The sequence below is a fragment of the Mustelus asterias genome, chromosome 17 (assembly GCF_964213995.1).
Source record: "Mustelus asterias chromosome 17, sMusAst1.hap1.1, whole genome shotgun sequence".
In the NCBI taxonomy this organism is placed as follows: Eukaryota; Metazoa; Chordata; class Chondrichthyes; order Carcharhiniformes; family Triakidae; genus Mustelus; species Mustelus asterias.
The window spans coordinates 36,583,716-36,655,804 of NC_135817.1; positions in this window are offsets into that span (position 1 = coordinate 36,583,716).

Consider the following 72,089-nt stretch of genomic DNA (forward strand, 5'->3'; position numbering starts at 1 on the left):
CATTTAGATGTCATTCCACAATGAAGCTCATGTCAGAGACGTGCTCCCTGAAGACCCACTGTGGCCATGGCCTCCTCCTCCCTCTTTTCTTCTATCTTGCTGGCTGCTTCCACTGAACCTTTAGCCCCATCCATCTTTGTATCAGTAAAATTGTTTAGCAGGCAGCCAAAATCGAGCCAGCATCAACAACAAAACTTCTCATCAAGGCAAAATTAAAGTACAGGAAGTCAGAGGAATGTTGCAGCTCCTTTCTGACACAGTAATAGTAAACAGCTATCAGTTTATATATAGTTGTATAGTTTATAAATAGTGAACAGGCAGAATCAGAAGGCAAAGAAAGGAAAGGATCAATATGTTGCATCAGCCTCAGAATATAAATATTTCCATATTCTGTTTCAATTTCTGAATTCTTATCCAATTAACTAAGTGTAAAAACTGGTAAACATTCTGACTGTCAACTGGACTTTAGCTATTTAAGTGCATTCTTCAGCAGTGACCAACATTTCTTTGTAAATGTGAAGTTATCTTCCTTGGGAGTTTTGATCATTTTATAAAATGTCATTTTTACCTGCAGAATCATGTCTGTTTCAGTAAATTCAGCACTGACTCATTCACACCCACAGCACAGCATACTAATAAACCAAAAAATATATTTGATGCTAAACTCTGCCGACATATTTTTCCAATTAAATTCCACTTCAACTAGTATTCCCACCCAAGTTCTCCAACAAAGATAGGCTCAACAGCAGGACGTTTAGAAACCAAGGATAAAAAGTAATAATTCAGAATGTTGGCTTTCATTCCTAAATATTTGTGTGTAATATCTATGAATTAATAACGACCCATATTTCCATTCAGCTGCAGTTACAGAAAATGCTGGATAATTGGGACAGCAATTGCAGAACAGTAAACTCATTCAACGATTCAGATGACATCATAAATTGCAGTGACAAAGAACATTAATCAGAATTCCAACGTCAGAATTTACAGCACAGAAACAAACCATTTCACCCAAGCACATCTGTGCCAGTGTTTATGTTCACTCAAACCTCCTTCCACCCTGCTTCGTCTAACCCCCGCCAACTTATCATAGGAACATAGGAATTAAGAGCAGAAGTAGGCTAATTCAGCCCTTTGAGCCTGCTCCGCCATTTAATCAGATCATGGCTGATTGCTTCCTGGTCTCAAATCCACCTCCCTACCTGTTCCCCATATCCCTTTATCCCATTTTTAAAAATTAGAAATATATCTTATCACCTTCTTGAAACCACTTGATGATTCAGACTCCACCGCGCTATGGGGCAGCAAGTTCCACAAATTCACCACTATCTGCGAGAAGTAGTTCCTCCTCATCTCAGTTTTAAATCTAATGCTCTCAACCTATACGTGTGACCTCTTGTTCTAGGTTGCCCCACAAAAGGGGAACATTTGGTTTATGTTGACTTTATCAATCAACTCTGACAAAGTGTCATCCAGACTCAAAACGGTACTCTATTCTCTCTCCACTGATGCTATCCGACCTGCTGAGATTTTCCAGCATTTTCTGTTTTTGTTTGAGATTCCAGCATCCACAGTATTTTGCTTTAATCATATAATCCCTCAGGAACCTCCACCCTATCACAGACTTTCCCTTTGACTTCCTTCTCCTCCTCCCCCTCACCCGCTTCCACTTGCATTTCAATTTTTCTTCGGTTCTGATGGAAGATTGACTTGAAACATCCATTTCTCTCTCCACAGATGCTGCCTGACCATATTATATTCCTCAAGAAATGAGCCCCAATGATTTGTTCAAACTTAATTGGCCATTTTTACTTTTGTTGCTACTTTTTAGCAATTTGTGAATCTGTGCGCCTAGATCAGTGTTCTTCTACCCAATAAAAAAATCAACATGGAGGAGATATTCAGCAGGTCAGGCAACATCTGTGAGGAAAGAATTAACTTTGCAGATTGGTGACCTTTCAGCAGCTGTTATTGGTCTGCATCAGACAATGGCATGAAGTGGAGATGCCGGCGTTGGACTGGGGTAAGCACAGTAAGAAGTCTCACAACACCAGGTTAAAGTCCAACAGGTGCATTTGGTAGCACAAGCCACAAGCTTTCGGAGCGCTGCCCCTTCATCAGGTGAGGGGCAGCGATCCAAAGGCTTGTGGCTTCTGCTACCAAATAAACCTGTTGAACTTTAAGCTGGTGTTGTGAGACTTCAGACAATGGCATACAGGGCACGGGGCAACAGATTGGGCAGAAGTGAGAAGAACAAGCAAACCGCCCACATGCTGTGTACCCAAGAACAGGGAAGGTTGGAGGCTGTTGATTCTTTGGAGTAACCCATGACTGCTTCTGTTGCAGATTTATAATGATTGTCAACATTGGAAAGAACAATAAACTCAGTTTGATCCAGTTGCCAAAAAGGGATGGCTCCTATCTCTGCCGGAACCAAATTCAAACACATCTTTCTTGTGCTTTAATTTTACAATAAACCAATCATGGAAAATTAGAGAGTGGCGTTCCATTTTGGTTTGTTTGTTCTACTGGCTATAAATTACACTACTTGTGACTTTACTCCAGCTCACACAGCTGAAATGGTGCTTGCGGAGGTATTCTCTCCCAGCTGGATATCTGGCACCATCTTGGAATGGCCAGAACATAAGAAATAGGGGCAGGAGTAGACCGCATTATTTTAAATTTAAGGCAGGCAGCAGCCATACGAGGGAGGGAGGCCGTGTGTGTGGGCTAGCAGTGGCCCACTGTTTCAACATGGGAGACAAAGCAGCATAATTCTCACATTCATGCACCTTTTATAATCTTGCTGACTGGTTTCTACCCCACAAAGACAACTAGTTAGGTTGCCTGAGAGCCAGGAAAACCAGTCAGAGCAGGTGCTGCAAGTTTTCAGAACTGGATGCAGGATCCAGGGTTGAAAGAGCTGATTTTAGAAAGGCACCAGGGACAATGCCTTAACAAATGTAGTGATTGCTAAATTTATCTCAGTTGCATGCGTTCTATGTGCTACGCATGTAAAACATGTATAAGTTTGAATTGAGACCACACAGAACTTCACAGATAGGAGACGACCATTTAGCTTACTGTATATAGGACAGCTCAGTGTAAGAGTGACATATACATTTCCCCTACCCTTTGGCAAATATATTTCTAAAATATTCCCTTTTGAATGTTTTTATGGATTCTACTTCCACAACAGTTTCTGATGGAACTTATTCTAACAACATTCATTGAAAAACTTATCACTTTGTTCTTTTTGGTAGGACCTTAAATGCATGCATTACAATGATTTATTCAATGACCAGAGATATTTTTTCGACAAATGTTTTATCAAAAACAATTTAGAGATATCAGTTCATTTCTGAACCTTATTTTAAGATGTGGAGATGCCGGCGTTGGACTGAGGTGGGCACAGTAAGAAGTCTCACAACACCAGGTTAAAGTCCAACAGATTTATTTGGTATCATGAGCTTTCAGAGCGCTGCTTCTTCATCAGCTGAGTGGAGAGTTGGGTTCACAAACATGACATATATAGACACAGACTCAATTACAAGATAATGGCTGGAATGCAAGTCTTTGCAGGTATAGACAGTGTGAATGGAGAGAGGGGTAATCACAGGTTAAATCTTTATTAAGTTGTTCAATAATCACACACAACATCGAAAGTGCATACAGCACTTCATCTTTCCACCTCTTTCAACAGCACCTCAATATTTCTGTCACCATGCCTCAACACAACAATTCCCTTCCTGTTGTTTCATCCTTCAGCAGATATCAAAGGATAAAGTGCAACACCTCTTTCCGAATACAGAACACATTCAGCTATTCCTCTCTTCACAGCACAACATTCTTACATTCCATCACTTGAACAACCAGCAATTACTCAAACTGCTCCTTCCTGACATTATACGCTTTATTTTCTATTCATCACCTCCCCGTTCTTATTCTGTCTTGCCTCATTGGCAACTCTCTGCAAATGTACTACATGCACAAATGCCACATCTCTCCACTGTCCTTTTCAGCACACATTTTTTTGGTCAAAGATGTTAGATGCCTGGGGTGATGGAGGCAAGGGGGGAAACTATGGCAATGCACAGAAATAGGCTTGACAGGCACCCTGTGGTCAGCTGATTTAATCTATCAGGTTGAGGAATTAGTTTAATTGCTCCTTCATCCCTCTTTCAGCATGCCAATCATCCCTCGCAAGTTACCAATTACCATTGAATTTAGGCCCCTATGTTTCTAATCCAACTCCACTACTCAACTTATTCTTTCAAACTAGGTTCACATCTATTTTGGTTGATAACGTAACCATAAATTAGATGTCTCCATAGATGTATGTTTCTTTCATACAAGGGATTTTTGTGGAGCCTTCACCAGATTTCATCAGAATCTGAAGCTGAATGAAGTGACTCAGTGAAGTGGCAGATTCCTAGAATGAACTAGCAATTCTGCACTTATCACACGGGTCAGCAGCTTACAGAATGGCAAGTACCACTGTGTGTTTTCCTGTGACTATATATATCCCAGTATGTCACCAGTTTGTGATTAGGGAGAGTAGGGCTTCCAATCTCCCTTACCCAATCAGCCCTTGCTTTCCATCCTCACTTCTGCCCTCAGAATGTGGACATATTAAGCAGCAGAGGTTTTGGGAAAATCCCTGGGGGATTGACTACTATTTTAGAAAAAGTTTATAAAAGGGGGTGAAATGTTTTGGGATAAATATTTATACATCAATATCCACTGAATTTGTTTCCTGAGTTTTCAGTGAATCGTTTCCCATAGTACAGTCAATAAAACCTATTCCTAACTTCTGCAAGAAAGAAATGGCAATATTAATTCATTCACCTGACCTTTTTATCATAGAATCCCCACAATGCAGAAAGAGGCCATTCAGCCCATCGAACCTGCACCAACAACAATCCCACCCAGGCTCTATTCCCGTAACCCCATATATTTATCTCCCTGACACTAAGGGGCAATTTAGCATGGCCAATCAATCTAACCAGCATGTCTTTCAGACTGTGGGAGGAAACCGGAGCACCTGGAGGAAACCCATGCAGACACGGGGAGAACATGCAAACTCCATACAGACAGTGACCCAAGCCGGGAATCGGACCCGGGTCTCTAGTGCTGTGAGGCAGCAGTGCTAACCACTGTGCCACCGTGCTACCCACATTTGTTCACATATATATATGTGGGCAACAGCGCTGATTTGGAGTGTGAAGAATTGAGTTAAGGGAAAAAAGATGCAAGATTTGAGACATTTGGCATCACAGTGAACAAACAGTACCGGCCTTTCTTTACACGATCAGGTTCTCTAGGCTTTGGAATTAAAACCTGCAGTGACTAGAAATCCATTTCTGTGCAATGTCATTGACAGTGGTATAGGAACCTATGTCAACAGAGCAAGCAACTGTATCTCCTTACCCAAGATTGAACAATTCTCGCTGGAGATACTTAAAATTAGGCCCTGCCCAAGTGGACGTGTTTTGGGGAGTTAAAAATTGGACTGACAGAGTCTGAACCAATGCAAAGTGATGTTCAGAAAGTTAAATAGGGAAAGAAAGATGATAGCAAGAGAGAGAGAATAAGCAAGATCAGGAAGTATTTAACTATTTAAACCTAACCAATTATTCAAGCATGAAGAATGACACTCCACCCTTGTAAAAGTCAATTTTCAGTGCCAAAGAGTTTGTATGACAGCAATTGAGACTTACCACGCCATTAAGAATTTATTTGCACTGCAAAGGACATGCCCTAACATTAACCTGCATATTTAGTGGGTATCATCATACAAGTACAGCAGCTTCATGCCCTTCCATGTTCTTCAATGAAAGTCTCTTGGCAAGACACTGGTACAGCCAGCTTCTGAGAACAAATTCTGAGGAATAGTATTACTTGTTCTTTCTGAAGACACAGATTAATTAAGGACAGCAAGCACAGATTTGTTAAGGTAAGGTTGTGTTGGACATTATGTTGGAATTTTTTTGAGGAGGTTAAAAGGGTGGTCAAGAGGGCAGTGCATTTGATGTAGTCTACATGGACTTTAGCAAGGCCTTTCCGAAGATCGCACACGGTAGACAGTCAGAAAAGTTAAGGGCTCATTAGATCCAAGGGCAAATTGGATCCAAAATTAGCTCAGGAGCAGGAAGAAAAGTGTAATGTTCAATGAGGGTTTTCTGATTGATTCCTTCAAGTAAAGGATTAACACCGGAAGCACATGATGCCAATGTAATGATATAATTTCACAAGTTCTGGAGGAAAAAGTTCAAATCTCATGCAGAGGTCATGATATATACACAGTAGCTGCAAAACAAAGGGTAGCGGTTTTAACAAACAACAGTCTTGAGCAGCTTACTTTAGGAGAATAGATAAATTCTAAAAAATCTCACCTAGACCCGAAACACACAACAATAGAGTTCCCAGTGGGGTTTGGTAGATTATAGTACTGGGTCCCTTGTTTTTTGTGGTATAAAATTAACCATTTAGATTTAAACACTTGGAGCAGGATCAGAAAATTTGAAAATGATACTGAGGAAGAAAGCGGAAGAGTGCACAAAATTATCAATGGCTTGGTTAAGTGGGGAGAAAAATGGTAAATGGAACTAAACCCAAAAAAGTATGTGCTAATGTATTTGGGAAGGCCAAGGCCAAGAATTACACAATAAATGTTAGGATACTGAGAGGTGTAGAGGAGTAGAGGGGCCTTGGAGTACATCTCTATTGATACCATAAGGAACAACAGCTACCCCAGAATGCAAAATTTAAGTCAATCTTTGAAACTTCCAAAAATCCTTACGAAAACAGGGGTCAACCTACACATTGAATATAAAATGCGAACTGCAGGTGGTCAATGTTTTGAAACAGGAAAAAATCCGTACCTGTAATCCTCATTAATGTGGCACAGGTTATTTAATTAATTGCTGAAAAAGAAACATGATATCAAAGCTTTTTCACTTGCACTCATCAGTTGCAAGAATGCCAAATTTCAAAGGGAGCAACAATTTCGACTGCATGAGAAAAAGGGTGCTTATTGGTTGGTCAAGGCACTATCAAGGAGAATGCAACATACAAATATTGTCCTCCATGTCTTTTAAAATGCTAAACAGTGCTCATCCTTGACACCTTCCTTTTGCCTGAAGAGTTGCTTCCTTTATCCGAATATACGTACCTTCTCGCAAGCACAAGTGAGGCATATTGCAAGCCTGAATGATAATCTTAAATTGGCTGTTAATGTCTTCCTTAGCACACTGGGAATTGCTCAGCAGCTGCTGTCCAATCACTGAATCACATAAATGTCAAATAATGTTCCGAGTTTTGCAAACACAAGTTGGTTGAGTATAGTCAATACTCTGTCTATTGTGAGCAGCTGAATGGAGGTGCTGCTTGATATGATTAGACAGGGACATACAGCCCATGTGTACCTGGCTTCACACTGCATACTCATATAGCATATGACCTCATCTGTGTGGTAGGTTGAATGTCTTTTAGCTTGATGGCAAAATCCTGTTAGTGAAAAATACCACTCGTGTTCCACTGCATAGTAACAGCATGAAACTGCTGGCTCCACCTGTTACTCAATTTTTTGCGGTGCCCTGCTCTTCCATAGTAATTTGAGGTGGACTGGGCACACTCCAGGACAGAGAGTGGTGGCCTTAGGCCCATTCGCGAACATGCACGATACTCAGAAAGTGATGATCTGATCAGGGTAGCACATGGAGCTGGAGAAATCTGAACACATATATTGATCAGCGAAGGTGGGTTTACAGCAGACAGTAGTTGTGAACCCATTAGCAGATTTTTCAACGAGTATGTCAAGGAAAGGAAGATTGGAAACTGCTCCATTTCAAAGGTGAGTTTGAGCTCCGGATGGAGTTTAAGGCCTGAGGAAATTTTTACATGCAGATTCAAATGTAGCAAATGTATCATCTACGTATCGGAAATATGCAAAAAGTAGGAGGTTTGGGGTCATTCCATAGCAAACGCATTTCTCAAGGAAACCAACAGAAATGTTATTGAGAGCTGGGCCTAGAGGGGATCCCATGGCAATACCATCTATTTGAGCATACATGGTGTCATGGAATCTGAACTCAACTCTGCAAATTGCTGAGTTCGTAAGTTCAATGTGAGGATATCTGCTTTGGTAGGAAAAAGAGAAAGGAAGAGTACTTCATAAATGGTAAGAGATTGAGAAGTATTGACCTGGGCATCCTTGTGCATACAAGCTAACATACAAGTGCAGCAAACACTGCAGAAGGCAGATGGTGCATTGGCCTTTATTACACGAGGATTTGAGCACTTCAATAGAGATATCTTGTTGCAATTGTAACAATTGTAACTACTGCCCCTGGAGTATTATGTACAGTTTTGGACTCCTCACGTAAGGAGGTATGTGCTTACCAAAGAGGGAGTGCAACAAAGGTTCAGCAGTCTGATTCCTGGGATGCTGAGACTGTCCTATGAGGAGAGTTTGAACAGACTGCACATGTATTCTCTGAAGTTTAGAAGAATGAGAGGTGGCGTCATTGAAACATTCAATGGAATGACCCATAACCTCCTACCCTTTGCATATTTCCGATACGTAGATGATACGTTTGCTCTATTTCAATCAAAAATTCTTACAAGGCTTGACAAGAAAGGATGTAAGAAGGACATTTCCCCTGGAGGGTTTAGGGGACAGACTTAGAATAATTTAGGGCTAAAATGAAGAGGAATTTCTTCACTCAGGTGGTGGCAAATCTTTGGAATTCTCTTATCTCAGAGGGCTGTGAGTGCTTAATCATTGAGCATGTTCAAGACAGTGATTGAGGGATCTCCAGATAGTAAAGACATCAAGAGATCCGGGAATAGCACAGGAAAATGGCAGAGAGATAGATGATCGACCATCATCTAATTGAATGGTAGAACAGGCTTGAATCGTTGAATGGCCTACTCCTGTTCCTATTGTCTTGGTCACTATGTTACGATGTAGTAACATGGTGCAAATGCCCAAGGCTTCCTTGGGCAGCATATCGGCGATTGCAAAGCAGCTGCTGAAGAATTATATTAGCAACCAATTTAAGATCAGTTAGGCTCACAATGTAGCTCATTTATGCTTGCTAGAAGCTATATACTGTACATTCATGGTCAAGAACTTGTCCTCTGCAGGTAAAAAGAACATGTTCAAGCATTGTGACTTTATAAAAATTGAACAAAAACATGAGGGACAAAAGATTCTGGTACATTCTTCAGGGCAAGGCCTCAACCAGAGTTGAAATACCAAATGATCAAAACTCTTTTCTCATGCAAAAACTGTTGTGGCCTTTGAAATGTGGCATTCTTGTGCATGTGCTGATGAGTGCAATACAAAAAACTTGATTAGCGTCACTTTTTTTCAGCAATATTCAAGTTCTACACTACCAAGCAACTAATTAATTAATTGTACAAAGATATCTTTAACCACACCTTTAACCACAAAGTTTTAAAACAGTCAAATTCATTATCTTCAGCTGCTGATGCAAAGCATTCATCAAATCCATTCTGAGTCTCTTTTGTCCATGGCAACATTGTAAGGATCACACTCGGGATCAGATGTGGTGCTTTGACTTCCAGTCAATCCTCCTCAACAAATTATCTTCGTCTCCATTCACTGAATTGGATATTCTGCACTGAATGATCTGCTGACCCAGTGCATTAACAGCATCCCGCAATTTGATAACAAACTACACAAAACATCAAGTGGGGCAGCACATATTTCCACTCAGTGAAGGTTATTCCAAGTATTCCATTCAGTGCAAACATGATCCTCGAATGGTATGTTGAGGCACACATCCAAAAGGATAATACAGACATTAGACTTTTTGGTACAACTGCAATGTGGGTGTTACACATCTTTGCTGGTTCTTCAGGTTCTTCTCGTTCTCATCTAAGAATTCAGAACACATCCCACAGTAATTCTTTACATCGGCCACCAGGATGCCTTTTCCACACATTATCAACCAAAACTTCACTCTATCCTTACCCATCAAACCATTTTCATGGATGCAAGGAAGTTGATATTTGGCATGGTTTTACATCTGAAAATTACCATAGGGTTTAATTTCATTCCATCAGCCATGCAGACTAGTACAATCTCAAATCTCGCCTTCCCAGGTCCTGTCATTTTCACTCGAACCAGTTTCCAACATTGCACTCCACAGTTTGGCTGTTGGGTATGTTGAAATCCATAGGCATTTCATCCAGATGGACTTAATGGGCACTTGTGTTTTTGCTATTTAAGAATTGTTGGAAACTGGTAATGTTGGCAGAGGTATTTTGCTAACCTCTGAGCAATCTGGGTCCTCTGCCACAACACTAGACTGTTTGGCTCCATAAAGCAGCTATCAACTAGTTGTTGGCCTGACATCTCTGCTGAACTCTGTGTTTGGTCCACTTGAGTATATACATATTGTGTTTGCAGTGATGATGGACTGGACCAATTCCAATGTTTGAAGGAATGCTCTGATACATGCTTCTCAACATCAGGCCTTTGACGAGCTCCTCTTCCAATGGTACATTTGGTCTTGGGCATCTTCTTTAGAACCAATTCCTCCTTTTTCCATTCCTGCATCAGTTTTCACTAACACCAAATTCCCTTGCTGCAGCGGTTACGTGATGAGTTAGCAAATGTTCCAACTTTTAGCTTGAAAACAGCTTCATACTTTATCCATTTTGCTGGCGTAACAGTTTGCTTCCTACTTGCCATGCCAGGTGCGGTCTGGTCTGTATGTGCATCTTAAACTCCCATGCATTTCCTTCACAACCCATCTGAGGCTAACACAGCATTTCTCAAATTAAAATTGGAGAACAATTACTATAACCAGTAATACATTTTATACACCCAGCTGAAGAAAATGGGGCCATCTTATACATTGAATCGACTTACACATCACGATCTGTGGTAGATATGGTGATTAAGTAGGCATAAAGGATATTTTCCTTTATTAACCAAAGCATAAAATATAAGAGCAGGAAAGTGATGCTAGAACTTAAAGATTGGAATACTGTATACTGTTCTGGTCACTGCATTGCAGGTTAGATGGGGTCACACCAGAGGGGGGATAGGAGAGATTTATTTAGATGTTGCCAGGAATGGAGAATTGTGGCCCTGCCGTATGGTTACCTTTAGAATGGAGGAGGCCGACAGAAGATTTAATTATGGTGTATAAAGTAATGAACATAGATAGAGTGGATAGGAAGAACCCATTCCCTTGCAGAGAAATCAATGACACGAGGATATTAATCCTTCTGTTAATTACTTTTATTAGAGAGAGGAGTGGAGGATAAATCTTTTCACCCAGATAGAGTTGGGGTCTGGAATTTACAGCCTGGTGAGCGAGGCAAAAACATTCAATAAAACACGTAGATATCTGAGATGACATAATCTCTAGGGATTTGGACCAAGAACTGGAAAGTAGGACCAGGCTGGATCTTTCTTTTTCCTACGGCACAGACACAATTTGCAGGATTTTACTCGAAACGATAACATCCCGTCCGAGGTCAATGGACCTTTCCACTGTCCGTCCCCCACCTAATCTGATTCCCGAGGCGGGTGGGGCAGTAAAATTCCAGCTAATGGGCCAAATGGCCTGCTTCTGTGCTGTAAAGTTTCTGTTTTTAAGAGGAGCAAGCAGAGCAACCTAGACACAATCATCCTGATTGCTATGTTTAACTGCATTCTGTGCAGGTGATGGAGGTTGCTGACTAATGTACTCAACACTAAGCACAGTTAGTCTCACGATTACTTTTACTGCAAAATCCAGTCCAAAATAAAACTGCAGTTGAGACATCCTTTTTGTAATACAATAAACACTTAACTGCACCGGGTGAAAAGGAATTTCAACTGAAGTTTTCAAAATTACATCCTGATTGTCCAGTGCAGCACAGCTTGTTGCAAGCAAGGCAAGATCTAGTCTTTCTTTCATCTATTGGTGAGGATTTCACTTTTACCTTTTGTGCACATTGGTAGGTTCAGTTTTCAAAAATACATTCTTACAATCAAATGGAATCGGACTTTGTTTTTAATTAAGGGGATGTGGGTGCCGCTGGCTAGGCCAGCATTTATTGCACACCCCCAATTGCCCTCGAGAAGGCGATGGTGAACTGCCTTCCTGAACTGCTCCTGTGTATGTAGTGTACCCACAATGCTGTTCGTAAGGGAGTTCCAGGATTTTGATCTGGTGACAGTGAAGGTACGGCGATATATTTCCAAGTCAGGATAGCGAGTGGCTTGGAGGGGAACCTCCAGGTGAAGGTATTCCCATGTATCTGCTGCCCTTGTCCTTCCAGATGGTCGTGACCATGGTTTGGAAGGTGCTGCCAAAGGAACCTTAGTGAGTTGCTGTAATGAATCTTGTAGTTGGTACACACTCCTGCCATTGTTTGTCAGTGGTGAAGGGAGTGAATGTTTATGGATTGGGTCCCAATCAAGTGGGTTACTTTGTCTCACTTGGTGTCAAGCTTCTTGGGTATTTTTGGAGCTGCACTCATCCAGGCAAGTGTTGAGTATTCTATTACACTCCTGACCTGTAGATGATGGACAGACTAGATGACATTCTTCATGTAACTACTAAGACAGAAAAGCCCATTTTCCCAAACAAGCTACAAAGCAAATCTTAATCATACATGCAAAGTTTGCCTTTGGTGAACAATAAATCTATTTATTGTCAACAGATATTAAAGAGGAAGTCCATTAATCTTAGATTATGGATGACATAAACCATGACTTGTGACAGTAAGTTGAGTCTATCAAACAGTTTTACAGAGACAGGCAATAAAGGTTAGGGTCCAAATCTTCCTGTCTCCATTAGGAAATACACCTCAAGATCCTGCAGAAGTCCTGATGTACAGATCTATCCAGAAACTTCCCAGAAGTTGAAACTTTTGATGCCTGGAACCCTTCATAAATATCTCTGACTCCTGAGCTCACAGCGGAGACTCAGGACAGGAACTGGGATAGTTACATTGGAAATGTTACAGTTTAATACCTGGACTAACTCAATGGCTAGGCAATGTAGTGAGCGGAGCACCAGAACTGATCCTGTCATCCAAATCACCTCCCACCTCCTGTGCCCAAAGACCACCTGCCTCCAACCACCTCCCCATTCACTTACTCACCCATTCACTAACTCTTTCACTCACACGAAGACTTGGGACCTTTAGATACTTACCAGAATATGACAGATATTGGGAAAAGGGAACATGTCACGCAAGGGAAGACAATCTGCTCTGAGGACGAATGCGCTGACCCTTTGATGCTTCAGCTAGGATTAAAAGATACGGCTGAAAAATTGTCAAAGGGTTGGGTCACATACATCTTTGTGGACAGTGTCAATGCGATGCTGACCGAAAGATTTGAGTCTAGATGTAAATTCTAAAAAGTCAGTCCGCCAACGGTGTGGATCCAGTTCATTTCGCATTAAACAGATGATTCTTTGAAAATTTTATGCAGAGCTTGGAACAAGTACTTTTCCTCCCTCCAGAGATGACATCAAATCCTTTTGCAAGCCAAAAGGCAAAAGTTATGTAGACATATGGTCACAAAATTACAGTCTGTCAGATAAAACTGATCTGTCAACCACTCTGTGGTTCAATGACACTTCAGATGTTTCTTCGATCCATTAGCAGATTTCTTTTTTGCAGCCTTTCCCAAAATGGACAATATATAACAATTGAAGTATAATAATTTTTAGAGTAGATACATCTGCATTTCAATCAATATTGTCACAGTGATACAACTTGCAATTTTGCAATGAAAATCATATATTAAGGATATTTGTCCCTTCCAAAGTGTACATTTCTCCACTTTAATTTTGCAGCTAACTTTGGGAAGATCTGTAGAGGGAAGGGTGGGAAGGTAATCATCCTGCAATGTTAGACAGAAATGTGTAGCTGAAGGAAGGAAATGGTAGCTTTCAACTCCTATTCTGCAATCAGCACACTTCCCTGCTCACTGCTGTTTGTGCCTCACCTTGTGCACCCACTTAAGAAAAATAATTCAATTTTCTGGATGTAGATATACACGTTACCATTCGCTGCAACTGTTCAGAGTCTGCAGCATCTCCAGAGCCAAGGAATAGCTGTTCCTCTTCATGAAAGTGAGTAAGTAATAGCAGCAAGAACAAAACTGCAAGCAATCCTCATTTTTACATTAGTCCAGCCCTTTCATATCTTCAAAATGCTGAAGTGCACAGCTTTTTCTGTTCATGCTGAGGAGAAGGTTAAACTACATATGGATGTAGTCGCATTACTTTATCTTGGAAGCAGAGACGTAGCTCAGGTACTGGAAGCTTGTTGAGTGATGGCTAAGAGGTCACCCTGCATCATAGCTTGTAATTAAATTAGCATGCATCAAGCAGGTCAATTGTGTGCTATTACATTGTGGCAGTACTGCTTTAAGCGATGAAGTGACAACCATTGTAGATTGAAGCGGCAGTTAAATCATACCTACTGTTGCAGTACGCACAAGGGAAGCTGGGCAAGAACTATTTTGCCTTTTTGGGCATCCCCGACTGTGGAACAAGGCAAAAGGAATTTTATTAGCATGGATAGTTTACCATCTATTTTCTGTAGTGCAATAATGGCTTGCATTGGCAGACATTCGGAGACTATTAACCTTTTTGGTCATCTGTTTCAAGTCCTCTGAATGTTGCAGATTACAGTTAGCTTGACAGCTATCTCCTGTCAAGCAGCCAATACATTGCTCCTCAAAAGAGTGCCATGGATTGCCAGATAGAGCAATCCTCTTCAGCTGCACTTCTACAAGTACCTGCCAGCCTTCACCCGAGAATGTCACAGTCAATCCTCGGCCCAGCAACAAATAGTCCTAAATAAAACTGCAGCTTTTAAAAGTAACATCGCATTTCCCTGCTCACTGTAATCTCCCACATACAGGCATAAGTGAGCTAGATGCTCATCACGATTAGCTGAACAATTTTGACAAATACAAAACTAGTCACTCAATTAACGCCGCAGGATCAGCAAAATTTTCCCTTTAATCATCAGTGATGAAAATGGCCTTATCAAAAGGACTTCTCAGAAAGTTCAGTGCTTCCCTCTGTCACCCAGTATTGCTGGTTTCCCTTTTCACGAAGAAACTATTCTCCTGGTGCTGGTGAAGCAAGACTTCCATCCAGCTAATACTCCACCTTATTCTAACACATTTCCTCAGCTCAGGACTTTTTTTTTTACAGGGCTGGTTCCCAAGGGGATCACTACCAAAAGATGTAACCCTCCATTGCAGAAGGTGAGTTTGGCTATGTGATGACTTCAGCCAGGCTAATGAGGTTGGCTTGCTAGAGTATGAACTAGCTGATGAGTTCTAGTTCACCTGTGACACTGGGAGTCCGAGTCCAGTGAGTTGTGTTCAGTATTCCCCCAAAGTTGTTTGGTTTCAATTCCCGCTCAGGAAACGAATATTTAATTCAAAAGAGATACCTGATGAGTTCTTGTTGAAAGAGATACCTGATGAGTCCTAATTGATGGTTAAACCAGGGAGCCTCATGCTCCCTATTTAAAGAGGTGTGTTAAACTCCCAGCCTGCATTCAGCAGGGAGCAACTGGAGAGCTGGCTGTGTACAGATGTACGGTGTAAATAAAGTAACTTGGTGACGGGACTTTCGCCTCCGTTGAGTTATTACAGGCTAACAAAAAGACCAGCACTCTGGGAACAGGGTAGGCGAGAGCAAAGTTGAAAGGAAAGAATATTCCGCCTGCCCAAGAACGAAAGCTTTTCACACTTCAGTGCTGAAGGCAATATGAAAAGGCAGGAAATGTACTACAACATCTTTTCCCTCTGGGGCAAACGGCACCTCAAGAGTTGTTACTTTTGCTGCCCAGGTACCTTTCATATGATGGCCCTGGGAAGTGGTTGTAAGGGGGCAAAAATCCAAAGACTAGTCCAACCCAATCATCCAATCTTACTGCAAGTGACAAAAAGAGCTACCGGTAATGGTCTAGCTGGACATGGGGTTCAAGTGATAGAAGTCAACAGCCTGTCATCTGAATTTCCCATTGTTGTGCACATCTACCTCAATGAACTTTGGACATGATCCCAGTGGAGAATCCTGCACTTACACTTTGATGCAGAAAAGACCAGCCAGTTGTGCCCATTCATTCCATGAATCACATGCAACATTTCCTATCCAATGTACTAAACTAAAAAAGTTCAGCAGTGTTTTGCCCTACTTCCACAAAAGTAAACTGAACAAAACAAATCCAGAATTTCTAACAACATAACATTTGAATTGTTTACTTTCCTTGACATGATGGGATTGATTTTACATGTGCATGCCAGTGCGGAGTCTTGCCCACTTTACGCAGATTGGAACTTTGTGGCTGTACTAGAAGCACATACTCAGGAGATAGGCTTTGACAACTCCACAGGAACCATCACATCATATACAATTTTTCATTATTGTCATCTGGTACCTATTCGTGCAATATACATGTGCACTGCAATTCCAAATTGACAGCGTAATCAGATAACAGTAACATCATGCAACATTATGGAAGATGATCAAAAAGAGGACAAAGAAGGCACATTTGTGTGCTCATGATAACATCACATAGCCCAATTCTTAGGTACTGGAATCTAAAGGTAATAGTTCTGGTGTAGGAGTGCAAATTGAAAACAGTACAAAATTACTGAGCTTGGAATATTATTCCGACCTTGGACCGATCAATGTTTAACCGCTCCACCAGTACAAAACATAGCAGTTCGTTACTTGAACTGTTACATGGGTTTTGTTACTTAAAGTAGGCAGAATCCATTACTTTTCTGCCGAGGTGGGTTAGATTTTTATCTTGTATTGGGAAGCAGCATTCTCAAATGTTTTATAGCGAGCAAAGGTATTAAAAGATGAATATCAAATCACTATTTTACTGAAGTGGAGCATTTTGTCAAACTGACCAGTAGATGTGAAATGCAATTTACAGAAAAATCCAGCATTATTACAATCTGATGAGTCAGCGAGATGATTTCAAACGAAAATGTATTCTGCGGGCTTCATTTCATTAACTAAATTAAAATGTAACAATAATGTCAAGCGAGTTGTGCTAAGCAAAATACTCATTGCATAGAATGAGGAAGGTCTTTGCTAAAGATCAGCAAAACTAGCCATTTACCATCTTTTTCTGGAGTTTCCCTCAAAAGTTACAATTCAAGGTAAAGACAGTCCCTAAATAAAATCTGCTCTCAAAATTCTTAAGGCTCCAATATTCTATTTCTTCACTATAATAGTGAATTGATTTTGCAGAGTACAACTGTGAGGCAAACAGAGATTATGAAGGTTCAAGGGAATTATGCAAAACAAACAGTGATCAGTATAGAGGAACAGAGCAAGACCTGACGTTTATTCCTCAATCAGCACCGCCAAAACATATGAATTGATTGTTCATTTAATTGCTGTTTGTAGAACTTGTGTACAAATTAGCTTCCACATTGCTGATATTACAAAACAAGTCAATTATTTCTGGGCTGTAAATATTTTGCACTATCCTGAGGATGTGAAAGGTGTTTTCTTCATTTTTTCCTTGTGTGTATGTGTGTGTGCCAGCAAGTGAGAATGGTGGATGTGATATAACATTATCTTTTGAGTTTCAAAGAGGTCTTTAACTTTACCTTTACCTGTTGCTTTCATATTTTTATGTGGAAGATTGACCATCAGTGGCCTCCATCAAGGAAGTCAAAGAGCTAATCATTTCTCGTTCAGATCTATTCCCTTCTGTGAGATTCCAACTTGTCATGCAAGCAGAGAGATCATCTTAGCCTGCTGAAGGAGCACACATATATTGCCAAATGTTTTAAAACTGCATCTCTGATTTAGCCAGCATCATGCAGAAAGATTGTGCTGTATTGATTTTATGCTCGTGTTCTATTTTCATTTCATGCTTCTTTGTTGGGTTTCCTTTCATGTCAATTTCGCCTGGCATTTCTTGCCATGTTGTAGCAAGGGCAAATTAATAATTAAAATTAATTTCATTAATTTTGAGTTGCTGGCATCCTGAATTAGGCTAGCTATAGGTGCAAGGTCAAAGCAAAACGTGCATATGCTAAGTATGCAAATAAATTGATCTTGCAGTTTGACAAAGTCACCTCAATGCAATATGGGCTAACTTAAACCGAACAACTACTAAGAATTGATGCTAATACACAGTCATATGGCTGCACAGGACCTGAGTATTGCTGAAAAAAATACATTTTATCAAAGCTTTTCACCTTGTACTCATCTGGGAATCGCAAAAATATCAATGTCAAGGAAACAACAACAACTTTATACTGTATGAGAGGAGGGTGCTGATTGGTTGACAAGTGGACTCTGATTGGTAGCAGCATTGCCATGGAGAGAACACCAGTTGATGGTGACTGACTGTTAACTGCCAAGCATTGTTTGAAATTCAAATCGGACCGCTTGACTGCGATTGGTCAAGTCTGCGGGAAAAAAACAGTGAATGGCTATCACTTATTTTGTTTAACTGAACTAGGCACAATGTGTGTACGCATTCATTTTGTAACATCCAGGACATCAAAATGCACTGTACAAGAGCCTCACTGTTAATCTTAAGTAGTTTTCAGCATAATTTTTAAGCACACTTTCAGCAGTATTGTCTAATTGCAGAATCACATCTACTGTTGGACACTGTTTTGCAAACACAGGCTGGTTGGATATGATCTGTCCCTTGCCTGTTGCAAACAGCGAGTGGGACATGCTATTTGACGTGATCTGCCAGTCTTTGAGATGTATGGCCTAGAGACCGAGTATCACACAGGCACTGAAATTAATATACCATGTTTGTGTAATAGGCAAAACATCTCTTTGGTTTAATGGCAGCATCCTGTTAGTGGCAAATGCCACTTGTGTTGCTACTGCACAGCAGCAGTGCTAATCAGTGAGCTTTACCCATTGCTCAAATGTTTGAGATACCTTGCAGGGTATCTGTTGGGCACATTTCAGGGCCAAAAATGATTTTATATATGTAGTGTGAAATTTGAGCAACGGGTGAAGCTAGCTGCTTCACACTATACAATGAGTGGCATGTAGGCCACTCATCCAAAAGATTGGTGGATCATATCAAAGAGCTTGTCCTTTCTGCTGTTTGCAATAGGCAAAATACAGACCATACCCAACTAACCTGTGTTTAAAAAAGTGTCCAACATTAGATGCGATTCTGCGATTGGACAACATTTGCTAAATAATCTATGCTGACAACTAATTTAAGATCATCATTTGAGCTCACAGTGTGGCGCATTTGTATGTACTGAAAGCTATATGTGCTCATACACAGGACGCTGTTCTTTGCATCCAGAAAGAACAGGTACACATATTGCACCTGTTTCTGTTAGAGAAAGTGATAGTCATACACGGATTAATTCCACAGGGAAAATGCCTTGCCCACAGTCAAATTGCCTGGTTTAAATTTCAAACAGTGATTGGCAATTAACATGTAGTCACCATTAATTGGCACATTCTCCTCTACCAATCAGAGCCCACCTGCGAACCAAATGAGCACATTCTGCTCATATAGTATAACGTTGTTGTTCCTCTGACATTGGTGTTCTTATGATTGTCCTGATGCATGCAAGGCTGTGGCACAGTGGTTAGCACTGCTGCCACGCAGCGCCAGGGACCCGGGTTCAATTCTAGTCTCAGGTCACTGTCTGTGTGAAGTTTGCACATTTTCCCCATGTCTGCGTGTGTTTCCTCTGAATGCTCCGGTTTCCTCCCACAATCCAAAGATGTGCAGGTTTGGTTGATTGGCCACGCTAAGTTGACCCTAGTGTCAGGGATTAGCAGGGCAAATATGTGAGGTTACGGGAGTAGAGTCTGAGTGGGATTGTGGTCGGTGCAGACTCGATGGCCGAATGGCCTCCTTCTGCACTGAAGGGGTTCTAAGGCGAAAAGCTTCAACTAAATGTATTTTTCATCAAGTGATGTTAATATGTCACGATATTAATTGTGAAGTCTGTTCTCTGTCAGCAGGAATTTATTCAGAATGCAGAAAATTGGACAATTTAAGTTTTTTTGATCATGATATTTTGTTGAGTGTTTCTGGTTGATGACATGTAGGCATTATGGGAATTGGAAGGATTTATTGTCCATTCCCAATTGCTCTCGAGAAGGTGATGGTGAGCCACCTTCTTGATTTGCTCCAATCCTTACGTTGTAGGTACACATAGAGTTTTGTTTGGGAGGGAGTTACAGGCTTTTGATGCAGTAACAGAAGGAATGGTGACAATGGTGATATAGTTCCAAATAAGGATGGTGCATAGCTTGGAGGGCAACTTGCTGTTTATTGCAGTGTTCAGTTCCATTTGTAACTCCTCACATAATGAATCGTTCTGTGCCTGCATGCAGCATGGCCTGGAAAATATTCAGGCTTGTGCTGATGCTGCTGCTGCTTGTAGCTCCTCCTCCCAGGGGATCTACTGTCTTTGTATGTCATGCTGCTCTGTCTTTATGCCATGAGATCCAGAACTGAATGGCCCTGGTTGAACCCAAACTGCATACTGTGGAGCTGTTTTTTTTCTGCACGAGTGCTGCTTGATCGTATTGTTCAAAAAATCGTCCAATTTCTATTGATTGAAAATAGACTGATAGGTTGTTAACTTGATTCTGTGGAAGGACACTGGGCAAAGTTCAGGTTCCTCCTGGGAGAACAGACTTCAGAATTAATATTGTGACATATTAACATCACTTGATGAAAAATACATTTTGTTGAAGCTTTTCATCTTGCATGCATCACGACAGTCATAGTTTATTCATTAGTGTCACAAGTAGGCTTACATTAACACTGCAACTAAGGTACTGTGAAAATCCCCTAGTCGCCACACTCTGGCGCCTGTTTGGAGTGCCAGGTCGATGCCAGTGGTGCAGCTGGGCTGGAAATGCTTGATTAGGGGCATGGCTAGTTCGGCAGCTCAACTCATCAGCACAACAGCTTGGCTACTGTCAGGCCCATAGATTTACCAGAAATTTCATCAATAAATCTAAATTTGTAGAATCATTTTTGATTCCTTAAAAAGAACATGTTCTTTCAAGTTTAAAAGGTGCAGGAGATGCCATGCCTTAGCAAGATTGTAAGGTCACTGTTTTTAAAACTTTTAAAATATTCTTTTACAGGATACGGACATCACTGGCTAGACCAGCATTTATTACCCATCACCAAATGCTTTTGAGGTGTTGGCGAGCTGCCTTCTTGAAACGCTGCAGTTCATGTGGTGTAGGTACACCCACCATGCTGTTGGGGAGGGAGTTTCAGGATTCTCACCCAGCAACAGGAGTGGTGATCTGCTCCAAGTCAGGATGGTGCGTGGTTCATTGGAACTTGCAGGTGCTGATGTTCTCATCTGTCTGCTGCCCTTGTCCTTCTAGATGGCAGAGGTCATGGGCTTGGAAGATCTTCTCCTCCAAGGAGCTTTGACGAGTGCTGCAATGCACCTTGTAGATGTTACACTACCACTATTGTGTGTCGGTGGTGGAGGGAGTGAATGTTGAAGGTGGCAGATGGGTGCCAATCAAGCAGGTTGCTTTGTCCTGGATAAGATTGAGCTGCTTGAGTGTTGTTGGAACTACACTCATCCAGGCAAGTGGGGAGTAAATACATATGTATGAATATGATATTTGGGTTTGAAGGAAGGTGCAGAATAGGAAAAAAATGTAATTTAAGTGCAGCGTGATGATAATATAAATAAAAAAGCTCAAGTTAATCTATTGGTGGCATATTATATCTATCAATATTCTGGACTAATGATTCCTTTGCAGGCACATGATTAATTGAGCCGTACGATGAACTACTTCATTATAGTAGAGGATTCCATCTCATGGGAGAAAAGTCTCATTTCAAATTGAATGGATTCTAAAGTAATTTGAGTAATCACACCCAGAACGTTTCTTTCTGTACCAGTGCTCTTTTATCATGTGCACATTGTATGTTCCCTGCGCCAACATGCATCATCTTGCATTGATCAGCATGAAATACCCGTTCACCATTTGCTTACTTAGGCCGTGACTCCGTGAATGCTGTACATCGTATCACTTAAAGCTAGCCACAATCTGATATGAAACGTTTTCAGTATAAAAGCGCCTTCCATGTAATTTATCAGCAGTACACCTCTTCATGGAATATCAATGACAACTTCAAAATCTCATTCATCTCCTTCCCGAGCTGAAGATAGATGATCGAAATGTCAGTAGTTGGGATTAAGATAAAGATAAATACAAATGTTAAAAACGTATATGCAGGACAACTGGAAGGAGACTTTGAATCAGACATCATCTCGTTGGAATGTAAACCTTTTATTTAGTTCAAAGTTTTAATACACAGTAGGATTTTCTGGCCCCGCTCACCCCCAAAGCTGAAAAATCCTGCCCGGGGTCAATGGACCTTTGCATGGTCCACCCCACCCGCTACGATTCCCCTGGTAGGTGGGACGGGACAATTCCCCCCACAATGTCTTTAAGCAAGTCAAAAAGAGCAATAGATGCCATTGCCCTGCTCTTCCTCTGGGTAAAGTGTTGCAACTTATATTGAACCTCTGTGTAGTCTCTCTCTACAATTATGAAGGCAGGCTCAAGATCTTTATAGACCTCTCTGCATGCACACTGCCCTTCATCCAAAAAGCTTGCCCGATTGTGTGTGTTGACTGCAACAAATACTATTATAAATGACGTTTTGGCACAGGATATTAAAAAGAAATTGCTGTTTCACCTATGGTATTTGGTGTATCAGCTCAGAAATTAAATTACTTCAGTTACAGAGCTAAAATTAAAAAGATCTCAAGTGAAATGAGTTTGTAAATGGGTAGTCTCAATCCAATAACCAGCGAATATCCTGAAACACAAATAAAAACATTGGTTTTGCTGCTGCAGCTCAAGGCAAAAAGACAATGACAGTGCAAAATTATTCTTCTGTCATAGTTGGGAGGTGTTAGAATACAATTTGGTTTCAGTTTCATTATTCAATGTAATGGCAATTTTGAATTCCATCTGACTGTTAACCTACCTGACCTAGGCAAAGTTGATAAATGGATTCAAAGTGGAAATGCTCCATTAAGCAGCACCACAATTTTTCATCTTAATGATCACACTTGCAAAAAACAAATTTTTACAAGAGTGTACATTCATCAACACATTTAAAACAATTAAAACCAAAATAAAATCCCAAGAAAACAATATTTGAGATTAAAGTACTACACATCATATTCATCTTCATATTAATTTGACCTTATGGAAGCTGCCACAATGCAACACTGTTAAGGGTTCGTAGTACAGCTATTAAAAGGCCACTGCAGGCTGCAGCCAGTAAGTATAAATGCACATATCTGATTGAGGCAGTCAAGAGTTCACCTCCCAGCTTCACCTTAAAGCTACAGGGGCTGCTGCCAGCTGTCACTTTGCCTGCCCAGCCAGTCCTTCTCCTGCCAGCAACACACCCAACTCGATCCCAGCCTCTGGATGCCTTTTATGGGCAGGGAATCTTCATGAATGCTTTTGTCTGCTGCTACAGGCACTTTCTCCTCTTCTCGATTTCTCTGCCTCAAGGCAGGAGTAACACACAATGCCACAATCTCCATCACATGTAAAGGCAAAGAAGTGGGCCCCGATTCCACCCCCACTGAAACAGAGATTGAATTCCATGCTGTTGACAACAGTCACATGGACATCGGCCATCCATCCAACTGAGTCAACCAGTCTCTGAGGACCCCAAATTGCCAAGGCAACAAAAATCTTTACATGCATGTTGTACCTGGAACTATGGTTCGCAATGACAGAGGCTCCAATTTCTTTCCATCACATGGCTACTAGGATTCTCTCTCGCTCTTACTGCCTAATATTTATGTATGCTGGAGGGATTTCCCAAGTTGATTCTCCTGTTTTGCTGCGTCATGAACCTCTGGCCATCAAGACCTAAACTTCTGACTCAAGAGGCAGGTAAGCTGCCCAGCATGTCACACGACCTCCCGTATAGGGTCAATTAACCAATTCCTCCAGTTTCTATGTGATTAGAATACAGGCATGCATCTCAAAACTGATCTTGCCAATACTATCAGATTCCGTTTTCAGAAAATCAATGACTATGAAGAGCCAATGCCTTGAATGAGTAGGGTAGCAAAAAGACAAAAAATGCATTCATGATGCTGCTTTCACTTTGTAACGCAGTACATGTGGGTCACATTGGTCTCTGATGTATGAATATATGGAAGAAAGGAGTGAGGTTCAGGTTGTGATGGGGAAAAAGTCACCTTCAAGTCACAGCAGCCACTGACCTCAGACACGTAGGTACATCAGAACAATGCCAATTCAGAGCCAAATTGTCACAATTCACATACTTGCATCAAGGCGAAACATCATGGCAAGATAGTGGGCATAAATACCAATCTATGGGTTTCATCACCTGTACTGCGCTGTAATGTTCTATGTTCTATACTGAAGTAGCATGCTTCCCTCAATTCCTACATATGAGCATTACTGAATCGACACACACAAAAGAGTTTGCTAATGATGACATACTTGTGGAGCAATGAGAGAAGGGATGGACATTTAATTGGAGGTTCAGAGGGGGAAGTCAAAAGAAGACTGCCTTGTTAAGAATCTTTCTGAGAAATAAGCAAGCATTCTATTCAGGCTGCTGTTGACTCTGGCACATTTGAGTGCCTTATGCATTTGGGGCATTCGTGAGAAGATGAAATTGTGCAGCAAGCAGCACACAGCCATAATCCACAAGGCCCAACCCAGATTACATCACCGAGTGATATAAGGAGATGAGGAGACATTTCTTCACCCAAAGAATGGTGAGCCTGTGGAATTTATTACCACAGGAAGTAGTTGATGCCAAAACATTGAATGTATTCAAGAGGTGGCTAGATATAGCACTTGGGGCGAATGGGATCAATGGTTATGGGGAGAAAGCAGGATTAGGCTATTGAATTGGATGATCAGCCATGATCATGATGAATGGTGGAGCAGGCTCGAAGGGCCAAATGGCCTCCTCCTGCTCCTATCTTCTATGTTTTTATGAGTGTCTCTAAACTAATTCACGTACCCAAAGTGGACCTCAACATGCTGCAAGATGATTCTGGCACCTCACTGCAACAACACTTAGCTTTTGTTTCAAGTCTCATCAGCCAAGGCTGCAGAAATGATTTTGATATTCCAGCAACCATTGCTTCCTTTCCAGTATGTTGCTATAGGGTGGGTAGAATAAGGTCCAATTTTGGGATCGAAAAATCCTACATTTCAAGGACACTCAAAATGGCGGACTTGAAATTCAGACCTGGACAGTCATCTAAAATATATACCTAAAGCAGAAAATGCTGGATAAATTCAGCAGGTCTGGTGGCATCTGTGGAGAGAAATGGAGTTAACATTTCTATAGAAGAATAATTTAGACTCCAAATGTTAACTCTGTTTCTCTCTACAGATGCTGCCAGACTTGCTGAGTTTATCTAGCATTTTCTGTTTTATTTCAGATTTCCAGCATCCGCAGTATTTTACTTCTATCCAAAATAGACGTTCGTCCCTCACTTGTTGTTTAAGGTTCTCTCACAGAAATTGGTCTGTGGTGAGGCATGTCCAGTTTAGCATTCTTTTGCAGCACTGAAGTTAAAAGTTAATCAGGGCTTGCACAAAATGGGCTGCAATCTTATTTTATACAACTGACCCAGATTTATACCCCCTTTACTTATAAGCTATACAAACATGTTGTAGCGCCATCCAGTCTCTCACTATGAAAGCAGCACATTGATTTATTGATGCGCCCATGCTTCAGAGGTTGATTAGTTCAATGAGTATCCAAAACAAGTTTAATAGGCTTCATCCATTGGTTCTGATGAACAGGACATTGACAACTTTTTCAGAGAGTTGAGTTGAGGCAGGGCTAGAATCAGACATTGTTCGAGGCACTCTTGATGACGGTGGAGATTTATTTCAAGCTCATCACAGGGCTAAACATACACAAAGGTTCTGAACAGTCTGATTCACAACCTTAAAACAGTTGCTGGGGGCGGGACAGTCAGTGACATGCCATTGCTATGTCCCCCATTAGCAAAGTCATGAGGGCCAGAATCTGAACTGGACCAGCCAAATACATACTGTGGCTACAAATGTGGGTCAGAGGCTGGGAATTCTGAGGAGTGTAACTCACCTCCTGACTCCCCAAAGCCTGTCCACCATCTACAAGGCACAAGTCAGGAGTGTGATAGAATACTTTCCATTTGTCTGGATGAGCGCAGCTTCAACAACACTCAAGAAATTCGACACCATCCAGGACAAAGCAGGCAACTTAATTGGTATCCCACCACTATTTTCAACATTAACTCCCTCCACCACCGACACATAGGCAGCAACATGTAGCGTTTACAAGGTGGACTGCAGCAACTCACCAAGGCTCCTTTGACATCACCTTCCAACCTCATGACTGCTACTACCTAGAAGGACAAGTGCAGCAGATGCATGGGAGCACCACCACCTGCAAGTTTCCCTCCAAGTCCCACACTAGCCTGACTTGGAACTACCTCACCATTCTTTCACTGCTGCTAGGTCAAAATCCTGGAACTGCCTTCCTAACAGTATTGTGGGTGCACCTACACCACATAAACTGTAGCGGTTCAATACAGCAGCACTCCACCAGCTTCTCAAAGGCAATTAGGAATGGGCAATAACAATGTTGGCTTGGCCAACGATACCCATGTCCTATGAAAGAGTAGGAAGAGGTGATTCTCTGGCTATGACTGTATATATTATGTGCCTGCATTCGAAGTCCCAACTGAACACCCAAGCTTTGTTCATGAATCATGTCAGCAGTCAGGAGCAGGAAGACTGCTTCCTTACTCACCTGAATGGACAGATGGAAAGAGATAGATTTGTCAGATGCATTACCTGCCAAAGGAGAACTTTCCAACTGGACAGATTTGTGGCACATTTCCAACAACTGCCTTCTGAACTGAAACAAATGGCAATTCTTTCTAGCAGTCCTCCCCAGTCAAAACAGTTTTCACTGAAAATGCAATTTCCCTTTAACAAGTTGTGTCAGTATCGGTGTGTCACATGCACTATGTGCTTAGAAGTGACACTGCATGACAAAGTGATCTTGGACATCTCTTCAGATTGCTTTTTTTGCCACTGGTGTTGGATTTGGGCAACTGATGTGACTGCAAAGGAATACAACATTGGAGAAAGATGAGAAATAGTGTTTGTGTAACAGCAAGTGAATACAAAATGAATGCCAGGAAATAAAAATGCTCACTTTACATGAAATAGCAGAAAATGGACCACAAGTGTAAAAGACAAGAGGATGCAATTTATTTATCATTTTCTCCACGATTGGAATCTTCTTTTTACAGAAGGTGGTTTGTTCTAAATATGGTCCTTCAACAATTGTCTGTTGAAAACTATGTTGAAGAATTATGGTTTCTGATTCATACTAAGGGAATCATCCAAATAACAACAGCTGAAAGACCCACACAATCCCTAACCTGGAATTTCCTGGATCTCACATACACAGAAATATATAAGCATTTTGACACCAGTGTTGCCTAGCAGCGATGCCTAAAATTTGCTGCAGAGCTATTTTAGCATATGCTGGAGCACAACAACCAGCACAACAACAATCAGAGCACAAAGAAAATGTGAAACATAATCCTTCAAAAAGTAGAAAAAATACATCAGGTCCTGTTTTGACTCATGATATTTCCATAAATTTTCACACAAGGTGAAATGCAAGAAATGATGTGCAAACTGAAGAGTGGGGACTGCATCTGGAAGCTGACTCTGCCTTGTGGATGAAGTTGCCAAAGGGCAGCTTGCAAATGAATCCTTAGAAAACTCTGGAGGTAATGGCCGGAGCTCAGAAGAACCTATTGCTGGTCATAATATGATTATAATTGGATAGTTAAGTGTGGACATTGTGTATTTGCCAGTTTGCTATACATCTTATCTGATTTGCCTCAGAGCAAGGGAATGACACTAATTACTGATCTACAACAAATGTATTTGCATTACTTACAAATACCTCAGGACTTGTAGGATTGTCAGCACAGGTCTTTCTTTCTGCAGTCAGTTGCTCAAATCTCTCTCAAAAGGATGCAAAGAAATGCATCTGAAGAGATATCCAAAATCACTTTGCGGTGTCGTTATCTTAATTTACGCTTAGTGTCACATGCACTATCGAACTTATTAAAGAGAAACTGCATTTTCAGTGGAAATTGTTTGGAACGAGTAGGACGGCCAAAAGATTCCCCGATTTCAGTTCAAAAGGTGGTTGGAAATGTGCCATGTATTTTTCCAGTTCAAAAGTTCTTCTTGGACAGGACATGTTTCTGACATGTGACCAGGCTGTGATACTCACTATCTACATCAAAATGGCTTTCAAAAGAACCTGAAGACAGGTAAAGTGGTACTGGACCTCTCAGCTGCCCATGGGTACAGTGTGGGACACTGGCCTGCTCTTAAAGCTGTCCAGAATGCTTTGCAACTAGGTTGGGACAGTTGTCAAAACAACCCTTGTAACAGATGATTCAGAGTCCACCTTGGACAATGGTGAAGTGCTTGGATAAGACAGACAAACGGACTACCACAGGGCTCAGTGCTAGCCCCAATCCTGTTCACCATATTTACAAATGATATACCAACAACTACACGGCACAAATTAATCGATGCTGACAACATCTACTGTGCCACTCAAGCTCCACCCTTCTGCACTCTGGTCTAGATCCTTAACAAAGACACTAAAGTTGACAGACCACTGCAGCAGATGGCATCTCACCTTAGATCCCTCCAAAATCAAAGCTGATTATTTCACCTCCATATGGTCAGTGCCAAAAAGCAATTGCCTATCCATATGGATGGCCAGGCACTGATGCATGATCCAAACCCAAAACACATGGGATTGACTTTGCATAGGACTGGAAATATCAGAGGGGAAAAAGAATAGCAGCAAAGGTCAAAACCAAAAACAACTACCAAAGCAAACTTGTTGGCTCCATGAGGGACGCTGGTGTCATAACACTCTGAACCTCAGAACTTGCCCTATCACACTCTGCAGTGGAGTACTGTGCACCTGTCTAGCAAAGGTGATTTCATACACATCTTGTTGAAACGCAATTGAATGCATCGTAACTGGAACTCTCCACCTTCCCCTAGCTTCCTGTCCTTAGCAAACAGCACTCCACTGGCTGACAAAAACCAACAAGCTGGTCGAAACCATCCCCGCTGCACCTCACTTACCATTTCATGATAACCTGTTCAACCCACCTACTGCCCACCTTCCATTACTGCAGACCCTCAAGATAACCCTTCATAATCATGATCTAAAAGATCAAGGAAACATGAGAAATCTTTAACAAGTTCCTTGTTACTATCTGTGAAGTGGCAGGCTTTGAACTACCACAGTGACACTTGTTCTTGCCAAACAGGTTCAGCACATGCTAGAGCCCCTGTGCAGACAACCTCCACCACTGAGGCCTCATTGTAAACCCCTTATGCACTTGCAGAAAGACACAAACAATGCTGCTGAGTGTCCCCCTCTACAGACTAAGCAGCAGCCTCATCACTTTAAACTCATCAGGCCACAATCAGTAAGGGTAGGCAACAGCACCTCCTCCACAGTCATCCTCAACACCGGTGCCTCACAAGGCTGTATTCTCAGCCCCCTACTATATTCCTTACACACCTATGACTGTGTGGCCAAATTCCCCTCCAATCCGATTTTCAAGTTTGCTGACGACAGCACCTTGGTGGATTGGATCTCAAGCAACGACAAGACAAAGTACAGGAATGAGATAGAGAATCTGGTGAACTGGTGTGGCAACAATAATCTCTCCCTCAATGTCAACAAAATGAAGGAGATTGTCATCGACTTCAGGAAGCGTAGAGGAGAACATGCCCCTGTCTACATCAACGGGGACGAAGTAGAAAGGGTCGAAAGTTTCAAGTTTTTAGGTGTCCAGATCACCAACAACCTTGTATGTGCTGACTCAGAAAATAAATGCATTTCCTGGTTTGTGATTACAAACAGAGAGAATCATACCCTTCCTTATAGTTTTTTTAATTGGTTGCTTTCCTTCCTAACAGCGCAATTGCAACCAACCTTAGACAGAGTTAACTGAACTCAAAGCATTATTTTGGCTTAGTACCCAGCTCTGTCTGTTAAATATCATGATGTGGAGATGCCGGCGTTGGACTGGGGTAAACACAGTAAGAAGTTTAACAACACCAGGTTAAAGTCCAACAGGTTTATTTGGTAGCAAAAGCCACACAAGCTTTCGAGGCTCTAAGCCCCTTCTTCAGGTGAGTGGGAATTCTGTTCACAAACAGAACTTATAAAGACACAGACTCAATTTACATGAATAATGGTTGGAATGCGAATACTTACAACTAATCCAGTCTTTAAGAAACAAAACAATGTGAGTGGAGAGAGCATCAAGACAGGCTAAAAAGATGTGTATTGTCTCCAGACAAGACAGCCAGTGAAACTCTGCAGGTCCACGCAACTGTGGGAGTTACAAATAGTGTGACATGAACCCAATATCCCGGTTGAGGCCGTCCTTGTGTGTGCGGAACTTGGCTATCAGTTTCTGCTCAGCGACTCTGCGCCGTCGTGTGTCGTGAAGGCCGCCTTGGAGAACGCTTACCCGAATATCAGAGGCCGAATGCCCGTGACCGCTGAAGTGCTCCCCAACAGGAAGAGAACAGTCTTGCCTGGTGATTGTCGAGCGGTGTTCATTCATCCGTTGTCGCAGCGTCTGCATAGTTTCCCCAATGTACCATGCCTCGGGACATCCTTTCTTGCAGCGTATCAGGTAGACAACGTTGGCCGAGTTGCAAGAGTATGTACCGTGTACCTGGTGGATGGTGTTCTCACGTGAGATGATGGCATCTGTGTCGATGATCCGGCACGTCTTGCAGAGGTTGCTGTGGCAGGGTTGTGTGGTGTCTTGGTCACTGTTCTCCTGAAAGCTGGGTAGTTTGCTGCGGACAATGGTCTGTTTGAGGTTGTGCGGTTGTTTGAAGGCAAGAAGTGGGGGTGTGGGGATGGCCTTGGCGAGATGTTCGTCTTCATCAATGACATGTTGAAGGCTCCGGAGGAGATGCCGTAGCTTCTCCGCTCCGGGGAAGTACTGGACAACGAAGGGTACTCTGTCCACTGTGTCCCGTGTTTGTCTTCTGAGGAGGTCGGTGCGGTTTTTCGCTGTGGCGCGTTGGAACTGTTGATCAATGAGTCTAGCGCCATATTCTGTTCTTATGAGGGCATCTTTCAGCGTCTGGAGGTGTCTGTTGCGATCCTCCTCATCCGAGCAGATCCTGTGTATACGGAGGGCTTGTCCGTAGGGGATGGCTTCTTTAACGTGTTTAGGGTGGAAGCTGGAGAAGTGGAGCATCGTGAGGTTATCCGTGGGCTTGCGGTACAGTGAGGTGCTGAGGTGACCGTCCTTAATGGAGATGCGCATGTCCAAGAATGCAACCGATTCCGGAGAGTAGTCTATGGTGAGCCTGATGGTGGGATGGAACTTGTTGATGTCATCATAGAGTTGTTTCAGTGATTGTTCACCATGCGTCCAAAGGAAGAAAATGTCATCGATGTATCTAGTGTATAGCATCGGTTGAAGGTCCCGTGCGGTGAAGAAGTCTTGTTCGAACCTGTGCATGAAGATGTTGGCATATTGAGGTGCAAATTTGGTCCCCATGGCTGTTCCGTGTGTCTGGATGAAGAACTGGTTGTTGAAGGTGAAGATATTGTGGTCCAGGATGAAGCGGATGAGATGTAAAATTGCATCTGGAAACTGGCAGTTGTTGGCGCTGAGCACTGAGGCCGTTGCAGCAATGCCATCGTCATGGGGGATGCTGGTGTAGAGTGCTGAGACATCCATTGTGACGAGGAGCGCTCCTGGTTCAACTGCTCCATGTGTGCCGAGTTTCTGTAGGAAGTCCGTCGTGTCGCAACAAAAGCTGGGGGTTCTTTGTACAATGGGTTTCAGGATGCCCTCGACATAGCCGGAGAGGTTCTCGCACAGGGTCCCATTGCCCGATACGATGGGACGGCCGGGTGTGTTTGCCTTGTGTATCTTCGGGAGGCAGTAGAGATCTCCAACGCGGGGAGTACGTGGGATGAGAGCACGGAGGGTGTTCTGAAGGTCCGGATCAAAGGTCTTGATCAGAGTGTTGAGTTGACGGGTGTGTTCTTTGGTCGGATCTGCAGGTAACTGTCTGTAGTGTTCCTCGTTGTTGAGTTGTCGGTACACTTCTTTGCAGTAATCCGTTCTGTTCAGTATGACGATGGCCCCTCCTTTGTCTGCTGGTTTGATGACAATGTTGCGGTTGGTCTTGAGAGCGTGGATGGCGTTACGTTGTGCTTGGGTGATGTTCGGGGCTGTCTTGTGAGTGCGGCTGATGAATTTGGTGTTGACGCATCTCCTGACGGCTTGGGCATACATGTCAAGTCGAGGGCAGCGGCCTTCCGGAGGAGTCCAATTCGACTCTTTCCTCTTCGGATGCACTGCGGATCTCTCTGTCGGCTGTTCCGGTTCATTGGCTGTCTCATTGTGTTCGTTGTTGGCCTCTTGGGGTTTGTGGAAGAACTCCCTCAGCCTCATTCGCCTGATGAATTCCTCTGTGTCTGCTGCGAGACTGATGGGGTCTATTTTGGTGGTGGGGCAAAAATTAAGCCCTCGGCTGAGAACTTCGATTTCATCTGGTTGAAGTGTGTAGACGGACAAGTTGACAATGGACTTCCCTGCAGTGGTACTGTTTTCTACTGTGGTACCGGGGCCCCGAACATCACCCAAGCACAACGTAACGCCATCCACGCTCTCAAGACCAACCGCAACATTGTCATCAAACCAGCAGACAAAGGAGGGGCCATCGTCATACTGAACAGAACGGATTACTGCAAAGAAGTGTACCGACAACTCAACAACGAGGAACACTACAGACAGTTACCTACAGATCCGACCAAAGAACACACCCGTCAACTCAACACTCTGATCAAGACCTTTGATCCGGACCTTCAGAACACCCTCCGTGCTCTCATCCCACGTACTCCCCGCGTTGGAGATCTCTACTGCCTCCCGAAGATACACAAGGCAAACACACCCGGCCGTCCCATCGTATGGGGCAATGGGACCCTGTGCGAGAACCTCTCCGGCTATGTCGAGGGCATCCTGAAACCCATTGTACAAAGAACCCCCAGCTTTTGTTGCGACACGACGGACTTCCTACAGAAACTCGGCACACATGGAGCAGTTGAACCAGGAGCGCTCCTCGTCACAATGGATGTCTCAGCACTCTACACCAGCATCCCCCATGACGATGGCATTGCTGCAACGGCCTCAGTGCTCAGCGCCAACAACTGCCAGTTTCCAGATGCAATTTTACATCTCATCCGCTTCATCCTGGACCACAATATCTTCACCTTCAACAACCAGTTCTTCATCCAGACACACGGAACAGCCATGGGGACCAAATTTGCACCTCAATATGCCAACATCTTCATGCACAGGTTCGAACAAGACTTCTTCACCGCACGGGACCTTCAACCGATGCTATACACTAGATACATCGATGACATTTTCTTCCTTTGGACGCATGGTGAACAATCACTGAAACAACTCTATGATGACATCAACAAGTTCCATCCCACCATCAGGCTCACCATAGACTACTCTCCGGAATCGGTTGCATTCTTGGACACGCGCATCTCCATTAAGGACGGTCACCTCAGCACCTCACTGTACCGCAAGCCCACGGATAACCTCATGATGCTCCACTTCTCCAGCTTCCACCCGAAACACGTTAAAGAAGCCATCCCCTACGGACAAGCCCTCCGTATATACAGGATCTGCTCGGATGAGGAGGATCGCAACAGACACCTCCAGACGCTGAAAGATGCCCTCATAAGAACAGGATATGGCGCTAGACTCATTGATCAACAGTTCCAACGCGCCACAGCGAAAAACCGCACCGACCTCCTCAGAAGACAAACACGGGACACAGTGGACAGAGTACCCTTCGTTGTCCAGTACTTCCCCGGAGCGGAGAAGCTACGGCATCTCCTCCGGAGCCTTCAACATGTCATTGATGAAGACGAACATCTCGCCAAGGCCATCCCCACACCCCCACTTCTTGCCTTCAAACAACCGCACAACCTCAAACAGACCATTGTCCGCAGCAAACTACCCAGCCTTCAGGAGAACAGTGACCAAGACACCACACAACCCTGCCACAGCAACCTCTGCAAGACGTGCTGGATCATCGACACAGATGCCATCATCTCACGTGAGAACACCATCCACCAGGTACACGGTACATACTCTTGCAACTCGGCCAACGTTGTCTATCTGATACGCTGCAAGAAAGGATGTCCCGAGGCATGGTACATTGGGGAAACTATGCAGACGCTGCGACAACGGATGAATGAACACCGCTCGACAATCACCAGGCAAGACTGTTCTCTTCCTGTTGGGGAGCACTTCAGCGGTCACGGGCATTCGGCCTCTGATATTCGGGTAAGCGTTCTCCAAGGCGGCCTTCGCGACACACGACGGCGCAGAGTCGCTGAGCAGAAACTGATAGCCAAGTTCCGCACACACAAGGACGGCCTCAACCGGGATATTGGGTTCATGTCACACTATTTGTAACTCCCACAGTTGCGTGGACCTGCAGAGTTTCACTGGCTGTCTTGTCTGGAGACAATACACATCTTTTTAGCCTGTCTTGATGCTCTCTCCACTCACATTGTTTTGTTTCTTAAAGACTGGATTAGTTGTAAGTATTCGCATTCCAACCATTATTCATGTAAATTGAGTCTGTGTCTTTATAAGTTCTGTTTGTGAACAGAATTCCCACTCACCTGAAGAAGGGGCTTAGAGCCTCGAAAGCTTGTGTGGCTTTTGCTACCAAATAAACCTGTTGGACTTTAACCTGGTGTTGTTAAACTTCTTACTGTGTTAAATATCAGTCAATTTTACTGTTCTGGGTCACTTTTCAGTTATTCCTACTAGAATAAGCATGCATGGGGACATACCAAATGAGATTTCATTGTGTTATATTTAAGTTTTTAATGTCCATATCACTAACCATACCTTGATTGACAAACAAGAGTGTGTCATTTACTGCTCTGCATCTGGGGTAAATATCTCAAGAACTGGTGGTTAAACAGAGAGTACTTGGCACGACTGGAATAGATCAAATGCTGCCACATAATCTCAAGGAAAGCTACATCTTTAAATGCAGCCTTTTAAAGAAACTGCTGCACAGGCCAGCAACCAAAATTTATAAAACCATAAATAGGTAAATGGATAGTACTCAAATACAACTACAGAACTTATGAACTTTAAGAGTCTCCTCAAAACAATGACAGTGATTGTTTTAACCATCAGACATAAAACTGGGGCTTAATTTGCAACTTATTACATGGTTTAATGCAATCATGGAGCCCTCTGGTTAGCTTTATACTCTTGACATCCTGAACTAACCGACCTCTTATTGCAACACAACAACAGTATAACCCCAAGGCAAGATAACAACAACAAAAAAAATTTCACAGCTAATCGTGTTTTAAGACTAAATTGGGCATACAAACACAGGATTCAACAATGAATCTACCCCACCCAAATATAGCAGCCAAATAAACATGTACTCTGACAATCCCACAGGATGTAATTGAATGGACTGGCTTGACTCCTTCCTGAGAAGTCATTGATCTGTTCCAACCATTTTGAACAACATGTGATTTTAGGAAATCCAGACAGCTATCGGGGCAGAATGACATTAATAGCTTTGCACTCTGGCACAGGAACAACCTTTGGACACATAGTACATGAGATTGCAACACATTTCTCCGCAGCAGTTGTAGTCAGTTGTAGCCCTGTGGTGAGCAAAGAAGAACCAAATACAGAGAACAAAGAACAGTACAGCACAGGAACATGCCCTTCAGCCAACCAAGTCTGTGCTGACACAGATGCCTTTCTAATCTAATATTTTCTTGCCTCTACGTGGTCCATATCCCTCTTTTCCCTGCCTATGCATGTATCTATCCAGATGCTGCTTGACCGTTATTGTAGAATTTGTCCCCACCACCTCCTCCACCAGCATGTTCCAGGCATTCAGCCCTCTGTGTGAAAAATTTGCCCTTTACATCTCTTTTAAACTTTCCCCCTCTCATTTTCAACCTATGCCCCTGAGTAATTGACCTTTTGACCCAGGGAAAAAGGCTCTGACTATCCATTCTATCCAAGCCTGTTATAATCTTGTAAATCTCTATCAGGAACCCACCTCATCCTCTGATGCTCCAGTGAAAACAATCCAAGTTTGTTCAACCTTTCTTCATAGTCAATATCCTCCAAACCAGGCAACATTCTGGTAAATTTCTTCTGTACCCTTTCCAATGCATCAACATCCTTCTGGTAGTGTGGCGACCAGAATTGTACACAATACTCCAAATGCAGCCTAACCAAAGTCTTATACAGCTGCAACATGATTTTCCAATTCCTATACTCGATGCCCCAACCAATGAAGGCCAGCATGCCATACGCTTTCTTGAGCACCTTGTCCACCTGAGTTGCCACCTTCAGGGAACTGTGGTTCTGCATGCCTTGATCCCTCTGTGTGCTAATATTTCTAAGGGCTCTACCATTTATTGTATACTTTCCTTCTGCAGTAGACCTTCCAAATCGCATCACCTTCCATTTGTCCGGGTTAAATTCCATCTGCCACCTTTCAGCCCAGGTCTCCAGCCAATTTATATCTTGCTGTATCTTCTGACAATCCTCCTCACTATCCGCTACTCCCCCAACTTTTGTATCACCTGCAAATTTATTAATCAGACCACCTACATAAATACATTTTTAAGTAACAAAATGAAGTAAATGCCTATGTCTTACACTTAAAGAATGGTCATTTATTCAGCTAACACAGCACAGGTATCCATGACACCTACTCAAACAAGATCTGGACCCTCCAAGGGAGAAAGAAATAGCAACAAATGAGCATGTAACTTCAAAATGAAAATTCAATTAACACAATGGATCAGAAAACATTTAAAAGTTCTGATCACTGGTGGGATTTTGGTGTTTGATTCAATTAATTTCTCATTTTTCTCACAAGTTAATGTAATTTGTTACATCCATCTGGCCATAGACCAGCACTACTTGGATACATGAATGCATTTTCTGCTAGGAATTAAGAGAAAATTCACGGGACTGCATTTCATTCTTATTTAATTCAATATAATGGCCACATATACAAATTTACACATGGCAAAGTCAACCTTAAATTTTGAGATGAGGATATCTGGCGTGATTATATATATACTAAATAAAGATCAAAACAACAGATCCGTGAAACCTGTGCTACCTTGAATGTGGCATGGTAGCACAGTGGTTAGCACTGCTGCTTCACAGTGCCATGGGACCTGGGTTCAACTTGGATCACTGTCTGTGTGGAGTTTGCACGTTCTCCCTGTGTCCGTGTGGATTTCCCCCAGGTGCTCCAGTTTCCTTCCACATTCTGAAAGACATGCTGGTTCGGTCATTGACCTGAACAGGTGGTGACTAGGGGAATTTCACACTAACTTCATTGCAGTGTTAATGTAAGCCTTATTTGTGACTAATAAATAAACTTTCCTTTAATTTTATTTTTACAAAATATATATACTATCACGACAAAAAAAATTGTCATGGTTCAAATGACCTTATTGTAATTGTCCCAGGTTCTGAAGACCTGCACAGAATACATTTGGATAACAACGGTCAACAACCATAAGGGAAAGGTCTTAGCTCCACATACATAGCACTCACTGGGCCATTGAACTTGTTGGTTCTCGAAGAGGTTCAATAGGTGAATGCATAATTTTCAAAATCATTTTCTGAATGATAATTTGTACATCATATCCATAAGTGTGCAGAACTGTTTAATATGAAAGCACAATACTCATGTCTAAAACTAGGGCAATAACATTATTGAATCAGCTCTCTTCACAGTGCATTGATTCAAATAATCTTCAGGGCGAGTCCACTGAGGGACCATCAATCACCAGAGCAACAACCCAGATGCAGGAAGTTTCTCCACAAAAATAGACAAAGATGCACAAGGGGTTACAGAGGTGTGGGTTACTAAGGAGATAGTTGGTTCAGCTATATGCTCTAATGGTGTTCTCCTAGTACAAAACATGGCCTGTATTATTACAACATTTTTATTGCCACTGCTTTGTCTCCTACTTAATATCACATTGAAATGGATCAAAACACCAAACTCCTTGGACTACCACCGGTTTGAAGTAAAATACTCCAAAATGGTGCATTTGTGGTAACATTCATTGTTCAGGAGAGATATACAAAACCTTCCTTGTGATTTTCTGTACAAAATCCTCCCTCTACTTTTCTGCATTAACAAAGGTACAGCACAGGAACAGTTCCTTCAGCCCTCCAAGCCCTTGCTGATCATAATGCCCGAACTAAACTAAAAAAATACATTCTGCCCTTATTCGGTCCGTATTCTCCTGTTCATGTACCCATCCAGAATGCTGCTAATGTGCCTGCTTCCACCACCTCCCACCACACTCTGCCTGAAAAACTTCCCCTGCACATCTCCCTTAAACTTTCCCCTTCTCACCTTGAACCTGTGCCCTCTTGTAATTGACACTTCCACCCTCGAAAAAAACTTCTGACTATCCAACCTGTCTATGCCTCTCATAATTTTGTAGACCTCTATCAGGTCCCCACTCAGCCTCCGTTTTTCCAGTGAAAACAATCCTTGTTTATTCAACCTCTTCTCATAGTCAATGCCCTCGAGACCAGGCAACATCCTGGTGAACCTTCTTTGCACTCTCTCCAAAGCTTCCATGTCCTTCTGGTAGTGTGGCGACCAGAACTTCATGCAATACTCCGAATGCGGCCCAACCAAGATTTTATATAGTTGCAACATGATTTCCCAACTCTTGCACTCAATGCCCAGCTGATGAAGACAAGCATGCCTTATGTTTTCTTAATCACCTTGGCCACCACTGTTGCCACTTTTAGGGTACTGCCATTTACAGTATAATTCATGCCTAAATTTGATCCTCCAAAATGCATCACCTCGCAATTGTCCGAATTAAACTCCATTTGCCATTTCTGTGTCCAAGTCTCCAATCTATCATATCCTGTTGTATCCTCTGACAATCCCCGGCACGATCAGCTTTTTCAAATAAATTCAAACCAGAATGGGCAACTTGTTGCTCTCAATTTCTGCTACGTATCATTTATCCATAAACACAGTAGTAGGGAAATTTCATGATTGCTCCCATTTCTGGCATTAAGAATTGGTCAATCCTGCCTCCAATTCACTTGGGGGAAAAACTGGAGAGGATTTCACACCATTTTTAAAGGCTCATTGCCTGAATTTCAGACAGATTGGGGAAATTCATGAGAATAGATGGATGGCGAATGTTTTAGAGTGCAGTCTGAATTCACACTCATGGGAAGCACATTATAAAATGGAGCATCATTTTCTATCAATAATGGAAATATGAGGACAATCCACTACAACATTTCTCAGTCTTCCCAGATGAAGTTCTATGGATGAAGTGCATACATGGTAAATTTATCCGATGGTCTCAAACAGTTACACTTGTGATGCAATGTCCTAGACAGTCGTGTGGCGTCATGTAACATTACACAATTGGCAGAAGATGTTGCCTTAAAAACCTATCAGCCCACAGTGAGTTCTACTGTGCATACTAACACCACCTCATGCACCCTCCCCCCACCCCCATCCCTTAATTTTAAATGTCAGGCAAATCACAACACTGAGCACATAAGCAGAAAAGACCAAGCAGTAAATACAATTTTTGCTTTATCTTAAAGTCAAAATTAACATTGCTCAGAAAAGCAATAGTTCAATGGTTGCAAGTGGTTTAATGCAGAGTGCATAAGCAGCAAACATCAAGCTTCCTGTATGTTGTTATGGACCAGATCAGAAACTCCAAGGTATCTTAGGGAGTTCAGCCAAGACCCCAAATTTATTTAATTTTGGCATTAGTGCACTCCAAGTGAGATTCTATTGACCCACAAGGTAGTTTTTATTAAAACAAACTTTCTTTAACAAGTTAGAATGTAACAAAAATACTTAGCATAACTTTTATCAATTAAAATACTTAAACATGACAAAGTATAATTCTTAACAGCTATCTATCTCAATAGTTCCAATTTAAGCAATATCCCCATAGACATAAATCCTGTTTCAGAACCAATTAGCAACAAAAACAGATATGCTCTGTGGATGCTAGATCTCCAGCCTTCTAATCCCTCCAGAGAGATGCAGAAATACACTTGACTTCTGACTCCCGTACAACAGAAAGATCTACCGACAAGCAGCAGAACTGGAGAAGAAGAAACCTATTGTTTGGCAGATCCCAGCCTCCAAATCCAGAGAGGGAAAGAGACAGACAGAGAGCTATTTCTTCTCTCTACAGATCACAAACAGTACCCGAGCTAAGTTTCTTTTTGTGAGCCTAGCTCGGCCCAGTCACATGACCTTACTTGTCGATCAACCTAATCAAGCCCCATTCTGAAAACCCCCAAGGGAAAACACTAAAATAACAGCTCTGCATTAGTCCAAATTAAAACAAACATTCTAGCAATTAAAATCAATTGCGTTGCTGCAGTAACAACATGGGCTGCTGCATACAGACAAAGAGGCACTGATAATAGTACTAACTGCTAAAACAAATCCTGCACAAGAAACATTGCATAAATACATTTCTTAAAGGCACAGTATCATCACAATGTCATTCTGGTTGTCTTTGATCATAAACCCAGCCTTTTATAGCTTGATGTTGCTGTTAATTGAATTACATGGTGGGATCCTTGGTCATTGTTGGATTGCACAGTATGCAATTCACTACAGAATGTTTCCTACCTTCAAATAGAACATAATGCAATACCTTCATTCCCTAAGTGGTCCCAGTATTTTAGGTGTTACATAAGCATCCAAAATGTTGGCTAAATTAGGGCCATGGTTTACACAATTTAGGGCGGCACGGTAGCACAGTGGTTAGCACTGCTGCTTCACAGCTCCAGGGACCTGGGTTCGATTCCCGGCTTAGGTCACTGTCTGTGCGGAGTTTGCACATTCTCCTCGTGTCTGCGTGGGTTCCCTCCGGGTGCTCTGGTTTCCTCCCACATTCCAAAGATGTGCGGGTTAGGTTGATTGGCCATGATTAAATTGCCCCTTAGTGTCCGGAGATGTGTAGGTTAGAGGGATTAGTGGGTTAAATATGTAGGGATATGGGGGTAGGGCCTGGGTGGGATTGTGGTCGGTGCAGACTCGATGGGCCGAATGGCCTCTTTCTGTACTGTAGGGTTTCTATGATTTCTAATTCAAGCCATTGCTTGGACATAACAATTGTGCAAAAAGGTCCCATTAATCATAGTTGCACATTACAACACTTATTTACAAGGAGCCTATTTGTTAACCTTCCAGCTCCTTCAATGTTCTGCCATATTTAACTGGTCACTTCTGGGAACATTAGGATAATATTTTGACTCTCATAAGCAACATTATCTCCAAGTTGGCTCTTCAATTCATAGCCCAATTCTAACTATCATTCTCACCTAGCCAATTTTGCATATGTGCCTCATGAAATATCATACCACAAATCTTAAATTTTACAGGGTTACTTTCTGAACTCGTTTTAATATGGGAGAAAGGATTAGAATAACGTCAGAAAAATATTTGTACTGCACTTGACCAGTCTTGTTCCACTGTTTACTCATGACCACACATTTTTCATTACAATGAACACAACAACAAATAGAATCTAAATGGCCATATTATTGTAATTTAGCCTTCATTAGATATTATTTGATCTTAGATTTGGGAGTCATTCTGATTTGTTTAAGTGGTGGCTGTTACCAGCAAATGGGAATGGTTCAGGGCATTAACTGAGCCTAAGTATTAGTCACTGGGAATTAACATACCAACAGCCGAAACTTACCATTAACTACTGATGTTACTTGCAGACATTTTCAATGACAGAAGCCCCGGTTTAAACCATGCCTACCTGGTGTGAACATGCAAAAGGCAGATAAAATGGGGTTGATGTCTGTGTATCAGTTGCCAACACGTTTAACACTCACCATCATTTTAATCCATGGATTTGAGTCATGCAACAAAGCATCCACCACAGATACCTCAATTATCCAAAGTCAGATGCGATTTAATGATGAATCTCATCAGGAAAACTTAGTGGCAGGCAAGATACAGGCCAGGTCAAGAACTGCTAAGTACAAATGTTGCATTGTGGGTATTTTACTTCTTTCACAGGATGTGGACATCACGAATTAAGCTGGCATTTATTGCCCATTCCCAACTGCCCTTAATGTAGAGGCAGTGAGCCACTTTCTTGAGCTACTGCAGTCCATGTGGTGTAGATACACAGTAAGAAGTCTGACAACACCAGGTTAAAGTCCAACAGGTTTATTTGGTAGCAAATGCCACTAGCTTTCGGAGCGCTGCCCCTTCGTCAGGTGGAGTGGGAGATGTGCTCACAAACAGGGCATACAGAGACACAAACTCAATTTACAGAATAATGATTTGAATGCTAATCAAGCTAATCAATGCTAATACAGCTAATCAAGTCTTAAAGGTACAGACAATGTGAGTGGAGAGAGCATTAAGCACAGGTTAAAGAGATGTGTATTGTCTCCAGACAGGACAGCTAGTGAGATTTTGCAAGTCCAGGCAAGTTGTGGGGGTTACAGCTAGTGTGACATGAACCCAAGATCCCGGTTGAGGCCGTCCTCATGTGTGCGGAACTTGGCTATCAGTTTCTGCTCAGCGGCCCTGCGGTGTCGTGAAGGCCGCCTTGGAGAACGCTTACCCGAAGATCAGAGGCTGAATGCCCGTGACCGCTGAAGTGCTCCCCAACAGGAGCACATCTCCCACTCCACCTGACGAAGGGGCAGCGCTCCGAAAGCTAGTGGCATTTGCTACCAAATAAACCTGTTGGACTTTAACCTGGTGTTGTTAGACTTCTTACTGTGTTGACCCCAGTCCAACGCAGGCATCTCCACATCATGGCTACCGTGTAGATACACCACAGTGCTGTTAGGGATTTCTAGAATTTTGCCCCAGCAACAGTGAAGGAACAGTGTTATAGTTTCAAGTCAGGATCGTGTGTGGCTTGAAAGAAAGCTTGCAGGTGGAAATGCTCCCATGCACTGGCATTCTCCTAAGTGGTCAAGCTCACAAGTTTGGAGGGTGCTATCAAAGAAGCCTTGGTGCATTGCTGTAGTGTACCTTGTAGACGGTACATACTGCTGCCACCTGTGTTGATGGAGGATGGGATGTTCATCAGGTAGCTGTTTGTCCTGGATGCTACCAAATTACTTCCATATTGTTGGAGCTGCACTCACCCAGGCCAGTGGAGCATATTCCATCACGTTCCTGATTTGTGCCTTGTAGATGGTGGTCAGGCATGGGGATCCAGGAAGCCATAGGACCATAAGAAATAGGTAGAGTAGGCCATTCGGCCTTTTGAGCCTGTTCCACTATTCAATAGGATGATGGGTAATCCAACGTTCCTCATGTCCACTTTCCTGCCTTTCCTTGATTTCCTTAATGATCAAAAATATATCTATCTCAGCCTTAAATAAACACAAGAACTCTGCCCCACAGCTCTTTGTGGCAAGAAATTCCAAAGACTCTCATCCATCTGAAAGAAGAAATGTCTGCACATCTCAGTCCAATTTGGCACCGTTTATTGTGAGAGTATGCCCTCTGGCCCTAGACTCTCCCATGAGCATTTACCATCAAGCATTTACCTTCAAGCCCCTTAGGAATTCTATATGTTTCAATGAGATTCACATTCTTCTAAATTCCAATGAGTCCCAACCTGTTTAACCTTTACTCATAAGACAATCCCTCTATACTGGGGATCATCCTCGTGAACCTTCTCTCAACTGCCTCCAATGAAAAAATATCTTTCCTTAAAAAACTGCTCACAGTACTCCAGATGTGGTCTCACTAGTACCTTGTACAGCTGCAGCAAGACTTCCCTACTCTGATCTTCCAACTCCCTTGAAATAAGCCTCAACATTCCATTAGACTTCCTGATTACCTGCTGCACCTGTGTGCTAGCTTTCTGTGTTTCATGCACTCGTACTCCTAAGTCCCTTTGTGTTGCAGCTTTCTGCAGTTTTTTTCTCCAGGTAAATAATACTGTTCTTTTGTTCCCCATTCCAAAATGAACAACTTCAGATTTTCCCACATTATACCCCATTTGTCAACTTTTTACCCACTTAACCTATCAATATCTCCTTGTAAGCTGTTTGTATCCCTCTCGCAACTTGTCTTTCCACTTGAGGCAAGTTACTCACCGCAGAACACCTAGCCTGTGACCTGCTCAGCTTCTCCAACGCTGTATTTATATGGGTGGTCCATTTCAGTTTCTAGTCAATGCCAACCACACGGTGAAGCCCCCAACCCCACCAGTTGATAGTAGGGGGATTCAGCGCTGGAAATGCCACTGAATGTCAATGGAAAATGGTTGGATTCTCTTTTGCTGGAGATGGCCATTGCCTGGCACTTGCGTAATACTAATGCTACTTGCCACCTATTATCCAAAGCCTGAATGTTATTCCTCCTGGTCCCACAAATAAACTTTGAACCTCTCCGGCTCCAGATTTCTCCTCCCAGTCCATGAACCTGTCCCTAACCTAATCTCAGTTGACTTGCCTGACTGTTCTCTTAGTCTCTCAGTCTCCAGCCACGTAAAATCCAAGACTCCCAAAAGCACACTTCCATTGTCATCAAACATTGAAAAACCTGATGTATAAAAACATGGCTGGCAGAGTAATTAAATAAATGCTGAAATATAAGGCAACATCACATTTTTTTAAATTTCACTTGTTACTCAGAATCACACCAAGAAAGTAACAGAAATATTTGTCTCTATCAATGCTTTCCCTTGGCCAGCTGCTCAGTAGTTCTTGAAAATAGTTGGGGTGATTCATCCTCTGATTTTTCATCCTTCCCTGTGGGGAAAGCACCTGGCTCCCTTCCTGACACAAATGAAAATCAGGAATTCAACACATAGGGTACTGTACGCATGAACGAGCATTCCATTAATCTGTGGCTTAGTACACCAGAACACCACCATGCCCATTTTAACAGAATAAAGCTTGAACTCAATTTTGTGTTTAACATTAATATGTACAATACGTAACCCAAAACATGAAATGTCAGTTTTATACAGTAAGCTCCACCTATAGCAGCTGCAATTTGCCTCGACAATTTGATAAAACTGAACAAACCTCATCTGGTTATGCGAAGGAAGTGAGCACGCATCCAGAATTAATTGGTGCATCTGGAGAAGAAGGTCGTCAGTCCACCCAAACAAATCAATTTGTTTCGTACATTTATTGAAAAAAGTGTTTGGGACCTTGTATGCAAAAAAGCCTTACCCTAGTTTCTGTGTCCAACCAAATTATCCCAGCCTTCTATCACCTGAGCTGGGGAAGCTAACCCCCAAATGTATTCTGCTAGCCTGCACCCACCCCCCTCCCCCACCCCAAGTATCTCCAGATTTTCCAAACCACCATATCACCCTGGGTTCTATGATCTGGTCAAATTCTACAGATCTCATTGAACCATAATAACTGGATTTATTGAATTTTGCATAGTTGGCTTTATCAGAAAGTACAAATCTTATGCTTATATAGTGCCTGTCACAAACATAGGATGTCCCAAAGCACTTCACTGCCAATCAAGTATTTGTTGAAGTACGGTCACGTGTAATTTATGAACAACTATTGTTCCATTAGCTGCAGCAGATATATAGCATGTATATAGTATGTAATAGATCACCTATACTGTAAAGTCTACAATCCATCAGATCTGTTTTCGGAAGTTATGTAAGCTTGCATATAATTCACGTACATAGAATAATTATTCTGTACAATGCATCAGAAGTTATCAGTTCTTCTTTCCCAAAAACAAAATAGCTGTGTACTTGTTTTCCATCTATAGACAGAGCCAGCTGTAACCATAGAAACCTGTTTGCAATAGGTGTAAGAATTCTGGGTGTCAACAGTACAAACAATACTTACTGCACAACATAGACAAAAAAGACACACAGGTGTGTTTGACAACAGACTTTCTACCAAGGCCAGTTCTGAAAAGCCAGTGCACACATGCACTATTACTGCAATTTCCACAAGTAATGCCAATTGCTGTCATTCAGCATGAAAACTGCCCTAAATATACTGGACTACCTCTTCATACTCCTTCCCATGGTGCAATAAAAAAAACACTGCACAGAACTAAACCTCCACCGTGAATTTTATCAACATTCATAGCTAAAATAATTCTGGGTTTGATAGGTGGACAAGTTGAACACTCATCTCAGTGACCCACATCAATGCTCCCATTGGAGGTACTGATTGTTCCTGGAATCAGCCACCTCTTTGACTTCCTCCTACACACTCTATGGCACATTTTCCCAATTATGTGATATCATCATTTGCCTTTGTGTTCACTGGTCACTTACACAATAATCAATTACAGAAAATTATTCTCCATTTGAAGCAGAATACATTATTTCAGATTTGATCTTGTTTCGAATATTTTTGATTCATAAATGCATAATTGCATCAGGTACACCATGTATCCTCCTCTGGTGGGACTGGCCATTTCCAATGGCCCCATTACACTTATTGGCCTCCTTGAAGCATGTCCCCTGGTTTTCCCAAGTGATTTCCTTTCCTGATTGATATTCCTTTGCTCCAATGAAATATTTGACTAGGGTTTTTAAGGCCTCCATAAGGTGCAGAATCCTCAGAGCAACCATGTCTTCTGCTCATCCATAGTTAACACATTTAATTCTGAAAATGCTGTCTTCTTAAAGAGCAGAGAGGACACGAGGCAGCATATCCAAAGATCCAACATTTCCAAAGACAGCCAAATCTGAAGGAGCAAGATTGTAAATTATTCATCTCTGCCCTAAAACTGCAACTTGCTTCTTAAAGATGGTATTTAAATGTAACATACGAAGTGTAAAACATGCAAATTCATTCTTCTGTACTGTGGGTCTGACTGTTATTGTTCAGCTACTTGCTATGTGTTGCTTCAAAAATAAGCTACAAAACATTGCTTCAAAATCATATTTAATATTTATATTAAAGACCTAGATCTCTGCTTGTAAGACCATAAGACATAGGAGAATTAGGCCACTTGGCCCATTGAGTCTGCTCCGCCATTCAATCATGGCTGATTTTTTTTCTCATCCCCATTCTTCTGCCTTTTCCCCATAAACCCTGATCCCCTTATTAATCAAGAACCTATCTATCTCTGTCTTAAAGACACTCAATGACCCGGCCTCCACAGCCGTCTGCGGCAAAGAGTTCCACAGATTCACCACTCTCTGGCTGAAGAAATTCTTCCTCATCTCTGTTTTAAAGGATCGTCCATTTAGCCTGAGGTTGTTCCCTACGATTCGAGTTTTTTCTACGAGTGGAAACATCCTCTCCACGTCCACTCTACCCAGGCCTCGCAATGTCCTGTAAGCTTCAATAAGATCCCCCCTTATCCTTCTAAACTCCAACGAGTACAGACCTAGAATCCTCAACTGTTCCTCATATGACAAGCTTTTCATTCCAGGGATCATTCTTGTGAACCTCCTCTGGACCCTTTCCAAGGCCAGCACATCCTTCCTTAGATACGGCGCCCAAAACTGCTCACAATACTCCAAATGGGGTCTGACCAGAGCTTTATACAGCCTCTGAAGTACATCCCTAATCTTGTATGCTAGCCCTCTCGACATGAATGCTAACATTGCATTTGCCTTCCTAACTGCCAACTGAACCTGCACATTAACCTTAAGAGAATTTTGAACAATGACTCCCAAGTCCCTTTGTGTTTCTGATTTCCTAAACATTTTCCCATTTAGAAAATAGTCTATGCCTCCATTCCTCCTTCCAAAGTGCATAACCTCACACTTTTCCACATTGTATTCCATCTGCCACTTCTTTACCCATTATCCTAACCTGTCCAAGTCCTTCTGCAGCGCCCCCCCCCCCCCCCGCCCCCGCTTCCTCAATACTACCTGTCCCTCTACATATCTTTGTATCATCTGCAAACTTAGCAACAGTGCCTTCAGTTCCTTCCTCCAAATCGTTCATGTATATTGTGAAAAGTTGTGATCCCAGCACTGACCCCTGAGGCACATCACTAGTCACCGGCTGCCATCCTGAGAAAGACGCTTTTATCCCCACCTTCTGCCTTCTGCCAGTCAGCCAATCCTCTATCCATGCCAGGATCTTACCCTTAACACCATGGGCACTTAACTTATTTAACAGTCTCCTATGTGGCACCTTGTCAAAGGCCTTCTGGAAATCTAAATAAATCACGTCCACTGGTTCTCCTTTATCTAATTTCCTTGTTACCTCCTCAAAGAACTCTAACAGATTTGTCAGACATGACCTCCCCTTGACAAAGCCGTGCTGACTCAGTCCTACTTTATCTTGCACTTCCAAGCACTCTGCAATCTCATCTTTAATAATGGACTCTAAAAGCCAATGACCGAAGTCAGACTAATCAGCCTATAATTTCCCATCTGCTGCCTCCCTCCCTTCTTAAACAGCAGTGTTACATTAGCTACTGTGACTGCTGTTTGCAATCAATGTATTCTTTACCCCATGGAAAATCACCATTGTACTTTCTTTGGCAGCATCCTATCATCACATTTATACTTAAGTTATGAACCGAGCAATTTAATTTTAGGTTTCTCCTAACATAATATTATTGATAAAATGTTAACTCAAATTACATTCATTACATTTTTGAAGCTTAAAGTTTACTTATTAGGTTACAAGTAGGTTTACATTAACACTGCAATGAAGTTACTGTGAAAATCCCCTAGTCGCCACACTCTGGTGCCTGTTCGGGTACACTGCAGGAGAATTTAGTATGGCCAATCCACCTAACTTGCACATCTTTCAGACTGTGGGAGGAAACTAGAGCACCCAGAGGAAACCCACGCAGACATGGGGAGAACATGCAGACTCCACACAGACAGTGACCTAAGTCAGGAATCAAACCCGGGTCCCTGGCGCTGTGAGGCAGTGAACCACTGTACCACCGTGCCAGCATGGTGCTTGTAAAGTTTCAACATTTACTTTTGTAACTTGCAAGGCCACTTGAAAGGAACTTGCACCTCTTTGAGAATTTGAAGATTATGATTGACAATTAATTCTGACATATCAGGGTTTTTAAAAAGAGCGAATATGTCTGAATATACCAAGCAAACTCCAACCTTTCGCTTTGTTGCCATTACTGTGATTCAGTTGAAGCAGAACTGTAAAATTGTTATTTTCTTTCAGGATAAAGAAAGTCAAAAACAAGAAATGCAACAAATACACAGAGAGCTAGACAGAGGGGGGAATTTTACCATTTTGAGTCTAAGTGCCAGATCTGGGCGTCAAATAGATCCGCACCTGGAATCCTCTTTCCAGTGGGGATGGGAGTGTGACCGAAAATCCGCTGGGGGGGGGGGGGGGGGGGGGAATGGAGGAGAGGGAGTGCGACATATCCCCTGGGGGGGGTGGGGGGGGGGTGGTGAGGGGGTGTGACATATCGTCCCCTGGGGTAGGGGGGGGGGGCGTGGAGAGGGGGTGTGACGTATTGTCCCCTGGGGGGGGGGGGGGGGGGAGTGGAGAGGGGGGTGTGATGTATCATCCCCTGGGGGGGTGGGGTGGAGAGGGGGTGTGACCGATCATCCCCTGGGGGAGGGGGGGGGGCGGGTGACCGATCTTCCCCTGGCCGGGGGGGGTGGGGGGGGGGGGGTGGTGAGGAGAGGGGGTGTGACGTCTCATCCTCTGGTCGGGGGGGTTTCCGCTGCCTGTCTGCGGCCGATCCCTCCTGGCACCATCACTGGTACACTACCAGCCACAGCCATCTCTCCCGCTCTCTGCAGGGAAGAGTAATCTGTGGCTGGCAGTGTACCAGTGATGGTGCCAGGAGGGATCGGCCGCAGATAGACAGTGGAACCCCCCCGACCAGAGGATGATACATCACACCCCCTCTCCTCACCACCCCCTCCCTCCCACCAGGGGATGAGACGTCACACCCCCTCCCCTCCCACCGCCCCCCCCCCCCCCACCCACCCCAGGGGATGATCGGTCACACCCCCCTCTCCTCCTCCCACCACCCCCACCCCGACCAGAGGATGACCTGGGTCAGAGAGCCGTTGCAGTCTCTGACCCCGCTCTTCAGAGGCTGCAGCGGCGACTTCAGACTTTTATTTTGCAGGTCGGTAACAGCGCGGACGCAGATCGGGCCAGAAGACGGTAAAGTGGGATTTGGCGGTAGAGTTGGGCGCACGGTTCATTAAGTCGATTTAAATGCATGCAAATGCATTTAAATCGTCGGGCCGCCCGATTCGGGCACACGCCGGACCTGCGCCCGAATCAGGTGTCGGTAAAGGTGCGATCTGCTCGGATTCGGGTGCAGATCGCGTTAAAGGCCCGACGCCCAACTTTACCGCGATTTCACGCCCGAAAACGGGCACAAAGTTTTGGTAAAATCAGGCCCAGAATCTGTAACAAAGAAAAGTTAGGTTACCAGTTCTAATGAATGATTACACAATGTTATAACGTTTTATCTATACAGATGCTGACTGATGCCATTGTGCATCATCAAGATGTTTTGTTCCAATTTCAAATTTGCAGTTTGCTTTTTTATTTACACAATAAAATGTTCACCTTTTATCAAAAATAAGATCGGGGGTCAAATGTGTATCTCTCTACATCACTTCTCAGACAATCAAACACCCATAACTATTCTGCTCTTATTGGGTTTTTTTTGCAGTGTCCTATAATGATACTCTGTCAACAGGATGCAGTTTCTTCATCCTATAACAAGAGAATTGGTCAAGTTTACTCACAACAGATGACCCTACTCCTGGAAGGGGCAAGTCAAACAAAAGCAAAGTCAGGTTTGAGTGGTGATAAGGCCTATGGACATTGTAGTTATCGTTTGCTATTAACTTTCTGTGTTTCTGTCCACAATGCTTGGAGGTAGGAATCTGATTAGAATGTGTGCAGTGGAGTACTCCTGTTTCAAAGCAAAGTTCCACAATATTCAAAGGTTTGGGTGGCATTTGGGCAAGGCATTTTCTATTTTAAAACTCAACTTCACTTTCAAATATCCCACTCTGTATATTTTAGTGAATATTTATCATGTAAAGCTATATTAAAGTGATTATACCAGCCTAGTAGCATGTAAATCTTACATTTGTGAACACTACCATTCATATTTGAACAGGTGTTTCACACCAATGGGTTACGTTTTTCAGGTCACTACACATTGCAGCCAATGTATCAAAATCAGACCCCCTGCTATCTGTGGCAGATGGTCTCCATAGAATCATGGAATCCCTACAGTGCAGAAGGAGGCCATTCGGCCCATCGAGTCTGCACCGACCACAATCCCACCCAGGCCCTATCCCCATAACCGCTCACATTTACCCTGCTAATCCTCCGACACTAGGGTCAATTTAGCATGGCCAATCAACCTAACCCGCACATAGAAAAGTTTCATAGCGGCATCACGTAAATGAAAACTGTTGCTAGAATTCAACCCAAATGTGTTACTTGTCTATTGTTGCAGCATTACGGGTAAGTGTTTTGCCATAAACGTTTCAACTTTCTGGCTGCACACAGGACAACTCAGTTATGCCTTGAGGTTGACCTCCCCCCCCCCCCCCCCCGCCTATCTAACACATTGTATGTCCAGCCTGTTACCGGAGGGCAGTAATCACGCCACTTGGCCTTTGGAGGATCCAGATACTCTGAAGGATCACCTCGGCTCTGATGGATGTTCCGGCTGGACAATGAAACATTTGTTGGGAACGAAGGGAAAGTAGAGGATTGGGGACTCTTTACCTGCTGCAATATTATTCAAATTCACCCGACAGGGGAACGGAATTGGGAAAGGGGATCAGCAGCACGTGGAAACGGGGTCAGTACTGGAATAGGAGGTGGGAAAAGTAGGACATGGCCATATTCAAGAGGATAGATAGTTCGAATCTCATGTCTTTATAGAATTTGAGCGCCCCCTATTTGCCTACCAATATTTTTTAAAATTCCAAATTCTTAGTCTTGTCGAACGTGGAACCAATATCGCAACAAATGATTCACCCCGGGGCCAAACATGCATTTAAAATTTCACCCAGCCTTTCCTCGGGGTCTTGGTGTCCTCCCCGAGAAGGCTGCTTCAAAGTGGGGGAGAGCATTACTCAGCACATACAACAGGGGTTAATGTTACTGAAGGAGCAGGCGGCAGTGTTTTCCGTGGGATCGGGAATTAGCCGGTGCCGCTGTCCATTCCCTATCCAGACTCGAAATAGGGGGGTGATAAGGACACTAATCACAGCAGCAAAGTTAAACTTCCTTCCAATGTACTCCTGGTTCAGCACGCCCTCAATTCCGTGACCCAGTTTACTTCAAAACGTCTTCGATTTGCAAGGAGTCTGATTACTCAAATCACATTAACATTGATGGCATTGTTTTAGAAAAATACTCCTCCCCCCCAAAAAAGAACAGCAGCAAGAATATTGTTTTACTCTGGAGTAAGTTTCCTAGAGTTGAAGGTTTTTTTTAAGTGTACCGAAATGCCATGAACCTTTTTATTTTGCTCCAGAATAGGTGACAGGATTGGCTTGAATCATATTGCTGCTACTGAAATTGTGCAGTGCGAAGAATTTATTACCGATCGTAAATGGAAGTACTTGCAACTTGAGTGGGTGAATCGGAGTATTGTGCTAAAGGAGTGGCATCGGACTGTCTGTCCATCCAGCACATCGCTCACATAGTTCATGTGGTGGGAATTCGTTGCTGGCCAGCAAGAAGCGAAGCAAAGGCGGTGACTGGGAGCTGAGTAAGGGTGTATCACTGGGAGGCGAAGGGAAATGATCCTTCTTTAGAGTTTGATCATTCAACACAAGTGGGGGTGATTGAAGCTGAATTATGTCAGGGGCAGGTATCGGCTGGCTCTCCTTATTACGTGGGCGTGGGTGAGAAAGTTTCTCTCACTCTACCCACCCACTGCTGTACACATTAAAGACGTGAAACCGTGCCTGCAATAAGGGGCTCTGGTCACTTCCATTTATCATCTGCATTGCAAGATATAATCGTCTCCCTGGCACTAAAACCGAAACTCGTGTTTGTCCCATCTTAACCTCCAATGTTCAAACAACTATGCAGATTTCTCCCAGCCAGTAATTAAAGATGAGAATCTTCAGCCGGAGTCTGTGCCACAGAAGTGAAAGACGAGCTGCGTGGGAATATGCCTCCCGACAGCTTTCGGAAATGCGGTACAGATACGATTTCTAGATATTTCATAACCGCCCGATGAAGCTTGGATGGGGGTTGAGAGCTCGCTGAGTGAAATCCGCTCAAATACAACAAGTAAAAGTTTAGAAAATGAGTGAATCGGGTATTGTCCGATGCAGGCTCCATCTTTAAGCAGTCTGCCAAATGACTTGCTGCAGCTTTCAAATCCAATGCCAAAAATAATTCAAGCATTGTGTTTTGTTGGCTCCCTCACTCTTAGTCTCTAGGATGGCCTGACTACCCTGTATCTGACTAGTGATCAGCACCCCCCGCCCCCCCCCCCCCCCCCCCCCAGCCACCAGCAGAAACGTTTAAAAATGTATTTCACTTAGTAATGTATGCCGTTTAACTTGGCGTCAATCCCCTGGAAGACTACAACCTGTTTTTTCTTAAATACTTGAATCCAGAAACTATGTCGAATTGATATCCGGCAGAATACTGTGCACTCAAACCTGAACATTCTTTATGGCTCCACATTTTTTTGAAAACAATATTTGCATTCACAATAAATGGAGGAAAGCACAAACTGGGGTGGCTTCAGATGAAAGCGGTGGTGAATAATGTGCTTAAGCAGAGACATGCATCCAATGGGGATGAGTGTTAACCCTTTCCCTTCTCTCAATCCCTCCCCCCCCCCCCCCTCTCAAACTGGGATTCTGTACCGATAATGAAATGTGACCATCCGCACTGTACTTCAAAGTGGATGTTTCTGAAAATATGGCGTAATATTTTGAATTATGACAACTAATACAGAAATAGTCACGGCTTCTGCCCTTTTGACTGCAAACTTTACGACATTCTTAACAAAATGCAAGCTCCATGTACACAGAGCACAGTATCTGCAGTAAGTTGGGGAGAATAGGGAGGAGGGGGGGGGTTGGGGGAGACTGCAATATAGATAAATCCACAATGTATCCGGCTTGGTTGTCTGCACTTACAGCAAAAGGCACGGGAGTTTATGGAAGATGCGTGAGGATATCTTACCCAAAACCTTCTGAAATGATGTGCTGCCGCTGCTCCTGATGTCAGTAAATGACACCTTTGATCATTACAGCGCCCACTCAGCGAAAATGCCAGCGCTTCTCCTCCAATCTCACCTCTTAAACAGCAGGGAAATTTATATATATATATATATATTAAAAAGCCCCCTTTTCCAAAGGGCCAAATTCACCGCCAGGGTAATACTTCCATCTGCACTTGCATTCCCTCCGAGATCACAGCTTCAATTTGTCCTGGAAGTAGCCAGTTTCCTCGCAGCCAGACGTGAGCCAAGTGTTGGGAAAGAAAATGAAAAGGGGAGGAGGATCGAGGGGGGGGGGGGGGGTGGTGGAAGAGACAGTGTGCAAGACTAGAGAGAGAAGTCCGCAAGCTCTATGACAGGGCGTCGCGACGGCACAAGGGGACGTGCTTTTTCTTTCTCAGCCATCCCATGGTTGAAGTGCACGCTCCAAAAGCAGGAGGATGGAAGCGGATAAAAGATGTGTCCACACATGCACGCTGCAAAAAAAAAACACACACACGCACACACAGCACCGATTGCCACTGCTGTGAGAATGCACCCAGCTCCCCGGCGCTGAAACCACCTCTCCCGGGTCTTAGTGCCCGGCCACCGCTCCTGCCCAAAAATTCACTCCAATAAACCTGGGCACCCAGTGGGAAAAGTGGCCGTCAATCGCCGGTACCGTCCTCGGCTGTAGGGCGCAAGGTAATGATAAAGAGAAAAGAAATAATTAGAAAGGGAGCCTACATTTGCACAGTGCCAGTGTGCAGAACTCAGGTCCAATCTTCCCAAGGCTTGCAGTTCTTGCACGGATTTGTCCTGACTGCCGCCCAATGGAGATTCCCGAGCCCAGTGATGCTTGGCTAGCGTTCAGCACACATGACACTCAATTCAATCCTCATCCGAGGAGCCTCACCGAGCCTTGGCTGGACAATCCTCTCGCTACACAGCAAATACACTCCAATTCACACACACAGATATACATATATATGTAGTGTGTATTTTAAAATATAGCTCCTCCCAGCGATATCTTCCTCTTCCAGCGAGAATGCTGCACTGTCAAGTCCTTAACAAAGTTTTCTCCACTGCTGCGGGTGAACCGAGAGGCCGCTATAGACCGAAAATAAATGCGATCAGAATTTCGATGAAGTGGCCTGCAGGAGATGAAAGAGTTCTCAGTGGGGGAATCCGTCCTGTTGACAGACTCTTGCGTCTGCGAAGGGAAAGGGGGGCTCGTCAGTTATCTGCCACTCAGCGCTCACATTCCCGGAGGTAAATGTGAAGAGGATTAAAGCCAGTCTTCTTTTCAGATGAATCTGCTACGTGTATTCCACATGCTGTACGAGGAGGGTTCAGTGACACTTGGCGCACAGCGTGCGCTAAACGGGTGATATTAAAACATTACTTTCTGCTGCATTCCGTGAGACACCGAAAACAAATTCAATTGTTGTCTTTTTATTTTCATGAACACATGGTGTACCCTTATCCAGATGAATAAAGTCATTGTTGAATACCACTGATTGCATTCTAGTGGCAATCTGCATTTTGTTGCTTTGCAGTTCCGAGTAACGCGAACAACCAGTAGGTGTAGGGGGCTGTCATTTCCCACCCAGTGCAGGCGGTGTGCCAAGAGTCACTTTACTGAGCAACAGCAGGAAAGCAGCGGCAGCAATTACAATCTATATCTGGCGACCTTTTCAACTGCAATTAACCACGCGCAATCGATTCGTTTTAATTTTACTCTTGATCAACTTTAACCCCTGGTGAAATGCGTTTTTATTTTTTTTATAAAGAAACGTCCTGTAACTTAAATAAAGTTTTTTTCCCCCCCTGTCAATTAGATGGCCTTCAGCCATCATCCTCTTTCAAGACAGAGCTAATTAAGCACACTAAGTGATACAGGAAGTCAAAACGATGGACTAATGACACTAATGGTAACGTGTGAGATCGAAAGCCCTTCGATTAAGAACTTACTGCCGTGAAAGAGTGATGGTATTACCGGATGTGAGATCATCATCGATGCCCAATACCGAATATTGGACTGGATTATAGCAGCGCTATTTTACTGAAGTGTGTGGCATTGAAGAGAAAACCCGGTCTGCGCCTAAATCATTTCATTCTTACTCCCGAAAAATAAAGAAATCTTTGGTGTCGCTCCTCTTGCCACAAGTAAGAGTACAATTGGAATATGTACAATTAATGAATTGGAATACGCAACGTTAGTACCAAGAGTGCCGTTGAAATGTGTACTATTAGTGCCAAAATTGCCATTAGAATATGTACCATTAGTATAAACAGCATAATTGGAATATGCATCATTAATATTATTGGAATATGCATTGTTAGTACCAAGAGCACCATTGGATTATTTACCATTAGTACCAATAGTACCATTCAAAAAGTGCTATTAGTGTCAACAGTACCATTAGAATATGTAACATTAATACAAACGGGGGCGACATGATGGTTAGAACTGCTGCCTCACAGCGCCAGGGACCCTAGTTCAATTCTGGCCTTGTGTGTCTCTGTAGAGTTTGCACGTTCTCCCCGTGTCTGAATGGGTTTCCTCCTACAATCCAAAGGTGTGCAGGTTAGGTGGATTGGCCATGATAAATTGTCCCTTAATGTCCAAAGATATGTAGGTTCGGGGGATTTACCATGGTAAATTCATGGGGATACAGAGTTAGGGTGGGAGAGAGCACATGGGTGAGATACTCTGTCAGAGAGACTCAATGGGCCAAATCTGCACTGTAGATATTCTGTGATTAGTAATAATAGCACCATTGGAATATGTACCATTAGTACCATTGGAATATGCATTGTTAGCATCAAGAATACCATTGGATTATGTACCATTAGTACCAATAGCACCATTCAAAAGGTGCCATTAGTGCCAGTAGTACCATTAGAATATGTACCATTAGAATATCTGCCATTAGTATCAATAGTAACATTGAAATATGCACCATTAATGCCAACAGTACCAGAGCAATATGTACGATTAGTATCAATTGTAACATTGAAATATGTACCATCAATGTCAACATTACCAGAGGAATATATACCATTAGTATCAGTAATGCCATTGGAATATGTACAATTAGTATCAATAGTAACATTGGCATTTGTACCATTGAATCAATAATAACATTGGAATATATACCAATAGTACCATTGGAATATGTGCCATTAGTACTAATAGTACCAGCGGAATGTCTATCATTAATAACAATAGTACCAGTGGAATATCTATCATTAGTACCAATAGTACCAGTGGAATATCTATCATTTGTACCAATAGTACCAGTGGAATATCTACCATTCATACCAGTAGCACCAGTGGAATATCTATCATTCACACCAATAGTACCAGTGGAATATTTGTCATTAGTACCAGTAGCACCAATGGAATATCTATCATTCGTACCAATAGTATCAGTGGAACATCTATCATTAATACCAATAGCACCAGTGGAATGTCTATCATTTGTAGCAATAGTACCCATGGAATAAGTGGAGGCGATGACTTAGTGGTGCTTTAGAAACATAGAAACATAGAAAATAGGAGCAGGAGGAGACCAATCGGCCCTTCAAGCCTGCTCCACCATTCATTATGATCATGGCTGATCATCCAACTCAATAGCCTGATCCCGCCTTCCCCCATATCCTTTGACCCCCTTCACCCCAAATGCTATATCTAACTGCTTCTTGAAAACATTCCATGTTTTGACCTCAACTACTTTCCAAGGTAGTGAATTTCACAGACTGACCACTCTCTGGGTGATTACATTTCCCCTCGTCTCTGTCCTAAACTGTCTGGCCTGTATCCTCAGATTGTGAAGCCTGGTTCTGGACACCCCCACCATCAGGAACATCCCTCTTGCATCTACCTTGACTAGCCTTGTTACAACTTTATAGGTTTCTATGAGATACCCTTCATTCTTCTGAACTCCAGCGAATACAATCCTAACCGACCCAATCTCTCCTCATACATCAGTCCCATCATCCCAGGAATCAGTCTGGTACACCTTTACTGCACTCTCTCTAAAATAAGAACATCCTTCCTCAGATAAGGAGACCAAAACTGCACACAATATTCCGGGCATGGCCCTGTAAAATTTCAGCAAGCACCCCTGCTCCAGCATTCAAATCCTCTTGTTATGAAGGCCAACATACTGTTTGCCTTTTTTCAACTGCCTGCTGCACCTGCATGCTTACCTTCTGTGACTGATGCACACTTCCTTCTACTAATTTATGGCTATTCTGGTAATAATCTGACTTCCCGTTTTTACGACCGAAGTTGATAAACTCACATTTATCCAAATTATACTGCATCTGCCAATCAATTACCTAAACACTCAACTTGTCCAAATCACACTGAAGGATCTCTACTTCCTCCGCATAGCTCACCCTCCAACCCAGCTTTGTGTCATCTGCTAATTTGGAGATATTATATTTAATTCCCTCATGTAAACCATTAATATATATATATATATTGGGATGCCAGCACTAATCCCTGCGGTACCACATTAGTCACTGTCTGCCATTTGGAAAAGGCACGTTTAATCCCACTCTTTGTTTCCTGTCTGCCACCAGGTTTCTATCCATCTCAATACACTACCCCCAATCCCATGTGCTTTCATTTTACACGCTAATCTCTTATGTGGGATTTTTTCAAAAGCTTTCTGAAAGTCCAAATGAACCACATCCGCTGGCTCCCCCTCATCAGCTCTACAAGTTACATCATCAAAGAAATTCAGTAGTTCTGTCGAGCATGATTCCCCTTTCCTAAATCCATGTTAACTGTCCAATCCTACCACTGTTTTCCAAGTGTTTTGCTATAAACCATTTGATATTGGAATCTAGAATTTTTCAGACTACTGACATCAGGCTTACTGGTCTAGAATTCCCTGTTTTCTCTCTACCTCCTTTTTTAAATAGTGGGGTTACATTAGCTACCCTCCAATCTATAGGAACCATTCCAGAGTCTATAGATTCTTGAAGATGATCAGCAATGCATCCATTATTTCTCGGACCACTTCCTTAAGTATTCTGGGGTGTAAACTATCAGACCCTGGTGATTTATTGGCCTTCAATCCCATTAGTTTCCCCAATACCATTTCTCTACTAATACTGATCTCCTTCAGTTTCTCCCTCTTACTAAACCCTGTGTTCCCCAACATTTCTGGTATCTTATTTGTGTCCTCCTTTGTGAAGACAAAACCAAAGTATGTATGCAGTTAGTCAACCACTTTGCTCCCCATTATAAATTCCCCTGTTTCTGATTGTAAAGGACCTACATTTGTCTTCTTCTATCTTTTTCTCCTCACATGCCTATAGAAACTTTTACAGTCAGTTTTTACTCAAGCTTACTCATACTTTATTTTCCCCTTATGAATCAGTCCCTTGGTCCGCCTTTGCTGAATTCTAAACTGTTCCTAATCCTCTAGTTTGTTGTTTTGCTTGGCCAATTTGTATGTCTCTCCCTTGGATCTAATACTATCTTTAATTTCCCACATAAGCCATGGTTTGGCCATCTTTGCAGTTTACTTTGTGCCAGACTGGAATAAACAATTGTTGCAGTTCACCCATGTGCTCCTTGACTTTTTTCCAATGCCAATCCACTGTCATCCCTTTAAGTAACATTTCCCAATCTATCATTGCCAACTCGTGCCTCATATCATCGTGGTTTCCTTTATTAACATTCAGGATCCTAATCTCAGAATCAATAATGTCACTCTCCATCTTGATGAAAAAATCTATCATGCTATAGTCAGCTAAACTCAGAAACTCAGCTAATGTTGGAGAGGATTCTTAGAGATAGGATGTATGCGCATTTAGAAAGGAATAAACTCATTAACGGTAGTCAGCATGGTTTTGTGAGAGAGAGGTCATGCCTCACTGACCTGGTGGAGTTTTTTGAAGAAGTGACTAGAATGGTTGACGAGGGAAGGGCCGTGGATGTCATCTATATGGACTTTAGTAAAGCGTTTGACAAAGTCCCTCATGGTAGGTTGGTGCAAAAGGTTGGATCTCATGGGATAAAGGGGGAGGTGGTTAGATGGGTGGAGAACTGGCTTGGTCACAGAAGACAGAGGGTGGTAGTGAAAGGGTCTTTTTCCGGCTGGATGCCTGTGACGAGTGGTGTTCTGCAGGGCTCTGTATTGGGACCTCTGCTGTTTGTGATTTATATAAACGATCTGGAAGAAGGTGTAACTGGGGTGATCAGTAAGTTTGCGGATGACACGAAAATGGCAGGACTTGCAGATAGTGAGGAACATTGTCAGAGGCTACAGAAGGATATAGATAGGCTGGAAATTTGGGCAAAGAAATGGCAGATGGAGTTCAATCCAGATAAATGCGAAGTGATGCATTTTGGTAGAACTATCGCAGGGGGGAGCTATACGATAAATGGCAGAACCATAAAGGGTTTAGATACGCAGAGGGACCTGGGTGTGCAAGTCCCAGAAATACATCAGTAAATTCTTAATTCCAGATATATATTTTTTAATTGAATTCAAATTTCACCATCTGTCATGGCGGGATTCAAACCCAGGGTCTCTAGAACAAAGAACAAAGAAGAAAGAACAATACAGCACAGGAACAGGCCCTTCAGCCCTCCAAGCCCGCGCCGCTCCCTGGTCCAAACTAGGGATCCTTGAAGGTGACGTCACAGGTGGAGAAGGTAGTGAATAAGGCATATGGCATGCTTGCCTTTATAGGACGGGACATAGAGTATAAAAGTTGGGGTCTGATGTTGCAGTTGTATAGAACGTTGGTTCAGCTGCATTTGGAATACCGCGCCCAGTTCTGGTCGCCACACTACCAGAAGGACGTGGAGGCTTTGGAGAGAGTGCAGAGGAGGTTTACCAGGATGTTGCCTGGTATGGAAGGGCTTAGTTATGAGGAGAGATTGGGTAAACTGGGATTGTTCTCACTGGAAAGACGGAGGATGAGGGGTGACCTAATAGAGGTGTATAAAATTATGAAAGGCATAGATAGGGTGAACGGTGGGAAGCTTTTTCCCAGGTTGGTGGTGACGCTCACGAGGAGTCATAGGTTCAAGGTGAGGGGGGGGAGGTTTAACACGGATATCAGAAGGACGTATTTTACACAGAGGGTGGTGGGGGCCTGAAATGCGCTGCCGGGCAAGGTGGTGGAGGCGGACACACTGGGAACGTTTAAGACTTATCTGGATAGCCACATGAACGGAGTGGGAATGGAGGGATACAAAAGAATGGTCTAGTTTGGACCAGGGAGCGGCGCGGGCTTGGAGGGCTGAAGGGCCTGTTCCTGTGCTGTATTGTTCTTTGTTCTTTGTTCTTTGTTCTTTGTTCTAGAGACCTGGGTTTGAATCCCGCCATGACAGATGGTGAAATTTGAATTCAATTAAAAAATATATATCTGGAATTAAGAATTTACTGATGTATTTCTGGGTAGACCATGGAACCATTGTCAGAAAAACCCATCTCGTTTGCTAATGTCCTTTAGGGAAGGAAATCTGCCATCCTTACCCAGTCAGGGCGACATGTGGCTCCAGATCCACAGCAATACGGTTGACTCTCAACTTCCCTCCAAAAGCAACTAGGGATGAGCAATAAATGCTGACCAGTCAGCGATGCCCATGTCCCACGAATGAATAAAAAAACTATCATTAGTACCACAAGTACCAGTGGAATCTATAATTCGTACCAATAGTACCATTGGAATAAGTATCATTAGTGCCAATAGCACGATTTAAATATTTATCATTAGCACAATTAGAATATGTAACATTAGTACAAACAGGGGTTCGAATGATGGTTAGCACTGCTGTCTCACAGCGCCAGGGACCCAGGTTCAATTCTGGCCTTGGGTGACTGTCTCTGTGGAATTTGCATGTTCTCCCCATGTCTGTGTGAGTTTCCTCCAGTTTCCTCCCACAGTCCAAAGGTGTGCAGGTTAGGTGGATTAGCCATAATAAATTGTCCCTTAATGCCCAAAGATGTGGAGGTCAGGGGGATTAGCCATGGTAAATGGTGGGCAACATAAATTAGGGCGGCATGGTGGCACAGTGGTTGGCACTGCTGTCGCACAGCGCCAGGGACCCAGGTTCGATTCACGGCTTGGGTCACTGTCTGTTTGGAGTTTGCACATTCTCCCCGTGTCTGCGTGGGTTTCCTCCGGGTGCTCCGGTTTCCTCCTACGGCCCAAAGATGTGTGGGTTAGGTGAATTGGCTGTGCTAAAATTGCCCCTTTGTGCCAGGCAGACTAGCTAGGGTAAATGCATAGGATTATAATGATAGGGCCTGGATAGGGTTGTGGTTGGTGCAGACTCAATGGGCCGAATGGCCTTCTTCTGCATTGTAGGATTCTATGATTCTAAATGCATGGTTTACGGGGTTAGGGTGAGGGAGAGAACATGAGTAAATTACTCTGTCAGGAAACCTTCTGTACTGCAGGTATTCTGTGATTAGTAACAATAACACCATTGGAATATCTACCATTAGTACCAAGACTGTCATTGAGTAATATTGGCATATGTACCATTAGAATATTTTCCTTTAGTAGCATTAGTACCATTGGAATATGTACCATTAGTATCAAGAGTGTAATTTAGTAACATTGGCATATATACCATTAGTACTGTTAAAATATTTTCCTTTCGTACCAATAGTACCATTGGAATATCTACCTTGAGTATCGATAGTACAGTTGAAATACATACCATTAGTACTGTTAGAACCTTTGGAATATGTACCATTTGTACCACTGAAATATGTACAGTTAGCATTATTAGTACCATTGGAATATGTACCATTAATACTGAGAGTGCCATTGAGTAACATTGGCATATGTGCCATTAGTACCATTGGAATATGTATCATTAGTACCACTGGAATATGTTTCATTATTGCCAATAGCAGAATTGAAGTAAGTACCATTACTGCCACAAGAAAATGTATCATTAGTACAAACAGCAACATTGGAATATGTACTATTAATACTATTGGAATATGCACCAAAAGTACCAATAGTACCTTTAGAATATGTACCATTAGGACCATTCAAAAAGTGACGTTAGTGCCAATAGTACCATTGGAATGTGTTCCAATAGTACCATGAGAATATGTACCACTACTCCAGTAGTACCATTGGAATATGTATCATCAGTAGCAATAGCACAATTGAAATAAGTACCATTAGTACTATTGGAATATGTACAATTAGTACAAACAACATTGGAATATGTGCTAATGGTATTGTCGGAGTATGTACCTTTTGTGCCAATAGCACAATTGGAAAATGTACTATTAATACGACTAGAATATGTACCATTAATACAGTTGGAATATGTACCATTAATACCATTAGAATGTTTTTCTTTCGTACCATTAGCACTGTTGGAACATCTGCCATCAGTATCTATAGTACCATTGGAATAGTACCCTTAATACCATCAGAATATTTTCCTTTAGACCAATGGTACCATTGGAATGTCTACCATTATTATCTATAGTACAGTTGGAATACATACCATTAGTACCATTAGAATTTTTGGAATATGTACCATTTGTACCATTGAAATATGTACCATTAGTATCATTAATGCCATTGGAATCTGTACCATTAATACCATTGTACCATTGGAATTATATACCACATATTTGGGCAAGAAACCAATGGAATAAGTCTTAAATTTGGCAAGACACCCGCACATTGTTACTCTGGAAAAATGTGAAACACAGAAGTGCCATGTATCTGTCAAGAGCCGAAGTGCTACAGGTGTGACTGAAGTTGTTCTCATTCATGGCATACAATCAGTGAGTTGTTGTAAATGTGCATCGTTTTTCCATTTCACGGGCAAAGGGAGAACGTCTTATATGGCTTTGAAGTGCTATCAGCAAACTGCTAATGGTCAACTGGGAGATTTTTCTACTAGTGATATGTTAAGGTGATGTACGTGAGAGAAGTGGGAAGAATGACTGTGACATTTCTGAAGAAAAATTCTGTTATAAAACAAACAGATTGAGGAATTAGAATAAATAGAGGGCATTCGTGTTGGGACTTACGTTTAAAGTTTAAAATGTATTTATTATTATCACAAGTAGGCTTACATTAACACTGCAATGAAGTTACTATGAAAATCCCCTAGTCGCCACATCTGGTGCCTATTCGGATACACTGAGTGAGAATTTAATGTGTTCAGTGCACCCAACCAGTATATCTTTCGGACTGTGGAAGGAGAACCCAGAGGAAACCCATGCAGACATGGGGAGAATGTGCAGACTCCATACAGATAGTGGCCCAAGTCAGGCATCGAACCTGGGTCCCTGGTGCTGTGAGGAAGTCCTCCTCACTCACAGGATGGAGATACTGCAGCACCATCCTGGAACAGGCGAGTCCACAATCCAAGTGAAGGGATTGCTGAATGACAGGACATTTAACTGAACCAGATGCTGTGGACATTGGGGCCACATGGGCTGTGGATTGGTTGAATGCTTAATGGGGAGTTTACACCCTTGTAATGAAACAAAAGATCTATAAATTGACCTATAGAGTTATAGAATAGAATCATAGAATCCCTACAGTACAGAAGGAGGCCATTCAGCCCATCGAGTCTGCACTAACTCTCCGACAGAGCGCCCCACTAAGGCCCTATCCCTGTAACCCCACGTATTTATGCTGCTAATCCCCCAAACCCATACGTCCTGGGACACAAGGGCACAATTTACCAATGTGAACCAACCTACCTAACCCACCTGTCTTTGGACTTTAGATGTGGGCACTGGAACTAAAACAAGACGTCAAAGGAAATTTGACTGACTGAACAAAATGTCATTCCCAGGGGGTGATGGTGCAATCCAGCCCATGGAGAGTTTATATATATGTTGGAGATATATGTTTACCGAATGGGCAGAATAAAAGTAATTGTGAATTTGATCAAACAAGTGACAGCAATTAAATATTGTGGGACAGAATTGACATTATCATTTTGATATATCTTGAAATATATAAATGTAATGTTTACTTATTTCCATGATGAGAAAACATTGTTATTTAATAGCTGTATGTGATTTTGGGGGGTATTTTATGCCAATGCAATGCAAATGTTTGATAGCAGCTTGTCCATTACCATCTGAGTATATAATCTCTGATACACTAATATTTGATTAAAAAATTATTACAATCTGCTCAAGGGGAATAAATGTTTAGACATAACTCCAAAGGGTTTAAGCTTTCTGCCTGCATGAACTACTTAGTTGTGTAGAATGGAAACTTGCGAGCTATCCACAAAGGTGTTTTATTTTTCTACTCAAAGCCAAACGTTGCTCACCACCAACACGTTCTCAGGGGCTTCAGATGCATTTGTAAATCCAGCCTTGCTAATGTTCTCCACATCCTAAGAACAAACTAAATACAATGGACACAATGGTCTGGATTCTGATGGTGACCTCCTGAGGTTTGCCATTGGTTTCAGGATCTAACACAAGCACAAAGTATCATGGAAATCCTGAAGTTGTCTTTTGCCAGGCTGTGCTGTCAACTCCTCTGGCAACCCTTCACCCACCAACAGGACCAGCAAATGTGGTGAGGAGTTCTCCTTTCCTCTTGCATAAAAAGTTGCACTTTGGTCAATTAGATGTAACTGGGTTTTTAATGGTGATCTGCAAAATAGCTATATCTGACCAACAGATCTGGCCCTGAAAACAAAATATATTCGGGCAATGTTGCTTAATGTACTCTTATGATTATTTAGTTGATTTTTAACAATTTCTACATTTTTTATTAAAATATAAAATATTTAAACTGTGGTTTGATTTTAATGCTTTTGATTCTCTGGTAGACTATGAGAATTGTTTAACGTGATTGGTTGCTTGGACAGCTTGGTAACATCACTGTAGCTTACATGAACAAAAAGAGTTGCACTGAAAGGCAGTGTTCAGGGAATATCTGACCACAGAAATAGAGTTGCTTAAGTTTTTTTTAGCTGATGCCCAAAGAGATTGGTTTTCCTATATGATGCATGAATCCGCGGTGCTCAGTTTAATTTGAAGGAAAAGATCAGTGGGAAAGTTGGATCTTAGGCGACAACCCCTAGGATCTGCATTTAAAGCTGTCTAATCCGCTGTAAAACCCATTCAATGTTGATGAGTGCTTTAGGCTGAAAACACAAGTTGTTCCTCTGATGTGGACTCCAACTAAAAGGAAAGAATGCCACCTAACTTTCACACAATGAAAGATAGCACATTGCAGGCGATACTTTAGTTCCCAACATATCTTAGTGATCTCATAAATAATGTTTGTAAAAGCACTTTCACCTTCCTTCTGATACCAGAAAATGGCTTCTTCCTTTGTAGTCAGTTGCAAGATACCTAGATGCATTGATTTGGTAACTAGCCTCCTACATGTAGCTTATGCTTTTGCTGAAGAACAACCATTTGTCCCCAGATATATACTTTATCCATAACATTTCTGAAAGTACATTACATAACTCACTATGCTTGTTGTTACAGATTGTATTTACAATGTACATTTTACCGTGTCATGCCAAGCATTCTCTGGTGCATTACAACTTGAGAGGTTTTGCACTATTTCCAAACCCTCAGTGAACTATGGCAGTAGGGCCTCATACAGTGGTCTATCCCCCGAGAACTTGATGGCAGCTACCCCAAACTTTAGTGCGTCCCTCAATGCATAGTCCTGGATCTTGAAACATGCCTGTCTGCAAAACCCAGTCATGGACAGTTCTTTATGCTGAAATATAAAAACTGACAGTAAGAGCTGCTTTAAATATGTAAGAAGGAAGAGAGAGGCCAGGGTGAACATAGGCCCATTGGAAAATGAACCTGGGGAGATAGTTATGGGGAACAAGGAAATAAATGGCAGAGGAGTTAAAAAGATTTTGCATCAGTCTTTACGATGGGAGACATTTCGAACAGCCCATTAATATTAAATAAGATGAGGGAAGCATTAAGTACCCTCACTGTCACTAGAGAAGTAGTATTAGAGAAACAAATGGGGCTGAAAGCAGATAGGCTCCCTGGCCCTGATCGCTTGCATCCTAGGATCATAAAATAAGTAGCTACAGAGGTAGTGGATGCATTGATTGTAATTTTCCAAAAATCCTTGAATTCTGGAGAAATACTGGAGGATTGGAAAACTACTAATGTGACACCCCTATTCAAAAAGAGAGAGAGGCAAAAAGCGGGTAACTGTAGGCCAACTAGCTTAACATCTATTGTTGGAAAGATGTGGGAATCAATTATTAAGGAAGTAATAGCAGCACGTTTGGAAATCATAATCTAATCAAGTAGAGTCAGCATGGCTTCATGAAAGGGAAATCACATCTGACTAGTTTTTCGAGGAAGTCTCAACCAGAGTGGATAGAGGGGAACCAGTAGATGTGTTGTATTTGGACTTCCAGAAGGCATTCGACAAGGTACCTCACAAAATGTTAAGTCGTAAGATAAGAGTCGATGGTGTTGGAGGTAATATAGTGGCATGGATAGAGAATTGACTAATGGACAGGAAAAAGCGAGTGGGGATAATGGGTTCTATTTCAAATGCTTGACCTGAAACCAGTGGGGTTCCACAGTGGTCAGTGCTAGGACCATAACTGTTTAAGTTTAAGTTTTAAGTTTATTTATTAGTGTCACAAGTTGGCTTACATTAACACTGCAATTAAGTTCCTGTGAAATTCGCAATATAAATGACTTTGAGGAAGAAAGCAAATGTACTGTAGCTAAATTTGCAGACAACACAAAAATGGGTGACAAGGCAAGTTGCGAGAGGGATACAAACAGTTTACAATGTGGGAAAATGTGAAGTTGTTCACTTTGGAAGGGAGAACAAAAGAACTGTTGTGGGAGATGCTTTACCTGGGACAAGCTGCAACAGCCGGAACTCCGATACTGCGTCTGGTTCTACAGCGCAAAAGGGTGGGATGAAGAAGAGGAGAGCAGTAGTGATAGGGGACTCAATGGTCAGAGGTACAGACCGGAGGTTCTGTGGTCGGGGCAGAGACTCCCACATGGTTTGTTGCCTCCCAGGTGCCAAGGTCAGCGATGTCTCTGATCGCGTGCACAGCGTTCTAAAGTGGGAAGGTGATCAGCCAGATGTCGTGGTACACATCGGTACCAATGACGTGGGAAGGAAGAGTGAGGAGGTCCTAAAGAGTGAGTACAAAGAGCTTAGAAGGAAGTTAAAAAGCAGGACCCCGAGGGTAGTAATCTCAGGATTGCTACCTGAGCCACATGCCAGTGAGGGCAGGAGTAGGATGCTTGGGCGGATAAACACATGGCTGAGGAACTGGTGCAGGGGGCAGGGTTTCCAATTCTTGGATCATTGGGACCTCTTTTGGGGCAGGTGGGACCCGTACAAGAGAGACGGGTTACACCTAAACTACAAGGGGACCAATATACTTGCAGGGAGATTTGCTAGTGTTATTGGGGAGCGTTTAAACTAGATTTGCCGGGGGGTGGGAACCAGAGTGCCAGAGCAGATAGTGGAGCAGGGGTAAAAAGACAGGTTAGTTCAAGCAAAATCACAAATGGAAGGGTAGAGTGTGGTGGAAATAATTTTTTGAGGTGTGTCTATTTCAATGCCAGGAGTATTGTGGGGAAGGCAGATGAGCTGAAGGCGTGGATAGACACGTGGAAATATGACATTATAGCCATTAGTGAAACTTGGCTACAGGAGGGGCAGGACTGGCAGCTCAATGTTCCAGGGTTCCAATGTTTCAGGCGGGATAGAGGCAGAGGGATAAAAGGTGGGGGGGTGGCATTGTTGGTCAGGGAAAATGTTACAGCGGTACTCAGGCAGGATAGATTAGGGAGCTTGTCTACAGAGGCCCTGTGGGTGGAGCTGAGAAACAGGAAAGGTATGACCACATTAATGGGCTTGTATTATAGATCACCCAATAGTCAGCGAGAATTGGAGGAGCAAATCAGCGGAGAGATAGCTGACAACTGCAAGAAACACAAAGTTGTGATAGTAGGGGATTTTAATTTTCCACATATAGATTGGGACTCGCATACTGTTAAAGGTTTCGACGGGGTAGAGTTTGTAAAATGTGTTCAGGAGAATTTTCTACATCAGTATATAGAGGTGCCAACTAGAGAGGATGTGATATTGGATCTCCTATTGGGAAATGAGTTAGGGCAGGTGATGGATGTGAGTGTGAGGGAACACTTTGGATCCAGTGATCATAATGCCATTAGTTTCAACCTGATCGTGGATAAGGATAGATCTGGTCCTCGAGTTGAAGTTCTGAACTGGAAAAAGGCCAAATTTGATGAAATGAGAAGGGATCTGGGAAGTGTGGATTGGCACAGGCTGTTCTCTAGTAAGGATGTAAATGGAAAGTGGGAGGCCTTCAAAGGAGAAATTTTGAGAGTGCAGAGTTTGTATGTTCCTGTCAGGATTAAAGGCAAAGTAAATAGGAATAAGGAACCTTGGTTCTCGAGGGAGATTGTAACACTGATTAAGAGGAAGAGAGAGTTGTATGAAATGTACAGGCAGCAAGGAACACATCAGATGCTCGAGGAATATAAAAAGTGCAAGAAGCTACTTCAGAGGGAAATCAGGAGGGCTAAAAGAAGACATGAGGTTGCTTTGGCAGACAGAGTGAAGGAAAATCCAAAGAGCTTCTATAGGTATGTTAGGAGCAAAAGGATAGTGAGGGATAAAATTGGTCCTCTTGAAGACCAGAGTGGTAGACTGTGTATGGAACCAAAAGAGATGGGGGAGATACTAAATGTTTTTTTTGCATCCGTATTTACTGAGGAAACGGGCATGGAGTCTACGGAAATAGGGCAAACTGGTAGGGAGGCCATGGAAGCTTTACAGATTAAAGGGGAGGAGGTGCTCGCTGTCTTGAGGCAAATCAGAGTGGATAAATCCCCAGGACCGGACAGGGTATTCCCACGGACCTTGAGGGAAGCTAGTGTTGAACTTGCAGGGGCCCTGGCAGACATATTTAAAATGTCAGTATTCACGGGGGAGGTGCCGGTTGATTGGAGGGTGGCTCATGTTGTTCCGTTGTTTAAAAAAGGTTCCAAAAGAAATCCGGGAAATTATCGGCCAGTAAGTTTGACGTCAGTGGTGGGCAAGTTATTGGAAGTTGTGATAAGGGATAGGATCTACAAATATTTGGATAGACAGGGACTTAGTAGGGAGAGTCAACATGGCTTTGTGCGTGGTAGGTCATGTTTGACCAATCTATTAGAGTTTTTCGAGGAGGTTACCAGGAATGTGGATGAAGGGAAGGCGGTGGATGTTGTCTACCTGGATTTCAGCAAGGCCTTTGACAAGGTCCCTCATGGGAGGTTAGTTAGGAAGGTTCAGTCGCTAGGTATACATGGGGAGGTAGTAAATTGGATAAGACACTGGCTCAATGGAAGAAGCCAGAGAGTGGTTGTGGAGGATTGCTTCTCTGAGTGGAGGCCTGTGACTAGTGGTGTGCCGGAGGGATCGGTGTTGGGTCCATTGTTGTTTGTCATCTATATCAATGATCTGGATGATAATGTGGTAAATTGGATCAGCAAGTTTGCTGATAATACAAAGATTGGAGGTGTAGTGGACAGTGAGGAAGGTTTTCAAAGCTTGCAGAGGGATTTGGACCAACTAGAAAAATGGGCTGAAAAATGGCAAATGGAGTTTAACGCGGACAAGTGTGAGATATTGCACTTTGGAGGGACAAACCAAAGAAGAACGTACAGGGTAAATGGTAGGACTCTGAAGAGTGCAGTTGAACAGAGGGATCTGGGAATACAGGTACATAATTCCCTAAAAGTGACGTCACAGGTGGATAGGGTCATAAAGAGTGCCTTTGGTACATTGGCCTTTATAAATCGGAGTATCGAGTATAAAAGTTGGAGTGTTATGGTAAGGTTATATAAGGCATTGGTGAGGCCGAATTTGGAGTATTGTGTACAGTTTTGGTCACCTAGTTACAGGAAGGATGTAAATAAGATTGAAAGAGTGCAGAGAAGGTTCACAAGGATGTTGCCGGGACTTGAGAAGCTGAGTTACAGAGAGAGATTGAATAGGTTGGGACTTTATTCCCTGGAGCGTAGAAGATTAAGGGGAGATTTGATAGAGGTGTATAAGATTTTGATGGGTATAGATAGAGTGAATGCAAGCAGGCTTTTTCCGCTGAGGCTAGGGGAGAAAAAAACCAGAGGGCATGGGTTAACGGTGAAAGGACAAAAGTTTAAAGGGAATATTAGGGGGGGCTTCTTCACGCAGAGAGTGGTGGGAGTGTGGAATGAGCTGCCGAATAAAGTGGTAAATGCGGGGTCACTTTTAACATTTAAGAAAAACTTGGACGGGTTCATGGATGAGAGGGGTGTGGAGGGATATGGTCCAAGTGCAGGTCAGTGGGACTAGGCATAAAATGGTTCGGCACAGACAAGAAGGGCCAAAAGGCCTGTTTCTGAGCTGTAATTTTCTATGGTTCTATGGTTCTAACAGAGTATTACTTAAATGGAGAAAAACTGCAGAAAGCTGGAATGTTGACCTTTATTTCAAAGGGGTTGGTGTATCAGAGTAAGGAATTCTTGCTGCAGCTGTACAAGGTACTGGTGAGGCCACAACTGGAGTACTGTGAGCAGTATTGGTCCCCTTACTTAAGGAAAGATATTATTTCATTGGAGGCAGTTCATAGAAAATTCACTAGAATGATCCCCGGTATGGTGGGATTGTCTTACGAGGAAAGGTTAA